At 39.9% G+C, this 72,089-nt stretch overlaps 1 protein-coding gene and 1 long non-coding RNA gene across 2 annotated transcripts; one reads left to right on the forward strand and one right to left on the reverse strand.

Annotated features, from left to right (window-relative positions):
* Nucleotides 1-11,145: 11,145 nt before the first annotated feature.
* Nucleotides 11,146-57,304, reverse strand: DIPK2B (divergent protein kinase domain 2B). The gene is made up of 5 exons (XM_028522883.2): nt 56,905-57,304; nt 49,316-49,580; nt 16,835-17,008; nt 15,401-15,689; nt 11,146-14,278 (listed from the first exon to the last, which is right to left on the reverse strand). The coding sequence occupies exons 1-5, from the start codon at nt 57,132-57,134 to the stop codon at nt 13,938-13,940; spliced, it is 1,299 nt and encodes a 432-aa protein (XP_028378684.1). The 5' UTR covers nt 57,135-57,304; the 3' UTR covers nt 11,146-13,937.
* LOC118498420 lies at nt 51,043-53,899 on the forward strand. The gene is made up of 3 exons (XR_004900906.1): nt 51,043-51,179; nt 53,032-53,033; nt 53,796-53,899. It is a non-coding gene; the product is annotated as an uncharacterized LOC118498420 (long non-coding RNA).
* Nucleotides 57,305-72,089: the final 14,785 nt, after the last annotated feature.

Below are 72,089 nucleotides of genomic sequence, written 5' to 3' on the forward strand. Positions count from 1 at the left end.
GCTTGTCGATTTTGTTTATCTTTTCAAAGAACCAGCTCCTGGATTCATTGATCCTTAGAATTGTGCTTTTAGTCTCTATGTCATTTAATTCTGCCCTGATCTTGGTTATTTCCATCCTTCTGCTTGCTCTAGGCTGTCTTTGTTGTTGTTCCTCGAGTTCTTGTAGACTTAGGGTTATGTTGCTTGTTTGAAATGTTTCTATCTTTTTTAAGTATGCCTATATAGGTATGAACTTCCCTCTTAGGACTGCCTTGGCTGTGTCCCATAAGTTTTGGATTGTTGTGAGTTCATTTTCACTTGTTTCCAGAAACCTTTTGATTTCTTCCCTAACATCATTCTTGACCCATTCATTGTTTAATAGCATGCAATTTAATCTCCATGATTTTGAGTGTTTTGGGTTTTTGTCCTTGGGGTTGGTTTCTAGCTTCAGTCCCTTGTGATCCAAGAAAATTCTTGGTATCATTTCTAATTTTTTTGAAATTGTTGAGGCTTGTTTTGTGTCCTATCATGTGGTCTATCTTTGAAAATGTTCCATGTACATTTGAAAAGAATTTGTATTTAGCTTCTTTGGGATGGAGGGTTCGGTATATATCAGTAAAGCTCATTTCATCTAGAGTATTGTTCAATGCCACAATATATTTGTTGATATTTTGTTTGGAAGATCTGTCCATTTTTGACAGTGGGGTGTTAAAATCCCCCATTATAATTGTGTTTGTGTCAATATCTTCCTTGAAGTCCTCTAAGATTTTCTTTATGTATTTGGGTGCTCTTATGTTGGGTGCATATATATTTACAATATTTATGTCTTCTTGGTGGATTCTTCCCTTGAGTATTATGCAGTGACCTTCTGGGTCTCTCTTTATGGCCTTTTTTTTGAAATCTAGTTTGTCAGATATGAGTATTGCTACCCTGGATGTTTTTTTCCTGTCCGTTTTCTTGGAAAATTTGTTTGCAGCCCTTCACTTTTAGCCTGTGTAGGTCTTTTATCCTGAGGTGGGTCTCCTGTAGGCAACACATGTGTGAGTTATGCTTTCTTATCCATTCAGCTATTCTATGTCTTTTGATTGGAGCATTTAATCCATTTATGTTTAAGGTTATTATTGATAGGCACTTATTCATTGCCATTTATGTATGTGTGTTCCTCTCTCTCTCTCTTTTCCTTCCTTTCCTTAAAGCAGTCCCTTTAGCAACTGTTGCAGAGCTGGTTTGGTAGAGGTGCATTCTTTTAGACTTCTTTTGCCTGGGAAGCTTCTTATTTGGCCTTCTATCTTGATTGAGAGCCTTTCTGGGTGAAGTAACCTTGCTTGCAGACCTCTGGTTCTCATTACTTGGAATATTTCTTGCCATTCTCTCCTGGCTTCTAGTGTTTGCATTGAGAAGTCAGCTGTTAGCCTTATTGGGGCTCCCTTGTATGTTACTTCCTGTTTCTCCCTTGCTGCCTTTAAGATTCTTTCTTTGTCTTGAAATTTTGTCATTTTAATTATGATGTGTCTTGTGGTGGGCCTATTTGGGTTCCTCTTGATTGGGACTTTCTGTGTTCCCTGGATTTGTGTCACTTTTTCTCTCATCAAATTAGGAAGGTTTTCCATCATTACTTTTTCAAATAGGTTTTCTATCCCTTGCTCCTGTTCTCCTTCTGGTATCCCTATTATACCAACATTATTACATTTCATATTGTCTTGCATTTCTCTTAATCCTTCTTCAGTCTTTCTGAGCCTCCTTTCCTTTTCTTGCTCTTTCTGGGTGTTTTTTTTCTACTTTGTCCTCCAGTTTGCTGATCTGATCTTCTGCTTCATCAATCCTGCTTTTCATTCCTTCTACTGTGTTCTTCAGTTCAGAAATTGTATTCTTCATTTCCTCTTGGCTCTTATTGATAGTTTCTATTTCCTTTTTCATGTTGATATAGTTTTCAGTGAGCTCATTGTAGCTTCCCTGTAGTTTCTGGTAGCTCATTGTGAGCTCATTGAGCTTCCTGATAATCATTAATTTGAACTGAATATCTGATAGTTGGGTTGCCTCTATTTCATTTAGCATTCTTTCTGAGGCTTCCTCCTTTTCCTTCATTTGGGGGTTGTTTCTTTGTCTTCTCATTGTTCATGAGACTCTTCTTGTTAGCCTCTGTTTCTTAAATTGATCTGTTCTGGTTCCCTGTGTTTATGGTGTGAACTTGTGTGGTAGAATACCTGTGAGATTCAGTGGTGCAGTCTCCTTCGGGTATCCTGGTGTTCACAGCTTCCCCCTACTCAAGCACACAGAATGCACAGCCAGTTAATGACAATATCCATCCAGGAGGAAATTTTCTATCCCTCTACCTTCTCTCCGTCTATCTTCCCTAATCCCTTCTTCATGGACTTTGAAATACTAAAATCTGGGGGTGTGCCTGAGGTCTTTTGACATGCATACTTTAGCAGAACAAATGAGTACACACTGAACCTGAAACAGGGAAAGAGATTCACACACAAAATAATAAGCTCTGCACAGTTTGTGTGAGCTTTTTATCTTTTGGTAAGGAAGTTTAAAGTGGCTGGCACAGGCTGAAAAACTATACACATGAGAGTCCATTTCCCTACACATGCCATGAAGAATTTCCTGATTTCTGGATTGTGTGTGTTGTTGTTCTCCTGTTTCTGCTTCTAGGTCTTTCTGCTTAAATATAATTGCATTTTTGACAAAACAAAAGGACTCATCCTTATTTCAGCCACCTCTTCTCTCTCACTTCCTGAGCAGAAGGAAGAAATAAACAACAAATTCTAGTGCGACAAATTCTTCAAACTTTTGAGAGATTTTGTGGTGTAAATTGGAATGGTTCCCAGCATCTTTTGCTGCCAACTTAAGATTCAATTCTTTTGGTCCTGGTGTTATTTGCTTTCCAACTTTTAAAATTTCGTTTCTATTTTTCTCTTTTCTCATTTCCACCTGTGTGGTAGTTTGTGCCTATTAAAAATTTCACAGACTTTCTTCTCAGTAAGGGTTACAAGTGTTCAATCTATGGTTTTTAATAGTCACTCTGTGAGTAAATCATTGTGCTTTCTTGATTACTCATTTTGGATAGCATCCCAGAAGTGAAATTATTGGGTAGAGTGTTCAGTACTTTTTGAGGCTTTTGATAAGTTTTGCCAATTTTTTTCTTTTTAAAAAATTTTAATGTGTTTTATTGGTTATGACATTATAGTTGCCCTATTTTTTTCTCTCCTTTATTCCCTTCCACCCTGTACCCCCACTCCCACCATCATTCCCCTACCTTAGTTCATGTCCATGGGTTATACATATAAGTCCTTTGGCTTCTCCATTTCCTGTACCATTCTTAACCTCCCCCTGTCTATTTTGTACCTACCATTTGTATCTTATTTCCTGTACCTTGTCCCCCATTCTCCCCTCAACTCCACTGATAACCCTCCATGTGATCTCTGTTTCTGTGAATCTGTTCCCATTCTAGTTGTTTGCTTAGTTCTTTTTTTTTTTTAGGTTTGGTTGTTGATAGTTGTGAGTTTGTTGTCATTTTACTATTCATAGTTTTGCTCATCTTTTCTTAAATAAGTACCTTTAATATTGCATATAATAAGGGCTTGGTGATGATGAACTCCTTTAACTTGAGTTTATCTGGGAAGCATTTTATCTGCCCTTCCATTCTAAATGATAGCTTGGCTGGATAGAGCAATCTTGGATGGAGGTCCTTGCCTTTCATGACTTGGAATACTTCTTTCCAGCCCCTTCTTGCCTAAAAGATTTTTTTAAAGAAATCAGCTGACTGTCTTATGGGAACTCCCTTGTAGGTAACCGTCTCCCTTTCACTTGCTGCTTTTAAGATTCCCTCCTTATCTTTAATCTTGGTTAGTGTAATGATGATATGCCTTGGTGTGTGCTTCCTTGGGCCCAACATTTTTGGTACCCTCTGAGCCTCTTGGACTTCCTGAAAGTCTAATTCCTTTTGCCAGATTAGGGAAGTTCTCCTTCATTATGTTTTCAAATATGTTTTCAACTTATTGCTCTTCTTCTCCTTCTGGCACCTCTGTGATTCAGATGTTGGAATGCTTAAAGTTGTCCTGGAGATTGCTAAACCTCTCCTCATTTTTTGAATTCCTGTTTCTTCGTTCTGCTCTGATTGAATGTTTATTTCTTCCTTCTGCTCCAAACTGTTGAGATGACTCCCTGTTTTCTTCCCTTCACTGTTAACTTCCTATACATTGTCCTTTATTTCACTTTTCATAGCGTTCACATTTTCTTCTATTTTGCAACCATACTCAACCATTTCTGTGACCATCTTGGTTACCAGTGTTTTGAACTCTGCATCTAATAGGTTGGCTATCTGTTCATCACTTAGTTGTATTTTTTTCTGGAGCTTTGATCTGTTCTTTCATTTGGGCCATAATTTTTTTTTTGTCTTGGCACACCTGTTATGTAGTAAGGGGCAGAGCTTTTGGCATTCACCAGAGCAGGGCAACCCATGTCACTGTGTTGTGGTGCTGTCTCTGGGGGACGGATCCTAGAGGGAACAATGCCACTTGCTTGGCTCTCAGCTGGCTTTCAGTAACTTCCTCTGCTACCCACAAGCAAATTGGTCTCTTCTGGTGCAGATTCTCCAGTGGGTGGTTTTGTGTATGTACTAGAATCCTGTGGTTCTCTTCAGTGAACTTTCCTATGAGGCTGAGAGTTTCTCCTGCTGCCTCAACTCCCACAGGTTTTTTTAGTCAGAGGTTTTGAGGCATTATTTTCCCATGTTGGAACCCTGGGTTGTGTGGTCTGTCTTGCTCCCCAGTTGTTCCTCCCAGTTTATCAGCATGCCAATGTCAGATGTCCTGCTCTGCCAGCTGCCCCCTTGCCTGGTCTGCCAGCTGGTGCCTTGCTGATCTTGGTCCTCCAGCTGCCACCTTGCCATGAGTCCTCTCCACCTGGGCTGTTGGTGTCCACACCTCATACTGGTGTGGATGAATATTTCTTCTTTAACCCCTTGGTTGTCAGAATTTCATACAGTTCGATTTTTCTGGCAGTTCTGGTTATTTTTTAAATTTGTTGTTGTCCTTCTTTTGGTTGTGTGAGGGGGCAGAGTGTGTCTACCTATGCCTCCATCTTGGCTGGAAGTCTCCCAATTTTTTTCAATAGGATTATATTCTCACCAAATTTCCATGACTTGCCTCTTTTCCTGAACTTTTGCCTGCCTTGTGTAAGATCATAAAAAATACTAAAATATATATTACTTTGACAAGAGGAGTATTAACTCACTTTTGGTACAATTTCCCCTAAAGAATCATTTTTCAGAGAGAAGCTCCAGGTAAGTGCATGAGGCAGAAAGGTGAATTCAGTTGGGCATGTGAGAGTGGAAAGGGGTTTTCAACTTATGCTAGATGCTCTGTCTACAAGATGTACTGTGATTTGTGTGTAGAAAGGAAGGAATTAGATGTGAGCTTGTGAGCCCCAGGTCTCTACTGCTTTTCAAAGAGCTACCTTGGTTCTAGTACAGGTACATTCACTTGGATCAATTAAATGAGAGAGAAGGAGAAAAAGAGCACTAATCATCAAAATGGTACAGTGGTGCTTCTATTCAATGAGCAGCATCTTAGAAAAAGCCCCAAATGAGAGACATAAATCTTCATTTTAATCCAATTCAGTTTCCACATGTTTCTCATAGTGGGAACCATTGTGTCACACAGGTAATGCTCTCATGTTATGTCTTTTTTTTATATTTGGCACAGCCCCAAGATGCAAGCCAACTTCTTCACCTGGTACGAAACCAATGTCTGCTTCATGCCCTCAGTTGCCTTTTTAACTTTATTTATTTTGGAATAATTTCAGACTTATAAAAATGTTCCAAAATAGTATACAGAGTCCTTCATCTCATTTCTCCTAATGTTAACATCTTACATAAACATAGTATAATTATTGAAATTAAGAAATTAACATTGATAAAATATTATGCACTAATCTAATCCAGGGGTGTTCAATCTGCAGCCCCTGGGCCACATGCAGCCCAGGATGGCTGTGAATGTAGCTTAACACAAAATCATAAATTTACTTAAAACATTGTGAGATTTTTTTTGTGATTACATGTTGCAATATATTTAACATGTGGCCCAAGACAACTCTTCTTCTTCTAGTGTGGCCCAGAGAGGCCAAAAGTTTGAATACCCCTGTTTAGACCTTACTGGAGTTTCACCAATTGTCCCACTGAGAAAAAGAAAAGCAGCCCATGGTAGCTGGTAACTGGCCCTGCAGTGGTGTTGCTGAGAGCTGGCCTGGCCCTCACAGCTGGCCCTTTGTGTTCTCCTTGAACAGAAACAATTTCTCAGATCACTAACATCAAACAAGGTCACATGTGATCATCATGAATCAAGACACAAGACTGCTCCATATTCATGTCTGCATACAAGCAACAACATGAACATGTTTTAAACAAAAATGGACTAAACATTCTCCTGTGCTGGCTAATATGAGTGCCTACTGCTTTACTAACTACAGTGTTAGCTTATTTCATCACTGCTGCCCTATAGGTAAGACTCATTGAGATGTGCAATTATGGATTTACTACCACTTCCTGACAGCATCTAATTGAGAGCAAAGCCCTGCTTCCTTGACCCCTCCTCCAAATCACCTAATGAGTCCCAATCCTGTAAGAAGTCCTTTCTAACGTCCTCTTCCTGACACTACTCATGCTTCTCTACGGTGTGCTTTCTCTCTTCTTGGGATGAACAATAAACTCAACTTGTCCAACTATAAGTGTGTTCTGGTGGTTTTGGCTGATGGTATTGACACCACTAATATCCTTTTTCTGGTCCAAGATCCAATCGAGGACTCCACGTTGCAGGCAGTTCTCCTGACTCCTTAGTCCTCTTCAGTCTGTGATAATGACTTTCTTTGTAGTTTGTCTTCCATGGCCAGTTGTAGGATGTTCCTCAATTTGTCTGATGTTATCTCATGATTTAGTTGAGGTTCTGCATTTTCAGCAAGAATAACACAGAAGGTGCTGTGCCCTTCTCAGTGTATCATATCAGGGGGTATATAAATAATGTCTATGTGAATTATCACTGGTGATGTTGACCTTGATCACTTGGTTAAGGTCAAATGTTCTAGGCTTCTTCACCATAAAGTTACTATTTTTTCCTTTGTGGTTAATAAGTATGTTGTGGCAAGATAACTTTGAGACTATGCAAACAATCTACTTCTCATACTTTTATCTACTAATTTTAGCTCCCTTTGATGATTCTTGCCTGCAACCATTACTACTGTGGTAGTAATTCAAGTGGTGATTTTTTACTTTCATCATTCCATCTACATTTATTAATTGGAATTCTACTGTAGGAAATAGCTCTTGCTTTCCCCATTTATTTAATTTTATGTTATATATTTATGTCAGTATGATCTCATGAGAATTTATTCTATGGGTTATAATCCATTACTAACACTATTTCTTTTGTGTTTCAAATTGTCCCACATTTGGCTTTTGGTAGTCCCCTCAAGTTGGCTCCCCTGTCCATTTGACATTCTCCCAAAGTTTTTTGAGAACTTCCCCCTTTCCTTGCAATACAATATTATTTCAGGCTCATCTTGTATTTTCTGTGCCCTAGTCTTGGAATCAGCTATTTTCCAATGAGTTCTGCTTTCTTTTATAAGAGAAACCAAGACCTGGGCACTAGATACTGAGGTGTCACTACTTGCAAGCCCTCTCAGAGGCAGAGCTAGGAAATATATTTCTATACACTCATATATATTTCCATATATAGCTGTATATCTATATCTATATCTATCTATCTATCTATCTATCAATAAATCAATCTAAAATCCCAAGTGCAGAGTGATACCTCCAATTCTAGTCTAACACCACAGGGGTCAATTCTTTCTTCCATCTTTCCTTACTTGTTACTTCTTTCTCCAAGAGTGAGAAGCCCTTCTCTCAATATCCACAACATATTTACTTACTTGCTTAACACTTAAAGTAGCTTTGGAATTTCTAACCCAGATCCCCATGGGGAAAGTAATAACCAGAAAACACTTTTTATCTATGGTTCTTTTTTAGTCAAGGTAAAATTCATATAATATAAAATTATCCATTTTAAAGTGTGTGTACAGTTCTTTCTGCCTTTAGCTTTGTACTAAGTAGTCAAAATTCTTCCTTTCCAAGTTACTTCAATTAATTTTTTGGTATACTTATATCTTTTTCATTTTTAATTCAGTTAGATCCATTTGTAATTGTTTGTAATTTATTTTAGTTTAACCCACATCCTGGTTAATCTTAATTATTTATTTGTGACTATGTGAGATATTACCATGGTTCTAAGAGTCAGATTTATACTCAAAGGTATACTCAGGCAAGTGTCACTCCTCATTCCTACTACCCCATTTCCATTATTCTTACTCCCTATAGATAACCAATCTCATCAGCTTCTAGTTTATTCTCTTTCTCTCTTTTGACATATCTATCTATCTATCTATCTATCTATTTCTCTATCTATTATCTATCTGTCTATCTATCTATCTATCTATCTATCTATTTATCATCTATCTAAATAAAATCACAAGAGTTACAGTTAGGATGATATAATGTATATATCACAAGTGAGCTGATACATAGATGTTTTTGTATACAGTATTGCTTTCTTCTTACACAAAATGTAGCATCATATAAATACCCTCATGTGCTTTGCTCTTTTTTTCTCATTTAGCAGTATATCCCACAAATCAATGTCAGTTCATAGAAATCTTCCTCATTCACATAGAGAGTTGCATCTATTGTATGAATGTACCAGTCTATTCAGCAACTCTGCCATGTATGAGCATTTAGGTTGTTTCCAGTATTTGTAGTTGCAAAGAATGCTACAATTAACTAACTTTGGTGCACTGACTTTTACAAGAGGGGCTAGCACAGAATCTGAAGGCAGACATGTCTGCTTACAGAGCCGCTGGTCCCTCTGTATTGCCACACTGACTCTATAGTCATAGCCCAGGCCTGAAACTATGCCCTGGTAACCCTAATGGATAGGTTGCTCCCTGTCCTGTCTACTTCTACAAAGAGCTCCAATGGGTGGGACACTTGAACGGGTTGCCCAGTTGCCCTTTTCTGACTAATTTCTCTAAGCTGCCTTCTTGGAGGGTTATTAAATTTTCAGGTTGGGGCCCCTGCCTGGGAATTGACTCTCTTACACAGCCCACAACTATAACCATTCTTAAACAATGCCATAAAGAGCTGTGGGCAGACCAGACTATACTTGTGTGCATGTGAGCAGATATGCCAATACATGTGGGCAATAGGCCCAGAGTGGGCAGAGAAATCACATGACCACCAATAGCCAGTGGACTTTCAATGGGTCAATCTAATTTCCACATTTCTCTGCAATACTGAGTACAGATGGACTTCCCAAGGCCACCAACACTACCTGATTGAAAAGGATTCCATTTTGAGCCTGGTGGAGGGCTGGGTTGTGGAGGTGAGTGTAGTGACCAATCAGCTACCATTCATGATCAACCTAGAGTCTAGATAGCAGGAAGGAAAAAAAAATGGTCCCAGTCAGGCTGTCCTAGCAATTTGCAACATCCTGGGGATTCCTATGGGCTTGGCTGATAGTGGCTTGGAGCAAGGATCTGGGTCCTTCTGGAGAGGCTGCAGTACTACTTTGGCTGTGTGAAGAGTTTTCTGCCAGGAGGCCTTCTGCTCTTTTCCTACATTTGCCTTCAAATACAGAATAGCTACATATGCCAGGCCCTTGAGAGACATTGTATTATTTAAATAGGACAATAACTCCACAAGGGTGAAATTTTTTCTCTCTATTTTTTAGATAAAGAAAGTGAGGCTCAGAGAGTTTAAGCAATTTACCCAAGGTTACACAGTAACTAGCAGAATCATGATTTGAATCTAAGTATATCTGCTTCCAGAGCTCCAGATCTTTCCCCAGACTCCACCCTCCCAAATCCAACAAATTATTTATCATAACTCTAGGGGAAATGTTCAGGCTCATGGAATCACTTAAAGGCAGAAGTCAGATGCTATAGGGGAGGACTGGGAAAGTAGGAGACCTAAAAATTGTTGCTTTGAGCAAATTATTTGAACCAATTTCTTCATTTGAAAAGTAGAATTTACCTGCAGAGTTGTGGTTATGCCCACATGGTAGCTACACCAGATGTGATGTGTTCTCATAAGTCAGTTCCTTTGCCAAGAGAATTGTTAAATATTTTATACATCACCTCTGGTCCCACACCTGCTCCCCTTGGTTGTGGAGGTCAAGTAAGACTTCAGTAAACCTGAAGAACACTCTACTCTGATGTTAACAAGAATTAGTATTCTCAGGGACTCAGGACTTACTCCATAGTCATGCAATGTATGCAGTCCCACAGGGCTTGTGCTTAGTTTAATGTCCTGTTATCCCCATCTTGCAATTCTTAATGACAGGAAACCCCCATATTTTTGTATTGCATTGGATTCCACAAATTATGTAGTCAGTCCTGAGGACAAAACAAAGGCAGTGGCTGGTAAAATTCAGGAAAATATTCTAATGTGTCCAATCTGATACCAGAGGACTAAAAATATATCACAATAATTTTTTCTGGCTGAAGTTCTTTGAGTGTTCACTTACCTGCTTTCTGACTGTCGAGAGAAAAGAGTTGCTCTTGAGGAAGTGTCTGTGTCCTGTGTACAGGACACAGTGTAGGACAACAGTAAGTTTACATTTGTTCACATGTAATACATACAATACAATATAATGTTTTGTATTGTATATAATTTGTATTGAATATAATACAATGTTTAATAAACAATAATATAAGAATAAACTTTGTGTTTTGCTCTTACAGTGTGGGACAACAGTAAGTTTACATTTGTTTACATGTAATACATACAATACAATACAATGTTTTGTATTGTATATAATTTGTATTAATATAATACAATGTTTAATAAACAATAATATAAGAATAAACTGTGTTTTGCTCTTACAGTGTGGGACAACAGTAAGTTTACATTTGTTCACATGTAATACATACAATACAATACAATGTTTTGTATTGTATATAATTTGTACTGAATATAATACAATGTTTAATAAATAATAATATAAGAATAAACTCCATGTTTTGCATACTCACAACTGTAAACATACTTTTGCCCCATCTGTACATGGTCAGCATGGTGCGTTAGTCCATTTGGGCTATTATAACAATATGTGATAGACTGGGTGGTTTATAAGCAACACACATTTATTTCACATTTATTTCTCATAGTTCTGTAAGCTGGCAGTCCAAGGCCAAGGCACTGGCAGATGCAGAGCCTTGTGAAGGCCAACTTCCTGGTTCATAGCCTGTACCATCCCCATGTATCCTCATAGTGAAGAAAGGGCCAGGGAGCTTTCTGGGGTTTCTCTTAAAAGGATGTGAATCCCATTCATGAGGGTTCCACCATCAGGATCTAAAAGCCTCACCACCTAATATCCTCACCTTAAGGGTTCAGATTTCAATATATGAATTTTAAGGAGACATGAACATTCAGTCTATAGCACATGGTGCATGAAAAACAGTAAGCAAAAACATCTGAAGAACACAAACATTGTCTTCAGAAAGAACAGCTTCCCAGCACCTGCTCTGTGGCCATCCCTGTGCCAGTTTCTATGAGAATACACAGCTACCTCCACCATCCTCAGAGGTCTTCCAGCTTGATGGAAAGGTAGGACACAGAGCTCTCTGGATTTCTCTTTGGGATTAGCTTCAAATGGGGCACAGACCTGTGGTTCAGGGGTACAAATATGCGATTCAGAAAGGGCTTGTGGGAGCTTGTGCTGTCAGAAAAAGCTTCTGGTCAAGGTGAGACATCCAGCAGTCTTAAATGATGCAGAAGAGGAACGGAACCAGCCAAGCCTTAGCTCTGGGTATAGACGCTAACATACTCCTTCATGTTGGGTCTGACTTTTGAATCCATCACAACAGACTGGAGTTGGGAGTACTGCAGGTTGGGCTCTCTGGAAGCAGACACTCAGATGAAGTTCATAGTGTGCATTCATCTCTTGAGCTGCAGTAACAAATTACTACAAAGTGGGTGGTCTGAAGCAATAGGCTTTTATTCTGTCACAGCTCTGAAGGCCAGAAGTCTAAGATCAGTTTCACTGGGCTGAAAGTAAGGTGTTGGAAAGGGCTATAAATCCTTATCATTCTGACCAGGCTAGAAGGAAACTGTCTCAGACTCAGCCTGCCTGACCCTGCCCTTCCAGAAGCTTGGCCTGTCACCTTCACTGTCATTGCTGCCCCAGGCAGCCTGGGATAGTGCCTGGAGCAGTCAAAGGCAAACCCCTCAAGCAACTTATTTGCCATAAAATAGGACTTTTGGTGGCCTAACTTTAAATGTGAGTGAAAGGACCAGAATTGGGTACGCCAGGGTAAGAAGCAGAGGCTGAAGGGGAATGAAAGAAAAGCATGGATTGGTAACAAGGGTTCTGAACCATCCCAGCAAGTCACTCTTCATCCCTGGGCCTCAGTTTCTTGTCTGCACTGTGAAGCCTGTTAAGCCAGGCCTTCTAACCTAAAGGTGGTTATTCAGAGGTAGAAAAGAGAGGTTAACTAAGAAGTCCTTGTGGGGGACAGGGCTGGTAGGGAGGCTGGGCAAAGGTTCAAAGAGCTCACCACTAATGTCTGTGGGGCCAGGGCAAAAATATACGTGGAGGCCCACATACCATATGGCTAAATATTTAAAAGCCATAAAGCAAACTAACAAACACTTGGTAAAATATGTTTTGTTGCTGACCTTGAAAAAATTCTATAATAACCTGTAAGGTCAAGTTTCAATGAAAATTCTCAGGCTCCTTAGAGTCCTACATTGGAGGCTATGAAGTGGAGAAAGCTGGCCTGGGTCCAGCTATGGCTACAATGAGAATGGTCTGCTCACAGACCTCTTGTTCCAGGGAATGGAACTGGCTAGGTGCCCTGTACTGAGCTTCGAAATACACCTTTGTGGTTGGGCTGATGCCATGCTTTCCCTGGGCTGTTCCCTGCAGCAGAGGCATAAGGGCTGCCCATTATTGGATACTTGTTGCTCATCTAATGGCTAGCTTTGGCTCAAGAACACCCTGACAACCTTGCCAAAGCTTCCTTCCATTGTGTAAAACAGTCTAGAATACTCCTACTCAACCTTCAGGCTCAGACTTGCAACCTGGCCTGCTGGCTCTTCCAGCTGTTTCTGAGTCCCTTCTTTCCTTCCACACAAGCACCTTCCTTAATACAATCCTTGACTGTTTTATCCTGTCTTGATACTTGCTTCTCAGAGGATCTGGATAAACACACTGACCTCCAGCCCATCCCCCACTTCTTACCTCTGACTCTTTCCCACACCATGATGTGCTTTACTTGTACCTGTATGAGGCCCCAGACATTCAGGGTGTGTCCTTATCCATATGTGCCTTTGGCCTGCAGTCTTCTTACCCTGGCATGGTGTGGGGAGTATGACAGATGTAGCTAGCTCAGAGGTAGAGGGAGCAGAAAAGGGCCCCTTTTGTCTGAGTCTAACCTAACGTGCTACTGGCCAGGGGCCTCACCCCTCATGCCAGCCTCTTGACCTCCACTGTTCTGCCTCATTCATCCTGCCTGTGTATACTTCTGAACACACCTTATAACCACCTGGGCTAAAAGTAGGAAGCATATTTCCCTGGCCCTTTACATCTCTGTCTTCTTTCACTAATTCGAGATTCTGGTGGAGAACGGAGGAAACAGGGGCTCAGAGGTTGAGTGAGTGTCCACACTTGGATCTTCTGATGCCCACCTCTGGCTCTTTTGTGATGTTCCAGCCAGTGGAGACAATGACACTGTGTCACACAACTGCCCTCCAGTCACTGGAATGTTCCTTAGTCCCTGGGAAATTAATGTGCATTTCTGCTAATGTCTAAAACATCTGCTTCTTTCAACTTTGCAACAACTCAGCTGGGAAATGGAGAGCCAGGGATGTTGTCCCTGGAGGCCAGCCAGGCTCCAGCCCATTAGAACTTATCATTATACTTGCAGTCTGGATATCGGTAGGCAAATCTGGGATTACAGGTTCTCAGGGGTCTCAAGATGTCCTTCAGCTGGCTGGCAGCCCCTAGAACTTCAGGGTCTGGGCGGGTACCCTCTCCACACTTAGCCAGGAGGACATCTATCTGCTCCTGCACTGGAGAGGGGAACTTTCCCTGGAGAAGTTGAGGCAGCACCTGCTGACACACCAGCACCAGGCTCTGCTTCTCAGGGATGGTATCACAGGAGGGCAGCTCAGTGTTGCAGCCAGTAACCAAGCAGCTAAAGATGTCTTTATTCTCTCCTGCCCTGATGGCTGCTTGGCTGTCTGGAAGAGAAACAGGAAATGTTATACACCCTACAACCTGCTCTCCTTGGGGGAGGTGCCATTAATTATTACAATCGCTGGGTGAAGTGGTTTAGTCTCCTAGCATCTCCTGTCTGCAGGAGATTTAGGGCTCTAGAACACAATGGCCCATGCTGAGAACAACATGGGAGGAACTGCTATAGTAGGTTGATGCCCGGGCATGGAAAACACACTTATCCCTACCAGAAGTCGGGCTTACAACTATAGGGCTCACCTCTGTATTGTGATTCTCCCATTCTTACTACTGAATTAGGGAACTCAGGAAATTACTAGAACCGGTATCATTTGCCCTTTAAAAATACAAAGTTGGTAGAAAGAACAGGTAATTCAGAATATGCATTCAATGGATTGTAGTGGGACTGATATTCAGTGGTTTACATATCTCAAATATTCTGAAATCAGCCATATTTCTTCTAATAAAGGCAAACAAGGAAATGAGTAAGTGTGGTTTAATTGGTCTATTTTGGTAGGCTTTCTCATATAAAAAACCCTCTGTCCTATTATTTGGTGCATAACATTTGGTCACCATTAGAGACTGGGATACTCAAAGGGCTCCAGAAACCCTGATGAGTCTATACACACTGTGAAAAACAGGATTCACTTGTATATCTCATGTGGTACCATGCTTTTTAATTGGAAACTTTATAAAAAGCAAAGGTGCCAAAATGTTGTAAAATATACAAGTGAATCAGCCAGATAATTTTCAGGCAAAGCCTAAAAGCATCTGATGAGAAAGGTGCTGAAAGGGAGCTAGAACCAGGATCAGTGTGTGTGTGAGGAAGGGCAGGACAGGTCCATAGGCCACAGAGACCAAACTGGACAACAGTATTGCCCTTGGGGCCATGCCATGATGCAAAGTGCCCCCCACACCTGGACAAGATCAAGGCCAATTCCCCTTTGGAGATAGAGTTGGCAGCATGAATTCTAAAAGGGGAGAGGGACATTTAATCTGAACTTGGGCTGCTCTCTCTATGACATACAGAGACTGGAAAGGCCTAACGGTGCTATCCCTGGGCACCCTTTCAAGCTCCTGTCACTTTGACTTCCCTTTTGACAACTGCTCAGCCATCCCATGCTGAGTACCTTCCTGCTTGTCGATGACACCCAGGGCACTAGCATCCCGGATGAACAGATGCCCATTGTTAAAGATACCAAACATGGTGGCATCCACATGGGTGAAGTAGAGGAAGTAATTCAAATCGTTGCTCCTCAGAGACTCCAGGACCCTGAGGAGCTGGTAGGCCAGGTCAGCTGCCTGGTCTGGGGGTGCACCATAGAATTCCTGCAGTAGGTTGGTGCTGGTGCTGACCAGGAATCGTCCACAGGAGCCCAGGTACTTGGGCAGTGGCCATCCTTCGGCTCCAGGGAAGATCTGCCAAGCCAAGGGGAGGAGGAGGCATTAGATTAGAGAAAAAAAATTCACAAACACAGTGTTCTCTCTCTCTCTCTCTCTCTCTCTCTCTGCCACTGCCTCTCAGTCTCTTGGAATGAAGCAACACTGGCATCCCATTCCTCCCCTCTTTCTTTACTTGTTTTAGATGAATAGATTCAAAAAGGAAGCTCTTATTTCTATGTGCTGGATTGCATTTTAACAGTGTCTCCAAGTGAGATATAAGAATGTAAGCTATGAAAATGCTAAGGCACTTGCCAGGATTCTAGATGGTATTCAGATTCAAGGGAATATGTTTATTTTTAAGAGTTGTATAGTTGAAAAAATATGACTACTATGTGAGATTTCACAGATATCACTGCTTAGGAAGAGGCCGTGGGGGTGGTGGAAAGAGGGTCAAGTTAAAGATGATTTAGAGAAAAATATTTTTTAAAATAACAATGCATGTGGAGGGTAGGGTGGAAATGGGAGAGGGAATGGGGGGATAAATGGTAATGGAAAATAAAAAATAAATAAAATTTTAAAAAATTTAAAAAATAACAGTGCAAACCCCATGTTCTATGCAAACACCAAGGTCTGTGGTAGGCCAAAAATCAAGAAGCCTCCCCTTGGAAGACACCAGTTTTGGGAACCACTGAACTGGCCCAGAGTCCCTTTGTACTCCCCTGTCTTGTTGACAAGTATATCCCCAGACTCTAGTGCTCCTCATCATTCCCCTATTGATGGACATTTAGATTACTTCCATTTTTTTCTCCTTTCCAACTATATGTACCTACAGGGCACTCTTCCTGGGGGGTCATTCTTTGGCTATTTCCCCACCTCCTGGGCTTGCTCAAATCTTACTCATCAGAGTTGCTGTCCTTCACAGAACCCTTTGGGGCTACCTCATACAGTGAAGGTGCCTGTTATACCCATACCTACCTCAACTCCCACACTGCTTTTCTTTACAGCAACTATAGCACTTTCTCCCTGTAGAAGCCAATGAACCGAATGCCACAAAGGTACTAGCATGGGCTGGTTGCCCCAAATCATGCAATAAAGAGGGAGAGAGATCAACTCAGGGTTGTCCCCCTAGGAGTCTGATGTAAACCTATTTCCTGGAGTGGCTTTATAGGGTTGCTATGTACCTGTAGGAGAATGGGATGCGTGTTGACAGCCAACGTGTAGAGCAGGCGCAACTTGTCACGGTCCGTGAAGTGGTCCATGAAGATGCTACCGGCATCAGCCACCTCAGCATAGCGCCGAACCACACGGTCCAGAAGTCGCTGTGAGGGGCAGCGTAAGAGGGGGCTAGGCAGGCCCTGTGGGGAGGTGGATGAGAGTGACTCTGAAGGTTGCTGAATGCTTGTGGGAGGTCACAGCAGGCCAGGGCACTGGAAGGCCCTGTTTGTGGGGGATACCTTAGGGTTGGGGGACTAAGTGGACCCTGGGAGGAGAGAGACCCCAAGAAGGTGGAGGGAGTGGGGAGTGGGCTGAGTGCTCCTAGGGGTTGGCACAGGAGGAGGAAGAAAACCCCTGGGGTGGGGAGTAGGGCAGGAAGAGGCCCAGTAGGCTACACAGGAGGGAGTAAGGAAGCCCCTGGAGTGGAGGAAAGGGGCCAGAGCTATCCTGGAGGCAAGGGACCCCCTACAGGCAGTTAGCAGGCAGTCTAAACCATGGAGCTCTGGTCTGCATTCTCATCCACCATGGTGCCCCACCCTGCCCTTCCACAAAGAGCTGATCTCGGGCTGAATTATGAGATCAGGCCTCTGCAATTGGCCTTTTTAATTCCCTCTACCATTTCACTAGGATGTCACCACAGTTATGATGTTGCACACTAGCATCTTATGTATGCCACTTTGTTCTTGGAATAAAATTGGGATACGGGCCTAGGCTTATTTCCTATGACTTTCTAACCATCTCCTACACCTTTCTCCTCAGGCTGAACAAAGACAATGAGCCTACTAATAAAAACAAAGAATCATTTCAGAACAGGGCCCTGGGGCCAGTCTGTGACAATTAACCCTGGCTCCACATATACCAGCTAGCTGTGTGACCTTGCACAAGTAACTTAGTCTCTCTGTACTTCAGGTTCCATTCTAAAATGAGGTGCCAGTAATAACACACTAAGAGGTCATAGGGATCAAATAAATTAATAGATGTAAAATGCTGGAACAGGGTCAGGTGAGCAGTAAACACTCAATAATACTATCTGTTCTTATTAAATTAAAAAGTTAAACTCTCAGCACAGACAATAGTGGTGATAGACAATGATACCAATGACAGAAAAAGTCAGACTTTGTGAGTGAGAACAGGATGTTCAAGTTCCAAGAGCCTGGCTTTGAAGATCACAAACCACACCTGAAAATCCCAGGGCAGAACATTTGTTCACAATGTGTCTGTAGACAGTGTTTGCAGGTGGCCTGCCTAAGGGAGGCTCTAGCTGAGTGAGCCATTGGGACAGGCAGCTAGAGGCAGTCCCCAGAGCCCTGGGCACTGCAGCATGGGGCAAGGACAGCAATGTGGAGCCCTTGATCTGCCCAGTGGGAACCCAGGAGGGTGGAAAGACTTCAGGGGACCTAGAGGTCAGAGCCTGGAGTTTGGAGAAGGCTAGAACAGGCCAACTGAGTAAGTTGTCCAACCATCCTGCTTGCTTGGGACTGAAAGTTTCCTGGGACACAAAACTTTCAGTGCTAAAACTGAGAAACCAAGATGGTTTATCACGCTACCAAGTGCCACAGCTTGATCATGGCCTTGGGCAGCATAAGCTCCTACCCCCAGATGAGGGCCAGTAAAGACTGGTAGAGGCCAGTGTGGATGCCTGTAGATTTACTACAACCTGGGCACTTAACAGGGGCCTTCTGTGCAGGGTGGTATTGAGAGTAATTGTCACACTTCTTCACCACAACCCCTAACAGTCTTTAAAACAGTCAACACAATTTAGTGGGTTTGTCACTATATGGTCAGTTGTACATGTCAACTTGGCTAGACTATGGTGCCCAGTTATTCAATCAAACACTAATCTAGATGTTGCTGGGAAGATATTTTGTAAATATGGTTAACATATCCAGTCAGTTAACTTTAAGTAGATGAAATACTTCTTGATAGTGTGGGTGGGCCTGTCCCAAACAGTTTAAAGGCCTTACAAGCAAAACTAAGGCTTCCCTGAGGAGGAAGGAATTCCATCTCTGGACTGTAGCTCCCTTTAGCTCCTGCCCAAGGGTCTCCAGCCCACTGGATTTGAGATTTTTCAACCCCCACAATCACATAAGCCAACTTCTTGAAATAAACCTGATTTACATATACATAAAATTATATATTATACTATATATAATTATTTTATATGTAAAATTTTATATTAATTAATGGATCACATGTCAATTTAATATGAATTAATAATGTTTTATATTTGCATAATATAATTATAGTTATAGATAATATCTGTATAATACACACACAGATTATATGCTGGCTAAGGGTAAAGCACTTGTTCCTTGTGGAAACGATAGCAACTGAGACCAAAACTAGATTTGCTTTCATTTTTTCTAGATGACTTTTGGCTGCTTCCCCAAAGCAAATATTACTCAAAAGACAAAGATTTACCATCACTAAACATATTTAGATACTTGCTCCAGTGGAAATAAATGTGTAGAAGAAAGAGCACTAACTGCTCTTAGAAAGAAAATCTAAGACAAGTGGCATGGCTCTCCCATTCAGATCAGAAGTCAGGAGTTTGAGGTCACAGTACTAGCTGAAGACACAATCTAGTTCAGGACTCTGACCTTTCTTTCCAAGGACATATGCAACTGACTATCAGAGAGTTATGAATATGACCCAGTACAGAATCATAAATGGACTTGAAATCTTTTTTTTTTGCTCATCAGTTTTCATTAGTATTTGTGTATTTAATGTGTGGCCCAAGACAACTCTTCTTGTAGTGTGGCCCAGAGATGCCAAAAGGTTGGACACTCCTGGAAGCCTTAGGCCATAAACTTAAGGCAAATAAAAATTATTTTATGTTTGCAAATTATAGCACACATGTTAAAGACAGCAGATATGCTAACTCTAGTCATTTTATTCCTTTTCTTACCCTTTTCAATGGCCACCACTGTCTTTCCCATCAATGGGTTAGGCCACAGACAGTACTCATGTTGCCTATATAGAATGGTTAACCAGTGCATTTTTTTCCCCATGCACTGGGAGGAAAAAGGGTTTTAAAGTTGGCCATCCTGTGCATGTTCATTGTGAGACATTGAAACAACATGGAATTGTACAGTGCAAAAATGAAAAAAATCTCCTGTTGCCATTCCCAGAAGCCACCATTGTTATGTGTGGGGATACACACATATAGTGATATCAGAAGAAAAGAGCTCAAACGTGATTTTTTTCCAGTAAGAATGTTGCTATGGCCAGCTTGATTTGGAATGCTGAGGGAAATCTCAAACAAATGAGTTTTTACTTGTAGTGAATTTACTGTTATCAAGCTCTCCTAACACCCAGGGAGAAGAAGAGAAAGTTCAAGTACTAATAAACCTGTGAGTTGACTTTCTGGTTACACACTTAAATATCTTCTACATGATTTCATTGTTAAAGATGCTTGTGAAGCAGGGTTTAGGTTAGTTATGTATCATAGTTAATCAGTGTGTCATAATTAAAATGATGACAAGTCAGATGGAAGGAAAATGGCATCGGAGTAGGAGGAAGCAGATTCAGCTTCCCCCTACACATGGGAGAGAATCCTGGCCAATCTACGGAGTGGAGGAGCAACCAACCAACATACCTCAGCATATGTGAAAATAGGGGACCAAGGATTGTGGCGGAACCGAAAAACCAGTTGGCGAGAGGAGTGCTGCAACACAGTAGGGTACCAAGAACCAGCGCAGGGTGGCAGGGGTGCTGCACAGAGCCGGGACAACTGATCCCTCCCCAGCCAAACAGGGTCTGAGTGGCACCAAGAGGAACCCAGTTGCTAGCAAACACACCAGGGCTGTGAGCACCCTCAGAATCTGTGGACACCGGTGGGGTTGGGTTGCACAATGGGCCCTGACCCCCACAGTCACTGGTCTGGCTGGAGAGTTGGGCTGAGGAAAAAGCCAGGCTGAGCGGCAGGCATGAATAGGAGGAATTTCTCAAGAGGAAGGAGTGAAAAGACAGACACTGGGGAATTCTCCTACAGCAATTGCCGGCCTCCCTGCCACCCAGCTGGGCAGCGATCCCGAGTTTGCACAGAGGGTTGTGCTTGTGTGGAGGACCGTGAGCACCCCCATAGTGCTGGGAAGAGTGAGACATCTGCCAAGGGTGCGTGTGCGGGAGAGCACCACCACACCCCAGTCCACAGCAGTAACCCTGCAGAAAGACCGGATTCCCACACCCAGGGCACGGGGCCCAGGAGCCACAATAGCTCCCCAGGCAGTGTGTGCCACTTACCTAGTGCAGGTTCCGAAAGAAGAAAAGCCATACCAATCACCCCTCAGCCTGCTGCAGCCAGCAAGATCAGAAAAAGTGGTTTGGCCACTTTGAAACTGAGAGACTTTTTAATTTTATTCTATTTTTTAAAACAATTCTTAATTTTTTAATTTTTATTATTTGTATTCTCTTTTAATTTCTTTTTCTTTTCTTTCCTGCCTTCTTGTTTTATTCCCGCCTCCTTTCTTTCCTCCAGTTTTATCTCTTCTTCCTTCCTTCATCTGCCATTTTTATTTTTAATTTTTAAATACGTACAAGTGAGACAACTTGGATCTGTGAAAAGACCAAACTTGAAACCAAAGAAGGGGAATCACAACAGCTGAGACAGTGAGACAAATTTCAGTTTGCTATTAGAAAACTTGCAAGTTATTGCATATTTGTATTATTATTATTTTTCTATTATTCTTACATCTTTTTAAATAGTATTTTTGTATTCTTCTTTTTTTCTGTATAGTATGCTTTGCTAGGCTGGTATATTGTATCACTTGACATGTTTCCCCTGATATCTCTTTCACAGTGTATTGCTAATGTACTGTCCTTCACCTTACCTGTATCCCATTAGCACACTACTCAAGGTTCTGCACTCCCTATTCTTGTTATCTAGATCTCATAGATTCTGTCATATGATTGTTGCCCTAATATTATTAATTGTAAATTATTTGCTGTTCCAGGCAATTTTAAATAATTCACAACACCCCTCCCAGATCTTAGCCCACTTCAAAATTTCCAGAATTCTATTACTGTAGTGGTTAACTCTATTCTCTCACACACTACACCTATTTACTATCCTTTACTCTCACCTTACCTCAAACTCTCACCTCCCACAACCTCGCTGCTATCTAGATCCAACTCACACTCCTTCCTTCCCCAACAAGAGTCTTATCTCCTTTCCATCCTTTCTAAAACTCAGCTAGCTGGGTGGAAGATCATGGTTAATGCTATACATAGCCAAAGGATCTCCTATCTCTTCTCTTCTGGATGCTACTGTAAATATCATAGAATACTCTCTTGCTGTCTTAAACCATTTTGCTTCCCCCCTCCAACAGATCACAAAAAAGAGTAGGTGGAAGTGGTGAACAACAGGATACCCACTGGAACAAGAAAGCCAACAACAAAGGAACCACTAACAGATAAAAACATAAGAAGGTGAAGGAGGGAGTGGTAACCACACAAACCTCAATCCAGGACCTATCTGGAAATACAACTAAACAGTAGAGACAGTACCCAGTACAAACAACTGGAGAAGACCAAGAGAGAATCCTCAAAACCTTATACACATGGAAGAATCAGCTTCAACAGAACCTGCCCTCACCACAACAACAAAATACAAGAGGTGGTAGACAGAGTAACCCTTATTTAACCAGCTGGTGGGAAGGACCCACCAAAGAAAGATCTAACAATAATGAAAACCCAAAGGCAAACACAAAGCCTACTTAAATGACAGCCAAGACCAGTGAGCTCGGGAGGTCAAGGAAAATGCACCACTGACTCACTGGTATTCTACCACAGAAGATCACACCACAAACCCAGGGAGCCAGAACAGATCAATTTAAGAAGCTGAGGCTAACAAGAAGAGTCTCACAAACAATGGGAAGACAAAGAAACAGTCCCCAAATGAAAGGAAAGGAGGAAGCCTCAGAAAGAATGCCACATGAAATAGAGGCAATTCAACTATCAGATATTGAATTCAAAGAAATGATCCTCAGGAAGCTCAATGAGCTCACAATGAGCTACCAGAAACTACAGGGAAGCTACAATGAGCTCACTGAAAACTATATCAACATGAAAAAGGAAACAGAAACTATCAACAAGGGCCAAGAGAAAATGAAGAATACAATTTCTGAACTGAAGAACACAGTAGAAGGAATGAAAAGCAGGATTGATGAAGCAGAAGATCGGATCAGCAAGCTAGAGGACAAAGTAGAAGAAATCACCCAGAAGGAGCAACAAAAGGAAAAGAAGCTCAAAAAGAATGAAGAGGGATTAAGAGAAATGCAAGACAATATGAAAGGTAATAATGTCTGTATAATAGGGATACCAGAAGGAGAAGAGGAAGAGCAAGGGATAGAAAACCTATTTGAAAAAGTAATGATGGAAAACTTCCCTAATTTGATGACAGAAAAAGTCACACAAATCCAGGAAACACAGAGAGTTCCAATAAGAGGAAACCAAAGAGGGTCACTTCAAAATATACCACAATTAAAATGGGAAAGTACCAAGACAAAGAGAGAATCTTAAAGACAGCAAGGGGGAAACAGGAAGTAACTTACAAGGGAACCCCAGTAAGGTTAGCAACTCACTTCTCAATGGAAATACTCCAAGCCAGAAGAGAATGGCAAGAAATATTCCAAGTAATGAGAACCAGAGGCCTGCAAACAAGGCTACTTTACCCAGCAAGGCTCTCAATCAAGATAGAAGGCCAAATAAGAAGCTTCTCAGATAAAAGAAGTCTAAAAGAATACACCTCTACCAAACCAGCTCTGCAAGAGATGCTAAAAGGCCTGCTTTAAGGAAAAGAAGGGGGAGAGAGAGAGAGAGAGAAGCACAGGTACAAAAATGTCAATGAATAAGTACCTATCAGTAATAACCTTAAATGTAAATGGATTAAATGCTGGAATCAAAAGACATAGAATAGCTGAATGGATAAGAAAGCATGACCCACACATATACTGCCTACAAGAGACTCACCTCAGGATAAAAGACCTGCATAGGCTGAATGTGAAGGGCTGGAAACAAATTTTCCAAGCAAATGGACAGGAAAAAAAGGCTGGAGTAGCAATACTCATATCAGATAAAATAGACTTCAAAAAAAGGGTCATAAAGAGAGACTCAGAAGGTCATTTCATAATACTCAAAGGAAGAATCCACCAACAAGACTTAAACATTGTAAATATATATACACCCAACATAGGAGCACCCAAATACATAAAGAAATCTTAGAGGACTTCAAGAAAGATATTGACACAAACACAATTATAATGGGGGATTTTAACACCCCACTGTCAAAAATGGACAGATCTTCCAAACAAAATATCAACAAAGATATTGTTGCATTGAACAATGCCCTAGAAGAGATGGAGTAAAGTTATATATATAGAGCCATTCATCCCAAAGAAGCAAAATACACATTCTTTTCCAACGCACATGGAATATTTTCAAAGATAGACCACATGATAGAACACGAAGCAAGCCTGAACAAATTCAAGAAAATTGAAATTATACCAAGCATTTTCTCTGATCACAAAGGACTGAAACTAGAAACCAACCCCAAGGGGAGAAACCCGAAACACTCAAAACCATGGAGATTGAATAGCATGCTATTAAATAATGAATGGGTCAAGAATGAAATAAAGGAAGAAATCAAAAAGTTTCTGGAAACAAATGACAATGAACTCACAACAACCCAAAACTTATGGGACACAATGAAGGCAGTCCTGAGAGGGAAGTTCACAGCAATACAGGCCTACCTAAAAAATATAGAAACATTTCAAACAAACACCTTAACCCTAAGTCTACAAGAACTTGAGGAACAACAACAAAGACAACCCAGAGCAAGTAGAAGGAAGGAAATAACCAAGATCAGAGCAGAATTAAGTGACATAGAGACTAAAAGCACAATTCTAAGGATCAATGAATCCAGGAGCTGGTTCTTTGAAAAGATAAACAAAATCAACAAGCATTTAAGCAGGCTCATCGAGAGAGAGAGAGAGAGAGAGAGAGAGAGAGAGAGAGAATCCAAATAAACAGAATCAGAAATGAAAGAGGAGACATTGCAACTTACTCCACAGAAATACAAAGGATTGTAAGATATTACTACGAAGAACTGTATGCCAACAAATTTGAAAACCTAGGTGAAATGCACAAATTTCTAGAAAAATATAATCTTCCAAAACTCAATAAAAAAGAAGCAGAAAGCCTGAACAGACAAATAACAGCAGGTGAAATTGAAGCAGTAATCAAAAAACACCCGACACACAAAAGTCCAGATCTCGATGGTTTCACAGGAGAATTCTACAAAGCATTTAAGGAAAAGCTAACCCCTATCCTCCACAGACTATTCCAAAAAATCCAAAAATATGGAAGCCTCCGAAAGTCTTCTTATGAAGCCAGCATCATCCTAATCCCAAAACCAGATAAAGACACAACAAAGAAAGAAAACTTCAGGCCAATATCGCTGATGAACATAGATGCTAAAATCCTCAACAAAATATTGGCAAACCGCATCCAGCAATACATTAAAAAGATCATACACCGTGACAAAGTGGGATTCATTCCGGGGATGCAAGGATGGTACAATATTCGCAAATCAGTAAATGGAATACATCACATAAACAAAAGCAAACACAAAAATCACATGATCATATCAATAGATGCAGAAAAAGCATGTGATAAGGTACAGCACCCATTTATGATAAAAACACTCAGCAAAGTGGGAGTAGAGGGAGCATTCCTCAACATAACAAAGGCCATATATGAGAGACCTACAGCCAACATCATACTCAATGGGCAAAAACTAAAATCTTTTCCACTAAGATCAGGAACAAGGCAAGGTTGTCCACTTTCACCACTTTTATTCAATATAGTATTGAAAGTTTTAACCACAGTGATCAGACAAGAAAAGGAAATAAAAGGCATCCAAATTGGAAAGGAGGAAACAAAACTGTCACTGTTTGCAGATGACATGATAGTGTACATAGAAAATCCTATAGACTCCACCAAAAAACTGCTTGACCTAATAAATGCTGGCAAAACACCGTGATACAAAGCCAATATCCAGAAATTAAAGGCATTTTTGTACACCAACAATAAAACAGCAGAAGCAGAAATCAAGAAAAAAAATCTTATTTGATATAGCAAAAAGAAAAATAAAATACCCAGGAATAAATCTGACCAAGGAAGTAAAAGACCTATATACAGAAAACTACACAACACTGAAGAAAGAAATTAAGGAAGACACAAACAAATGGAAACATATACCGTGTTCATGGATTGCAAGAATTAACATTATCAAAATGTCCTTACTATCCAAAGCAATTTACAAACTCAATGCAATACCTATTAAAGTGCCAATGGCAAATTTCACAGACATAGAACAAACATTTCAAAAATTTATATGGAATCATAAAAGACCCTGAATAGCTGCTGCAATTTTGAGAAAGAAAAGCAAAGTAGGAGGGATCACAATACCTGATATCAAACTGTATTACAAGGCCACTGTAATCAAAACAGCCTGGTAATGGCATAAAAACAGGCACATGGACCAATGGAACAGACCAGAGAGCCCAGAAATAAGCCCAAGTCTCTATGGTCAATTAATATTTGACAAAGGGGGCAGCAACATAAATTGGAGTAAAAACAGTCTCTTCAACAAATGGTGTTGGGAGAACTGGACAGCTACGTGCCAAAAAAATGAAACTCGAGCACCAACTTACACCATACGCAAAAATAAATTCAAGGTGGATAAAAGACTTAAATATAAGCCATGTCACCATTAAAGTCTTAGAAGAGAACATAGGCAGGAAAATCTCAGATATTTCATGCAGCAACATTTTTACTGATATGTCACGCAGAGCAAGGAACATAAAGGAAGGAATAAACAAATGGGATCTCATCAAAATAAAAAGCTTCTGCATGGCTAAAGAAAACAGTATTAAAATAAAGAGAGAACCAACTGTATGGGAAAACATATTTGCCAATGATACCCCAGACAAGGGTTTAATCTCCAAAATATATAAAGAACTTACATGACTCCACTCTAGGAAGACAAGGAACTGAATTAAAAAATGCACAAAGGACTTGAACAGACACTTCTCCAAGGAGGGCATACAGAGGATCCAGAGACACATGAAACAATGTTGAATATCGCTAGCTATCAGAGACAATCAAATTAAAACCACAATGAGATACCACTTTACACCAGTCAGAATAGCCATCATAAACAAAGCAATAAACAACAAGTGTTGGAGAGGTTGTGGAGGAAAGGGAACCTAGTGCACTGTTGGTGGGATTGCAGACTGGTACTACCACTATGGAAAACAGTATGAAACTTTCTGAGAAAACTAAAAATAGACCTGTCTTTTGACCCAGCAAGTCCACTGCTAGGATTATATGCTAAGAACCCTGAAATACCATTCCAAAAGAACCTATGCACCCCAATGTTCATAGCAGCATAATTTACAAGAGCCAAGTGCTGGATGTTACCTAGGTGCCCATCAGTAAATGAATGGATCAAAAAACTATGGTACATTTACACAATGGAATTCTATGCAGCAGAAAGAAAGAAGGAGCTCCTACCCTTTGCAACAGGATGGATGCAACTGGAAAGCATTATGCTAAGCGAAATAAGCCCGATGGTGAAAGACAAATACCATATGATCCTACCTTTAACAGGAACCTAAAAAACAAAACAAAGAAACAAGCAAAATATAACCAAAGACACTGAAATAGAGAACAATCTGACAGTGTTTGGAGGGGAGAGGAGATGGAATTTCAGGGGAATTTCAGGGGAAAAGGGGAAGAGTTTATAGGAAGACGTATAAAGGACACATGGATAAAAACTAGGGATGGGTGGAAATGGGAGGGAGGAGGGGAGGGCTGGGTGGGTGGGTTGGGATGGGAGTAAAAGATAGAAAATTGTACTGCAACAATTAAAATAAAAATATATAAAAAATGAAAAAATAAACATAAAAAATGATGACAAGTCCACGACTTTATCAGTTCTTGTGGATAATTAAGGCAAAAGTTACTGAACGTTTCTTTAAGCTGCACTGTATTTAAAATCATGAAAACCTCCATTTGGTTTATGTTACTAGGAGAAACAGTTCACGGTTCTTTTCCTGCTCCAGTAATTGGATTTTTCCCCTTTTATTAAAGTTTATTTTGATTAATTTTCTTCTAAAACCCAGATACAACCTGAGGCTTCTTGGTTTGTTAACTTTTTATTCTACAAGTGCTTGTCACAACAGTAATTATTATTTTTATTGTTATTTTAATTTTAATTGTTATTCAAGTACAGTTTTCTGCCTTTTACCCCCATCCCAGCCCATCCCCCAGCCCTCCCCCTCCCTCCTGTTTCCACCCCTTCTAGTTTTTGTCCATGTGTGCTTTATACTTGTTCCTGCAAACCCTTCCACTTTCCCCCTGAAATTCCCTCCCCTCTCCCCTCTGGTCGCTGTCAGCCTGTTCTCCATTTCAGTAATTATTTTTAAAAACAATTTGCATGATTTTAAAAGTTTACACATCCAAAAATGTCCTCATAATTCTCAGTTGTGATACTTTATGACACAGTTCATCCTCTCAGCCACTGTTCCTGGTACTAGAGGAGGGAGGGAATTTGATGTAGTAGATGGTCCCCAAATCATTTCTATTGTGCCTTGAAATTCATAAGATATGGTAGATTTATGATAGGCCCCTCCCTTGTAATGAAGTTTCTCTTTGCTACCATTTGCCTACACTGATCAATTGAGGTTCCCTACAACTCAGTCACTGATGGAAACTCAGGCTCAAAGGGTAGAAACAGAGACAGGAAATCAGTCAGGAGTGTATCCAGAATTTGGAGTTTGCCTTGGAGCATCTCAGAGTGAATAACATATCCAAGAGGGTTGAATAGATGTTAAAACAATATTAAATTAAACACTAAACAAACTTGGTGGGGTGATATGAGGGATATACAATGTTTCTCTTGTACTGGAAGGCCCAATCTCTTGCAGAGCTCCAGTTTCCATGTAAAACAGAAATTCAAACTCTGGTTGACATCCTTTCCTTAGGCTTCTGTTTAGATTCTTGGTGCATTCTACTTTGGGTGACAGTTATTTTTTTTTAAGTAGCTATTTAATTTGCTGGCTCTGTGATTGGCTTGGTCAGTGTGAGTTGGCTCTTCTGTGGGTGTGCTGGTAAGACCACCAAATGGCAGCTCCAAGAGAGCAGGGACTTTGTCTCATTAACCATTATGCCCCTAGTACTTGGTAGAAAGTTCACACTTAATATCTGCTTGTTAAACAAAGCAGTGGAGTAATTATTGAAAATCCAATCTTGGACTGTAGTGAATTTACCATTGTAAATGCCAAACTCTGAGGCCCTTTGGGATGCAGCAGAAATGATGGTCTTTCTGGTGACACACCTGTACATTGCTATGTATTATGACCTATGAGAGTGATGACTAAAAACCATAGCTGACATTATTGAATGCTTGCTCTTTTTCAGAGACATTTCCATTGAGGGGGGGTAGGTGCTGTGACAGCCCACATCGAGGATTTTGTGTGTCAGAATATATAGGGACATACTCAGGGTTTCCTACTAAGTGGAGGTCCCAGGACTCGAACCACGGCCAAACCATACTGTCTTCTTGTATTGAACCTGCAGCCCACTTGTGTTTTCTGTCTCCTGTGCTGTCAGGTGATTTGGACCTTGAGAGCAGGGCTTGGATCCTGTGTGTTCTCATTTCTCTGGGTACACTGAATACTGGCAGGCCTATGGCAGATGCTACACCTCTTGATGTGTCCTCCCCTCCCTACTTTTTTTTTTTTGCCAGATGCTGTGTGTATGTGGCCCCATCCTACTTTTGCCACACAGCCTCCCTGAGCACACTCACTTGCCCATTCACCCTACCTACCACTTTTAGGCCAATTTGTGGAAAGGTCCACTGTCCTTAAGTCACTTTTCTTGAGAAATGCAAATGTTCAGTCTCTACCCCAGATCTGATGAGTCCAAACCTTTGGGGAAAGGGCCCAGCAATGCTTATGTCAACAAGTCCTCCATGGGATTCTGATGCTCACTTAAGTTTGAGAACACTGTCATATAGAATGAAATTTAGCTCCCCACCATTCCTGCCATTGCAATGTTTACCCACTGCTCTCAACACATACTGTAATCATGGATCATAACACTTGCTGCTTCCCTGAATCATACCTTATTCTCAATTCCACATCCTTGCTCTGCATGCTTTTCTTTTATTCTCTGGAAGACTTTCCAGTGACATTTTCCCTAGCCCATTTTTCCTCTCAGTTGAGCTCACACCTCCTTTAAGCAGCTTTACTGACCCTCCACACCCTGGCCCTCATTTTCTTCCCTCTCCTGGGATTTGTTACACGCACTTTATGCTGTATGTGTCAGATTTCTCCTTAGCCATTCAGTGCCTGTGGATAGGAATCTTGAGTAATTACGGTCTGTAAACTCCTTAGCTCCTAGTTGGGGGTGGACACCTAGGAAGTCCTGAAGAAGTAAATACTAGGTCCCAGACAGATTGATATACCACAATGCACTTACTTAGACTGTTTTCCCAGACCCTTAGAGGCTGAGACAGGCAGTTGGTGGTCCATCCAGGAACTGTAAGGTCATGTCATATTGGGGAGGAGCAGGGAGCATGACCACACAGAGAGATCCAATCTGATGATAACATAATGGAGTAGACATGCAGAGGAGCAGAGATGAAGGGTGATGCTGTCCAGGAGGCAGAGACAGACTTTACCACTTCCAAGTTTCCATGAGACCTGGATGGATGTACTTCCGATGCAGGAAAGCCCCCTTTTATTTCCGTTGCTCTGAGGAGGTTTCTAATCCTTGAAACTACTGACCCCTAATTAAGATACAAGCAATTATTTCCTTTTGGAAACATACACCATTGTGGTCAGGTAAGTGACCATCTTAGCTGAATTTCCCACCATGCCTTCATGGAATATATGTAGCAGGAACCCTAGTCAGAGCTACCTTCCCTTACCTACCTGTTCCCCTTGTTGGCAAACCTTTGGCAAACAAAAGCTCACTTGGTGGCAATCATGGTCCCCTGTTCCATGCAATAGTCAAAATCTTGGATGGCCCTTCTGGTGGAAATGATGACTAGCTTTCCCCTCCTATTGGAGTCTATCTCTTTCTTTCCCTCCATCTTGTCCCTCGACTTCCATCCATTCAAGGGCTCTGAAGGATTTGACACTGAGATATTTGTGGGCTGCTCAAAGATTTTCACTGTGGCAGGTGAAATAATCATTGTGGCAGGCAATTCAGCTGATAGTTGGGACTGGCAGGACAGCTGGTACAGAGTAAAACACAATGTTTCATGGCCTATCATTTTGATTCAGTTATGCCAAGACTGGTGATAATTTTTCACTGGGCCATTTCATTTTATGGACTGCTGTCTTTTCTCCCTCCCTCCTTCCACGCCTCTGTCCCTCCATCCCTCTCTTCTCAAAATAAAGGAAGTTAAGTGCTTCTGACAACTCATTTGTATACGTAAGCTTGCAGAAACTTTTATAGGAGCTCAGTGGCTTCTGCTGTGCAAAAGTCCTATAGTCCAGGAAGGTCAACAGAATTCTGATTGTCAGGAAAACTTTCCAATCAACCTTGTATTTTCCTGGGGGGGGGGAGTGCTTGGCAGGCTTCTTCCTCTACCCAGTTCCTCTGTTAGGTTGTACCACTTGCACCAGTCAGGATTCAATCAGAGAAGGAGAATCACTAGATTTTTTGTTTTTATAAGGATTTGACCTTACATAATTGTAGGAGCAGGTTAAATAGTCTCTGTGAGGCTGGTGGCCTCCCACCTGATGCTGGATCTTGGAGTCTATGGGCAGACAGTAGGGAAGGGAAGATGGATGAAAAGTGGGGGAAGGTCAAGTACAAGATTAAATCCACAAGCACAAATTGGAACTCACAAAGAAGAACTGAAATCCGTGTCAATTCTTATCGCTTTTGAGTTTGATGGTGTTATAACCAGCAAGAGTCAGGGTCCTTCTGTATGGAGCTAAACCTTACCTAGGAAGCAGAAAAACTGAAGGAGGCAAGGGAAGGCTCACACAAGCAAGGGGAGCCAGCAGCTAGGAGACATTGTGTGTGAGTTACAAAATGGCTACTTTCTTTTCACCCTCCAAAGCTCCCATTAGAATCTCACTGTGACTCACACTAACAGGAAACATACAGGGGAGGGAATTCTGGGAAATGTAGTTAAGCTTGTCCAAGTTGACACATTACAAAGACCACCACATCATCCTTGGCTTTCTTGCATCTCTCATAGTAACTTTTCTTTGACCTGAATGAAGTATATCACCGGGGCCCAATAACCCTGAGTGCATATTTGGGGTGTGGAAGGTTATTATTTTGAGGAAAGCCTAGATACATCCAGTTACTTTCACAAGGTACCATCTACCAGGTCCTTTCTTGGATAGGGGAAAGGGTCAGGAAGCAGAGAAAAGCAGATGGTGTCCACTGCATCCTCACAAACAATAATCTTTTCCTCTAACATTCCCTAAAGAGTAGGTATGGAAAAGTAGTACAAGAATCTCTGGTAGAGCTGAGTGTTTACCCTGAGAAGGAGTTGCTGGCTGTTCAAGCCCAGGTCTGTTACTAGGTTCAATTACCTTTTGTGACTGCATTGTAGGGAAAGCCAAAAAATTTTGGGACACTTTCCCCAACCCAAATATACTGCCATAACCACTCATGTGAGTTAAGAAATTTGTAAAAGCTCCCCCCACCAGACTGTTCCAAGTCATTTATTGAACAAAAATTTATCAAGGCCCTATTTTGTATAAGGCATTATTCTAAACAGTGGAGTCATAAAGATAAATAAGAGAGGGCCCCTACCTCTAAAGAACTGGTACTCTTGTGAGGCAGAGTGACATGCACAGTGCAAAGATCAATATGAGGCAGAATATGACAAATGCTATAAAAGATGTAAACAAAGTGCTATGAGAATACAGAAGAGAGAGCATTGAAGGAATCCAAGAAGACTTCACAGATGAGGTGACATGAGAATGACCTTAAAGAATAAGTAGGATTTTGGCAGGTGGAGATCTAATGTCAATGCATTTCAAGCTGAAGGATCAGAATTGAGCAAAGGCAAGGAGTAGAATTCAAGGCCATGTCTGGCCTATGGGATACAGACATGGGTTTTTGGGAAAGAAGGCTGGAAAAGTATGTTGGGACCACACTGTGGGGACTTTCAAATACAATATTTAGAATTTAAGTTTTATTGTATAGATAATGTATATAACCTTAGAAGCAAAAACTGTTAGCAGGGGTTAAATTCAGTTTGGCAATATTCATCTAGAGATTTAATAATGTGTATACCCTTTGATCCAGTACTTCAACTACAGGGAAATAAGGAAGCAACAAAGCCTAATATTTAAGGGCACAACTCCTGGATTCAAGAAATAAACCTATGTTTAAATCCTAGTTCCAAAAATTTTCTAGCCTTTGCAAAAATTTGGAACCCTACTTCCAAAATGATCTCAAGCAAGGTATATAAATCTCTGTATGCCTCAGATTCCTCATCTGTAAAATGACTGGAACAAGAAAGGGTTGTGAAGATTAACTGTGACAAACATGCATGAAGCATGCATAGCCCACAGAGAGTAGTCAGCATGTGGTAGTTTTGAAAAGGAAATTTGACTCAAAAATATTATATGAATTTCAGGCAAAGACTTTGTGAAAGATGTTCACCAAATTATTATTTATGGTAACAAAAAATTAAATGATGTGAATATTAAAAGATAATAAATCAAATTATGGTATATCAGTGTGATTAAATAGTGCTTATAAATAGTTTTAATAATATGGGGGATAGTATGTGATACAATCTTAAGCCATAAAAGAATGTGCAACATTAAATATGCAACTTATTTTTAATCAAGTTAAATATGACTAGAAGAAAGAGTAGAAGGAAAAGTGCTAGTGTTAACCCTTTGACCCAATAATTCCACAGTAGCTGCCTCTGGGTCATGCATTTTAAGTGATTCCCCCCCTTAATTTCTAATAGGTTTAAAATTTTTTATTGAAGTATACTTGGCTAACAATATTATATTAATTTCAGGTGTATAACATAGTGATTCAACATTTACAGTACTTTACCATGTGATTACCAAAATAAGTCTAGTGACCATCTGTTACTGTGCAAAGTTATTATGGTATTATTACTATATTCCTCATACTGCATACTACATCCCTGTGGCTTATTTATTTCATAACTGGAAGTTTATACTTCTTATTCCCCTTCACCTATTTCACCTGTCCCTCTACCTCTCTCTCCTCTGGCAATCACTACTTTGTTCTCTGTATCTTTGAGTCTGTTTCTGTTTTTTGTTTGTTCCCTATTTCCTTATAGGTTTTAAAATATATAAACTTTATACATTTTCAAAACAAGAAAAATGGCTTTAACAGCTATATTCAGGATTTGTATATATGCATGCCATAGCACCTGTCTCTTTTTTTCCTGGGGAGTAGAACATTCTGGAATTCTAGTTCTAGTTCTGGTTATTATAGAGTAACTAGCATCAGGCTTACCCTTTTGCTGTCAATAGCTCTAAAACCTGGACAAAATTTATAAAACAACTGTTTTCAGGCATTGGACCACAAATAACATAGGGCAATGACTCGTATGAAAAAGGATGTTTGTGAGGTTAACTTCATATTCACACTATCTTTTTCCCTGAGGGAATTTTCTAAGCTGCAATGTAGGGTCTTGCTAGACAAAGGAAACAGCAATCAGCATTTGAGGCTGCCAGAGTGGTGAGGATTTGGGGGAGGGAGTAGGTCTTATAAAGGATAAAGCCATAAAAGAGAACCCAGAAATAAATGTAAAAGCTCCCCTCAGGTCTTTGGCCAACTCCTAAGCTGCATAGGAGTAGGATAGGAGTCTAGAGGCTTGGTAGAGAAGCATATTAGAAGGCTGTACTGACGAACAGAGATTTCAGAGATGGCATAATGCTGTTAAGACGGAGGTTAGAGTGTGGGGTATACATCTTGGTGAGCACCCTGGGCTTTCAGCTGAACATCAGAAAGCCCATATTCCAATAGTAAGGATCATATCTTACCAGCAAGGTCCATGTCATAGGACTAAGGGCAAAATCAAAAGAGATCTGTACTCACATAGCTTACATTCCAGGCTCAAAAGGGTTAAGACCTTGGTTCTCTCCTGGGGCCAGTTTTGCTCCCAAGGGGACATTTGACAACATTTGGAAACAGTTTGGTTTGTCACACTGGGGGTTGTGGTGCTACTGGCATCTAGTGAGTAGAGGCCAGGGATGTTGCTAAACATGTTACAATGCACAGGATAGACCCCTACCCTCATCCCCCCAACAAAAAATGAGACTGTCCAAAATGTCAATAGTTCTGAGATTGAGGATCTCTGGATTTAGATAATCATTTGGCAATTTAATTGGCTACTAGAACAAAACTCAACAATCTTTAGAGGAATATAACATAATTCAGAACTTCTGCAATGTATTATCCTTAACATCCAACATAAAATTAAAATTGCAAGAAAAAGTGAAGAACCAAGGAAAGCTGATTGATAACCAAGAAGAAAAAAACAATCAAGAGGAGCAAAACCAGAGATACCATAATCCAGATATTAGACTTAGCAAACAAGGAATTCAAAGAAACTATGGTTAATATCTTAGGAAAATAGAGGGAAAGAGAGGCAAAATTAATGAAAAGGGGAAAATTTCAACAGAGATTTGGAATCTGTAAGAAATACAAATAGACATTCTAGAAATACAAAATGCAACATCTAAAAATAAGAATTTATGGACTGGATTTAATAGCAAATGGGAACAAGAGAATGTAAGATTAGTGAGCCATATATGAGAAGGAAAATATTAAAGATTTTTGAAGTAAGCAGGAGAGTGCCTTTATGACAATGGCATAATCAAGACACTAAAAGCATTAAACTTAAAATAAAACAATTAATAAATTGAACTTCATTTAAATTAAGAATTTTGGTTCATCAAAAAGATAACATTATGAACATAAAAAGGCAAGACATGGACTAGAAGACGATATTTCTAAGTATTATTCCCAATAAAAAACTTGTATCCTGAATACAAATAAAACTTTTATTTATTTTAAATTATATTTTATTGATTATGCTATTACAGTTGTCCCATTTTTTCTCTCCCATCTTTATTTCCCTTCACCCTGCACTCCCCTTCCCATCAGCATCCACTTGCCCCCATCAAGTTCATATCCATGGGTCATACATATAAGTTCTTTGGCTTCTCCATTTCCTATACTATTTTTAACTTTCCCCTGTCTATTTGGTACCTACCATTTATCCTTATTTTTCCCCCTCCTTTTTGTTAAGGTATTATTCCTTGGACCTTTTCCCCTATTGTCCTCCCTTCCCCTCCCCGCTGATAACTCTCTATGTAATCTCCATTTCAGTGATTATGTTCCTATTCTAGTTTTTTGCTTAGTTTGTTTTTGTTTTTATTTTTTTTTTAGGTTGAGTTGTTGATAGTTGTGAGTTTGTTGTCATTTTACTGTTCATACTTTTGATCACTTTCTTTTTCTCAGAGAATTCCCTTTAACATTGCATATAATAAGGGCTTGGTGATGATGAACTCCTTTAACTTGACCTTATCTAGAAAGTACTTTATCTGCCCTTCTGTTCTAAATGATAGTTTAGTTGGATGGAGTAATCTTGGATGTAGGTCCTTGCCTTTCATTTCTTTGAATACTTCTTTCTAGCCCCTTCTTACCTGCAAGATTTCTTTTGAGAAATCAGTTGATAGTCTTATGAGAACTCCTTTGTAGGAAACTGTCTCCTTTTCTCTTTCTGATTTTAAGATTCTTTCCTTATCTTTAATCTTGGGTACTATAATTATGATGTGCCTTGATGTGTGCTTCCTTGGGTCCAATTTCTTTGGTACTTTGTGAGCTTCCTGGACTTCCTGGAAGTCTATTTCCTTTGCCAGATTAGAGAAGTTCTCCAGAGACAAAACCCAATAAAAATGGATAACTTAAGCCAGCACTTCATAAACTATGAAATCAAAGCAGCCAGTAAATATATGAAAAGTGTCTATGTCCTATTAGTTATGAGAAGAATATGAACTCAAACCACACAATGAGATACTGCTAGACATCCACCAAGATGACTAAAATGAAACTATAACAGTGTCAAGTGTTGATGAAGATGTGGAATGATGGCACTTTCTCTTCCATTGCTTATAGGAGGAAATCAGTAGAACCACTTTGGAAAACTGCTTGGCAGTCTCTACTAATTCTGGCCATATGTGCATGCAAGCACGGAGCAGTTTCATTTTTGTATGCTTATGTTTGCCAACTGACATATATAAGAATGTTTGCAACAGCTTTAATTCACAATAGTGCAAACTAAATACAACCCAAATGTTCATCAACAATAGAATGAATAAATTGTGACATTATACTGTGGAATATTACACTGCAATGAAAAAACAAACTACTGGTTCATTCAACAACATAGATAAATATCATGACAATGTGTTGAGAACATACTCTGTGACTCCATTTAAATGAAGCTCAAAAACCAGGCAAACTAATTAATGTGATTTAGTTCAGAGCAATGATTACTATTGGGAGAGGGTAAGGAGATCAATTGTTCTAGTTTTCCAGCGACTAAGTAGTTTCCAGGATGTGGGACTTTCAGTGCTGAAACCAGAATAGTTTCAAGAAAATTGAAGGTTGATCACCCTAGGAGGGGGTCTTTTTAGGGAAGGGACACAAAAGAGCTTTCTGAGGGGCCAGAAATACTCAATATATTGATGTGGATGGTGGGTGTGTGAATAAATATATGTGTAGATCTGTGCATTTAAGTATATAATTTAAACTTTGATTAAAATACCTTAAAAATAGCTATTGGCTTATTTGTCTTAGCATAATACTCTCTAGTTCCATCCATGCTGTTGCAAAGGGTAGGAGCTCCTTCTTTCTTTCTGTTGTATAATATTCCATTGTGTAAATGTACCACAGTTTTTTGGTCCATTCATTCACTGATGGGCACTTAGGTTTCTTCCAACACTTGGATATTGTAAATTGTGCTGCTATGAACATTGGGGTGCATAGGTTCTTTTGAATTGGTGTTCCAGGCAGAGTGGAAGGGGAGAGGATAATGGGGAAAGAAGGGGAAGAGTCATTAAGGAACATGTATAAAGGACACATGGACAAAGACAAAGGGGGGGATTGAATGTGGAAGGTGGGGATGGGTAGGGCAGGGGAGAGTAATGGGGGCAAAATCAGGACAACAATAAAAAATAGTTATTGGGCTGGCTGAAAAGTTCACTTGTTTTTTTTCTGTAAGATGGCTCTAGGAGTGCTTAGTTGTCTTTAACTTCATTTGAAACAATTTTCTTAGATTGTATTGTGACAGCTGTCATATCAGTGTGCATTTAAAAAAACACTTACCAAATTGGTGAATTTTTGTGTAGCAATTTTAATATCGAAGATGGAAGAAAATACACATTTATGACATATTATGCTTTATTATTTCAAGAAAGGTAAAACTGCAACTGAAATGCAAAAAATGATTTGTGCAGTGTATGGAGAAGTTGCTGTGACTGATCAAACATGTTAAAAGTGGTTTGTGCAGTTTTGTCCTGGAGATTTCTTGCTGGATGATGCTCTATGGTCAGGTAGACCAGTTGAAGGTGATAGCAATCAAATCAAGACATTAATTGAGAACAATCAATGTTATACCACATGAGAGATAGCTGACATACTCAAAAAATCTAAATTAATAGTTATTGGTTAAAATGAAACAAATGTGCCTTTTATTTTATGGGAAAAAACGTACAGACTTCTTTTGTCAATTCAATATATTTTGCAAAGCATAGAGTAAAAAGAAACTAAAGACATTTTGAGTAGGGCCATGGGGAGAATTTGGTAGATAACAAAATGAAGACCTCATTTTCATTTTTAACGTTTGCTGATCTTCTTTGTCAGGTGTTGGGCCTTTGATCTGAAGAAGGTGGAGCAAAAAGTGGTGAACAGGAATACAAGGACAGAATATATAAAGGAAGCTTTCATTGTTCGGAATGAGTTTTCTCTTCTGGATCATGCAGTGATCTTCCCTGCAAAGATATTGCTGAACACTGGGTGGTGAATGGAGAGAACAGAAAAGGTATGAAAATCCATTTCTGTATTCGAAGGAGCAAGAGGGTAGATTTCACAAATTAGTGATTAGTGAACTGATCCTGGCTCATAGGAAATATTCTAAAACAGGTTATTAATAGAAGAGGAAGTGATTCATTCAATCAAATTGTTCTAGACTAACTTTTCTTTGGCTTCATTATTTGATTTTTAATCAGAGAAATACAATAGACTATGTAGATTTGAATAGAAACTTGTAGATTAGGATATGTAAATTTTAGTGAGGCATTCAACAGAAGTCCCTAATTATCTTTGGGTTTGCTTTCCACAGTTTTGGTCTGCAAATATTAAATTTGGTCCAAAAATATTAAATAAAAAATCCAGACATGAACAATTCATACATTTAAAATTGCATGCCATTCTGAATAGTGTGATGAAATCTCATGCTATCCTACTCCATCCTACCCAGGATGTGAATCACCTTGTCTAGCATATCCATGTTGTATATGCTCTCTACCCTTAGTAACCATCGGTTATCAGATCAAGTGAGAGAGAGAGGCCACATTCACATAGCTTTTATTACGGTATGTTGTTATAATTGTTCTATTTTAGTATTAGTTTTTATCTGTTAATCTCCGACCGTGCCTAATTTATAAACTGTATCATAGTTCTGTATATATAAGAAAAACCCTAGTGTATATAGGGTTCAAACCTATCTGGGGTTCCAGACATCCATTGGGGGTCTTGGAACATATCCCCTGTGGATAAGCGGAGACTGCTACAATTCTCATGCTAGCCCTATAAAGGAGAAAGTGAACTAAGATTTCATCTGCATAGAAAATTAAGATGACTAGTAATTTGTTAAGCGAGTTTACCTAACAATTAATGGATTAATTCCAATGGAGTAAGAAAGCTTTCTTTTTTGGCCTTGTTCTGTTTAACTATTTAAAAAAACATTACTGGGACCAATATAAAAGTTGTGTTCATTAAAATTGAAGATTATCTGTAATTGGGGTGATAAGCAACTAAGAGAAGTAACAAAATCAAGTTGATAGGCTAGTGCAATGGATTTAATCTAAAAAGATCATATTTAATAAGATAAATAAAAGGCTATGTCTTTGAAAATGAAAATCTATCTGCAGAAGGGGTATTAGTTAACACAATGTTTAATATGTGACAATATGAGTGGAATGACCAAGATATGAAAATGAATTGAGGATGTTTAGACTTGGAAGCCAGGATTTAGGAGGTGAATATATGGGAGGAGAGAATGTAATGCATAAATCCAAGGAGTAGAAATCATTTAGTAAATTAAATGAGTGAAAAATACAAGAAAAAAGTTTGAAATGAACTTTATAATGATCTACTCTTTTCAAAGAAAGGATAGGCTATTTCTGAAGGTAGTGAGTTTTCTGTTATTGTATGGTGGGGCAAAGGATACAAATATTTTGAGAGTTTGAATTAGTGAGTTTTCAAGTTTCTTTCAACCCCAACATTCTCTGATATATATATGGGTCAGTGGGTAGAAATTTATTTTGATATTTAACAAATTGTTATATTTCTCTGTGATCTACTCTCTTATATATCAACTAGGGATAAATATACTTATTTCTTACTCTATCAAAAAGATTTACAAATTAAATCTTCCATAGAATCCTTAGTAACCCTTAGAGGGAAGGGCCAAGAAACTGAGAAAATTTTTATTGTTATAAGTGGCCCTGAGTTGGGACAAGGTTGACATGCTATTCTCCATTTTTATATCTTTTTGTATCATTCCTCCACATCAATAATTATATTTGTATTGTCAGCTGCCTAATACAACACTGTATTGATTTCCAATTTTCCTCTGAGCAATGATTTGACAAAGTTTACACTTTAGACTGGGTATATATATAGTTTTCATCATTGCTATTTTCTTGATATGATTATAATTTCAATTATTTGCTCTTTGGTTCAAAAGATAATCTTTTTTGTTATTTTTAAAGATTATTTACTTATTTATTTTTATGAAGAAGGGAAATGAGGGAGAATGAGAGGGAGAGAAACATCAATGTGTGGTTACCCTTTGCATGCACCCAGCTGAGGACCTGGTCCACAAACTAGGCATGTGCCCTGACTAGGAATTGAACTGGTGACCCTTTGGTTTGAAGGCTGGCACTTAATCCACTGAGCCATGCCAGCCAGGGCAGATAATCTTTTTTCAATTCTACATTTCGTAGGTTTTTGTTTTTTCCTTTTTATTATTGTTAATGTTTGGTGTTATTGATTTTTTTAAAAAAGATTTTATTTATTTATTTCTAGAGAGGGGAAGGGAAGAAGAAAGAGAGGAAAAGAAACACCAATGTGTGGTTGCCTGTTTTGTATCCCCTATGGGAGACCTGGCCTGCAACCCAGGCATGTGCCCTGACTGGGAATCGAACCCATGACCCTTTGATCTGCAGGCCAGAACCCAATCCACTGGACCACACCAGCCAGGGCTAATAAATACTTTTTAGGACATAATCAATACAGCTATTAGTTCTATCATTAATTCTTTCAAGTGAATGTCTTTTAAAAGATTTTTATTTTTTTCCTTAGAGAGAGGGGAAAGGAGGGAGAATGAGAGGAAGAGAAACATCAACATGCAAGAGAATCATCAATCGCTTGTCTCTAGCATGCCCCCAACTGGGGTCCTGGTCTGCAGCTCAGTCATGTACTCTGACCAAGAAGAGAACCAGCAATCTTTTGGTTCACAGGCTGGTGACCAATCCATTGAGCCATACCAGCCAGGGCTCAAGTGAATGTCTTTATAGATATATATTATATACTATATAGTTTAACCTCTATTTACTTCACATTGTATAGACATACACAGAGGCACAGTCAGTCTCCAGGCCTCTGGGCCACATCAGGATATAGCAAAAACATTTATTACAGAGTACATGGAAATAGGGATAGTGAGATAGCAAAGGAAGAAATAGTAGCAAGAACAAAGGATGGCCTGCTTTATTTAAGAACAGGCTTGGTTAGCTAATATGTAAGTTCAGGGAAAGCTGAGAGCCCTGTGCAGCTGAAGACTGCTTTGGATGGTTTGTCTTGGTGATTGTCCAGGCTTCATTTATGCTTTTCTGGGTTATGCCTGTATTCTGCATTTGAGACTCATTGGGAAGGAACCACTGGTGACTCATTACACATCTGCTTTCCTGAGTTTTTTCTTGCCTCTTTTTTCTTTCCCAACTTGTCTGTATCAAGGCTGGGGAAACTTTCATTGTCTCCTTTTCTTTAAAAAAAAAAAATCCTTACCCAAGGACATGTTTATTGACTTTTAGGGAAAGGAAGGTGGGGAGAGGGAGAGGGTGAGGGAGAGGGAGAGAGAAACATTGATCTTTTGCCTCATATATGCTCTCTAACTGGAAATTGAACCTGCAACCTCTAGGTATGTGCCCTGACCAGGAATCGAACCTGCAACCTTTTTGGTGTATGGGATGATGCTCCAACCAACTGAGCCACCCAGCCAGGGCTGTCTCCTTTTTACTCATGAGAATCATCAAGAATAATTTAGGATTCATTTTAGTGGAGGGGCTGCATGATCTATTAATTCCTTTTCTATGAGCCTATTCTACAATGAAGACCTGGAATTTAGGTTAATCTTAGTCCCATTCCAAATAACCCCGTTGGCACAAATGCTGAGGTAACAAAGTCTCAGTGGTTTTAACCACAACAAATCCCATGATTCAAAGCTTAGTTGTTTCAACTCTCAATGCAATAATTTCATGATTGGAAGTGAGCTGTTGGAGGCTGGCATCCATGCCATAATCTTTCTCCAGTTGGCACCTCAGACTCTCAAGTGCAACAAAGGAGGCACTGTGACTAATTCCCATAGGTCACAGGGAGCAAAGTCTCATGATCTCATGGTCACAATGTATCTCTGAAGGTGTTCTGCCTTTCAAAAGACCATACAGCCAGAGGGTATGTGTTATTGTCCTGGGTGTATTGCCCTATGTGAGAGGGACAAAGCACTTTTACTTGCTTAAATTTTCCATTAATAGCCATTTCATCTTTAATGTCCATGTTAGGTCAGTATAGCCACCAGTCAGCTGTTTTTCTTTTTCACCATCAATATAGCCACATTATTTTTCACCATCAATATAGCCACATTATTTTATAGCCAGGTTAGTCCTTAACCTGGTAGCTTGTGAGAGATGAAAATATTTAGAGTCTGAAAACTAGCTGTGACTCCTGTATAAAATTTGCATTGTCACTTGAATACTTTATCATAACCTATATTGCATCAGAATGAGTTGTATATGGCCTGTCTTTCCCATTAGAATGTCATCTCCCAGAGAGCAGGGACCTTGCTTTGACATCTTTATACGGTCCTGGGGCCTAGTACAGGTCCCATAAACACCCCTTAAATATTTTTGAAATAAATTTAAACACAAGTGAATTTTGTTTGTTTAGTATTTACCTCTAAACCCATATTCTGATTAAATTGTTAATGTGTATTTTGGTTAATTTACTTATTTCCCTTATTCTATTTAAACAAATAATTGAGATCAAGAAAGTAAAATTGTCAGCCATTCTAGCCATTCTTGTTTAAACAAAGCTGCCTGAACACTCTATACCACCATCCAGTGGGAGCAAAGACTCCCTGTCAATCAAACACATTCCCACCTGAGAAAGAAATGGTTTATGCAAAGCTATCGCTTAGAATGGAAGAGCAGATAAAGTGCTTCCCTGATAAGGTCAAGTTAAAGGAGTTTATCATCACTAAGCCCTTATTATATGAAATGTTAAAGGGACTTATCTAAGAAAAAGAAGATAAAATGTATGAACAGTAAAAAGGCAGCAAACTCACAGTTATTAACAACCACACCTAAAACAAAAGCAAATTAATCAAACAAATAGAACAAGAACAGAATCACAGAAAAGGAGATCACAGGGAAGGTAATCAACGGGGAGGAGGAGGAAGAGGGGAAAAGGTATAGGGAGTAAGAAGCAAAATAGGTAGGCACAAACTAGACAGGGGGAAGTTAAGAATAGTATAGGTAATGGAGAAGCCAAAGAACTTATATGTACAACCCATGGACATGAAGTAAGGGGCAGGGGGAATGCTGGAGGGTGGGTGGAGGGTGATGCAGGAAGGAAGGGGATAAAGGGGAAAAATTGGGACAACTGTAATAGCATAATCAATAAAATATACTTTAAAAGTTCAAACAACAACAAAAGAAACTGTTTATGTTTAGAACAACGTCAGAAGTGGCTTGTAGTTCTGGGGATGAGGGGGGGACACAATGGAGGATATGTGTTTCCCTCTGATTAGCCATGTGCTAATGAGGGTAGTTGCCTCTTTGTGCTTGGCATAATTGCAGAGGAAGCCTTCTTTGTGGTTTTTTGAACAAGCACATCATGATAAACTGGGTGGTGTTCTTGACTGTGGTTCTGTTTGTGGACTAGTAATTTAGGCTGTGAAATATTCCCATATGAACAACGCAGCTTTTAGAGGATAAAAGTCTGAGCTTCATTAGCATAAGTGCTACATGCACATGCACACACACCATGGACCCACACAGAAGGACACATACACATACACATACATTGTGTTGTCTCATCCTCTTGCTGATTCATGGTCCTGATTCCCTGACAGCCCTTTGCTGCAGTGACTACCTGAGGCTGAAGAGAGCATCCTTAATACAAAGCTGCACTTAATTCTTCAGGCAAGGAACCACATACTCCCTGGGTCAGTCTCTGATGGTGACAACTGGAGCTTTATACCCAAGTTTACTTTATTTATTCATAAGAAGAATTGACAGTCAAGGTTTTGAGGCTCCTGTACCAGCCAGTTCTCTCCTGTATTTTCTTTTCTTTTCTTGTTTCTCTTCTCTTCTCTCACTTTATATTTCTCTGAGCAAAACCTGTGAGTTTCTTCACCCAAACACATACAAATACACATGCAGACATGCACATTTGAGGGTTCTGGCCTATATCTCTGTTGGCAAGTGGCTTTTAAAGAAATCAGGGAAAGCCCACTTAAACCATGTGCTGAGAGTGTGCCTGGAATTGGCCCTTCCAATAGGTGCTGTGCCATTTGGTATTAACTGAAAGATAAAGTCTCCCTACTGTCCATCTTACAATATCTCTCCAGTTGACTCCTGAAACTCCCATATAAATAGAGGAATATCATAATTTTCAAACTAGACCTTAGGATTGGTGTTCAGCCAAATCTGAAACGAATGGTAATTTAGAAATAGATTTTATCTCATATTCCATCAGAGATCATGTCAGAGGCTGCTTGCATGGGATATTATTAAGAAGGATTCTGGGGCTCCATCTGGTTTTAGTGGGAGTAAAATGCAAGGATGTATTAGGGAGGTCTGAGATAGCCACTGGATTGTCTAGTAGGAGCATTACAATATTGGCTTTATAGACAAGGGATTTCTTGAGGGGCTAATGGTGAACATACTGACATGAATTAAATTACTAGATTAGCTGCCCATCACCTCTAAGGGCTCTAAGAGAATGGAGTTATGGGATCGGTGAAGATTTTAAAATGGCTTCTTTTTTAAAAATTGAGGTGCAATTCACATAATATAAAATTCACCATTTAAACTATTTTGAAGTGAACAATTCAGTTGCTTTTAGTACATTCACAGGGCTGTGCAACTATCACTGCTCTTTAAATCCAGAATTTTTTCATCATACCTAAAAGAACCCCTGTACACATTAAGCAGTCACTCCTAATTCTTTCTTCCCTTCAGCCCTGGCAATCACTAATCTGATTTTTGTCTGTATGAATTTGCCTATTTTGGATATTTCTTAAAAATGGAATCATACATTTGTCCTCTTTTTGTTTGGCATCTTTTATTAGCATGATGTTTTCTAGGTTCACCCATATTATAACATTCATCAGTACTTCATTCCTTTTTATGGCTGAATAGTATTCCATTGTATGGATATACTAACATTTTTGTTTATCAGTTCATTAGTTGTTGGACATTTGGATTGTTTCCACCTTTTGGCTATTGTGAACAATGTTGCTGTGAATATTCATGTACAAGTGTTTGTTTCAACAGCTGTTTTCAGCTTTCTTGGGTAGATAACTGAGTTTCTCCACCCCCACCCATCCACTTTTGTTGATGATGAGCCTATTTGAAGTTATCTTATAGGTGAGTTTTGTTAAGAAGGAAAAAGCAGGAGTTTGGTTCCTGCCTAAATGAAGTCTGAAAGGGAAAAGTTATAGAGCACCTTGGCCATGCTATGGAATCCTGAGGGGTAAAGGTATCTGCAAAGGAGGTCAGGAGAAGGAGGAGAAGGTGCTAAAATGGAATGGCAATGACCTTGAGCTTGGTGGATGGAATAAGAATGGGGTTCGCCCAGAATTTCTAAAATATCTGTTGATATTTCTCTGTCTTTTAGAAGGAAAGAAAAAAATCTCTGGTGGGTGTGAGAAGATGGGCTAGGAGAGGGCCAAAGAAAAGTGAAAATGGCTGTGTTTTAATAAGGTGTTGCTAATGGTTACATTTTTAGCAAAAATAAGCAAAGCTTGTTTAGCTACTTTTAATACAAGATGACAAAATTGGTAGAGCAAGTTTTAGCATAACGAACTGAAGAATCGGGACCCCTTTATCACAATAATGTTGCACCATCCATTTCTGTGGCGATGGACTTTTCTTAAAAAAAAAAACAAAACAACTTCACATCTATAAGCTCATTAGCATGAATGAATCAGATAGAACAGGCACTATCCACCACCATATGAGAAACAGGAAATCCAGGCACCCAGCACAGTGCCTGATGATAGTAGGCATTCAATGAGATTTGTTAAATAAGTGAAGCAGAGTCATATCAAGTCAAAGAACGTGAGAGTTGGGCCCTGACTGGTGTCACTCAATGGATTGAGTGTTGGCCTGCAAATCAAATGGTTGCCAGTTCGATTCTTGATCTGGGGCACATGCCTGTGTTGCAAGCCAGGTCCCCAGTGGCAGGGAGGTGCAAAAGGCAACCAAACATTGATGTTTCTCTCCCTTTCTTTCTCCCTCCCTTCTCCTCTCTAAAAATAAATAAAATCTTTAAAAATGTGAGAGCTGGAAGAGCATCCAGAAGTCCTCCTTACAACCCATTCTTAGAGAAGGAATATCAGGGCAGAGTAGGGAAGTCTTGGGCTTAAATACAAGGTTAATTGGTCAGTCAGTGGATGAAGGACCCAAGTCAATAGTCTGTCCTTTTCTCCCATGCAGTGTCACCATAACATCCAGTATTTTGCTTTCTCTTTGTGTTTTTGTTTGTCCTCACCACTGGACCATATGCTCCTAAGGGTGAAGCTTGTGTCTGATTCATCTTATAGGATACAGCACAGTTATTGAAACTTGCTGAACAGATGAACAGGATCTGTAAGCTCTCTGCTCTTCCTGGGCCTCTGCTCCTTCTCATTCTGCCACAGCTTTTGGAGGCAGAGTCAGGACTCAATCACAGTTTCCAGGCTTCATAGATCTTGCTTATACCACAATGTGTACACTCATCAAGGTAGGAGCACTAGATGTCCCTGGAGGGTTGCTTCAGACCTCTCAGGACCCTGGGATAATTTTTCTTCACTGTTTTATTATGGAAAGGTCTAGAAGACGAGGGAAAGAGGGAGTTTTTCTTAGTTCAAAGTCTAAGGTCAGTCTATCCACTTTCTGTGGAATTTCAATTGTATCTGGCACACCAGGGAGTTCTGTCTTTTGATATGTTGTCCATGTCTCAGGTGGAGGTGTTCTAGTGCCTGGAACTAGTGTCTGGGGGGATCTGTGCCTTTCAACATTGGGACCTGAAAACATTGGGGGCAGAAAGATGTAATGGGATTTTCAAGGGGTTCTGAAATAATTCCTTGTGTTATCTTGTTTTGCTCTTCCTGGGGACTTCCATTTGTTCCTGTACACATATTTGAGGCAAAGCAGAGGAGGTCCTATAATGGCCCTTCTTATGCTTCCATAATAATGTGGCAAGCCTGCAAATTGCAGATGGTGGGTACCCAGGTCAGTGCATGGAGGGTCTGTCTACAGGCACAGAAAGAGAGGCATTCAGGGATTACACCTAGGTTATGAAGCATAGGTTAGACTCTAGTGTCTGTCTTCTGTGTCCTGGTTCTACCCAGTGTTGAGCAGCCCCCCATGGCCTACTTCCTAGTTGAGCTTCCATTTCCTGTATCCCATATCAATTCCAAGACCCTTATGTTGGATCCTGCCACCTCTCCAGCCTGTTAATGGCTTGGTTCTCTCTGACTCTTTCTCTCCCCACTCCATGCCAGTGAGATTCATAGACTACAGAGTGCAAAAGGACTACATTGGGAAGCTCAATGTCAGATGATGGCCATGTTACCAGCAATTCTACTCTTCCTGGTTTCAAAGCAGTTTCCACACGACCTATGAGCAAAACCAGATGGTCTTGTCATCTTGTTTGCTGTGTCCCTCATCTCGAAGAAGTCAAGGAAAGGTATAAATTTTCAGAGATCACCTGGGAAGCCTTAGGTGCCCATGTGAAAGGGCTAGTAGCCTTAGGAGTATGAGAAGCAGCCTTGGCATCCCCCCTGAGAGGGCCAATTCAAGTTCTCCAGCCTTATCATGGTAGGGTGGTTGGGTGAGTCTCTTCCTTCCCATCTTTGCTCAAGGTGAGTCTCCCCAGTCCTCTGAGGTGGCATCTACTGCCCTAGGGGCTTCAGTGGGATGTGTGAAGATATAAGGCTGTGCTGGTCTGGATGAAAAAAGATGACATTTGAGATAATAATGCAGGAGGGGACCAATGCAGTAGTATATCACAACACCAGCAATGTGCTGAAGTTCTCAGGTCAACCTACTCATGGGAGTGGGTGGGAGCTCTCCAGTGGGAAGAGGGAGCTGTATTATGAAAGTCCACTTCTATAATAACTGAGGCTTGGTTATTCTTTATGGAGGGTGATCAAGAGGAAGCTGATTTTCACAGTGGTCTCTCTGGATGATGAAACAGGAGCTTCCAAGAGTGGGCACTATCTGGGGGTCGGCAAAGGCCCCCTCAGAAGGTTATAGGTGAGCTAAGCCCTGTCAGGGCTGGTGAGAGTCATTCTGTAGGGTCTTCAGGTTATAAGCAGCAGCTAGGAACTTTTCCCCAAATAGTCACTGAGGGTCACATAAGAGAGAATTGAAGATGACAATGGGAAGAATACTTGTAACTAAATCTTGTTGAGTTTCTTTCTTGTCACAAGCCACTCTTCCATGACATTGTTTTGTCCCACTTTAGACAGACCACAACTTCTTTTTCCTAGACTGAGATGTAAGATAGGAATAGATGCTGCCCCATCTCACCCCTCCTATCTCCAGCCACATGATCAGTGCACTTACCTGCACCAGGTCTGGTGTCAGGCGCTTGGCCTGCAGCCATTTCTGGAACCTTTTTGTTTTCCTCAGGACATGCTCAATGCTGCATGTTTTGGGGGCTGCTGCAGATGCACAGATTCTCTGGTCTGAGATTTCATTCTGGTGTTTGCTGATCAGCCTGCAGATCTCCACGGTACGCCAGGTTTTAGAATCATCTGAGTAATTTGCAGGGTAAGAAAGCAAGTAGTCCAGAGGCAGTTCAAGGTGGGAGGCCAGCCAGTTGTCAAACCTGGAAGAAGAGCCCTTTTAGGATCCACCTGGGAGATGGAGGGATGAAGCAGGGGCTAAGCAGAAACTAGTCACAACACTGCCAGAGCCATGGCCAGCAGATCCCTGGGGGACAGTGAGACAGGGGATAACATCCGGTCTGATCCATTTCTCATTTCTAGGCTGGGATGTTCCAAACTCTTTCTATGAGAAGACTACTTTTGTTTCCTCAAACCTAGGCAAGTATATATGATGTCAGAATACATACCACACACAGACTTTATTCTTAACATACCATCCCCACTTTACAGATGTGGAAACTGAAGCTCATAGAGCTTAAGTACCTTGCCAAAAGTCAGAAAATATGTAGCCAAGCAGGGGTGAAAATCCAAGGCCCTCTGTCAGGAAAACCCATGATCTTTCCCCTTCTCTGTAGTTCTTAAAAAAAGCCTGCATTGGGGAAACAACTGACTTTTCACATCCAACCCCAAGCAGCCCCATCAATTTTGCTTTCAGTCCAACGTGTAAGTCATCAGTACCAACTGAGTCACAGGGAACAGTGGCTGCTAGATGGTCACTAAATTCAAAGCCATCTGGAACCCATGAGGTGCGTAATTTCACACAATGGCCTGGTCAGTCTTTAATCTTCCCTAGGGCAGAAACACTGGCCTATTACTACCTACTACCATCCAAAACCTCACCTTGACCTTTTTCTTCAGTCATTTCTCCAACTTTGTGCAGACCTTTCCATTAAGAAAGAATGTTAAAGCTCCTTCTGATTTATGTATAAAAATTACTTAGTTAACATTTACCTTCATTATTATTAATAATTGAGGGTCATACTAAAAATGAAAATTAGGCTTAGAAGATACATGATATATTTAATATAAATAAGCATCTTTAAATTCTTATTAATGAGTATTTTTGGGCAGCTTCATGATAAGTTTTGGAAGAATTAGCAGTTTGATTAGCCCTAAACCCTACATTATTTTGTTTCCTCACTTATATGACACAGCTTTATCCTAGGAGACTGCAAGCTTTTCAAGGAAGTTGCTCTAGTGGAAACAGTTGATAAGTACTTTCTGCAATTCAGGACCATTCAAACTGCAATGGAATTAGGTACAAAGAATCATGTTTAAGAATATTGCCACAAATTTTGTTAAAAATATGAAACACTGTGAACTTGCAATGAGTTAATTTTACTGGAATTTTCAGGACAACCATGGGAAATGATCCATTCTTCTGGGAGGATGAGGAAGGGCCTAGGTCTCTGAGGCAGGCCTATATGCCTGTTTCCTGTAGCTCTTCCTGCTCATGGAGGTTCACTCCCCTCCTCCCATCCCTCCCCACACAAAGTACCTGTGACTAAGGAATTACAGCTAGGTGGCTATCTTAAATAATAATTATAACAACACACATTTACGAAACACACGTGCTAGCCATTTTGCTGAATTCTTTTCATATACCAATTCAATTAAACCTTTCAACAAGCCTATGAGATCAATACTCTTATTAACCATACAGATGAGGGAACTGAGGCACATAGAAGTTAAATATTTGCCTAAAATCACACAACCAGGAATTGGAAGAAGCGACATTCAAGGCCCCAAAGCTTACAATTGTAACCATTTTGCCATTGCTTACTCCTCTATCATCATTTTACAAATTAGCTCTTGGGAATAGATTGATGACATTATTGGGGATTATAGCCAGCAGGTCCTTCAAAATCATTTGGTCCCTGTTCCTTTCCACATCATATTTTGAGGATGAGAAAACTGAAGGCTACTTGTCTGATGAGTGAACCACAGACAATTAATGGCAGAGGAGGACAGATCTCAGGGCTTCTTATCTTCTATTTGGTGGGGGTGGTGTGAGGAGGAACTTCCTGCCCTGTGGGACAAACTCATTGTCTTTTTTTCTGTCCCCACCTCATGAGGAAGCTATGCTGAGAGAACAGCCCTGACTTCATAGGTAACCTACAATGAATGCTTGGTGCATGTTTAGCAGTGGCTCAAGGCATCCCATAAGGATCAATTCAGGACAAACAAGTTTACAAGCCCCATTTCTCCCTCATTTAAAATGGTAATAAGTTTATGAAACTGAAGGAGAAAATGTATATTCCTAAGACTTTGATTACCTATTTTACTAAATAGAAGAAGTCAGTGAGAAAATGGGCTCTGCTTTTTACTCACTAGACTATATTCATTTTATTCATTTGAACTTTTTATTCATTTTTATTTAATTTCAAAACGTGTTAATATCCTGGAATTTGGAAAACCACAAAACACAGGCAGCATTAAAATCTTTCTTTTGAACTGAGATCATGGGCATGTTTGAAGTGAGGCTGGCCAAGTCCTCACTGGATTGAAGTATGAAAAAGCAGGGCCAGTTTCTCAGAACTGGAAGGCAGGGTGTGTATGTGGGTGAGAGCAACAGTACCGAATGAGGATAAAATACCCTCTTCCGTTGTATACTTCTCATGCTTTCTTCCAGTTAAAGACTAATTCTGTAGACATGCCCTCCTAAATAGTTCTTGCTTCTCTTCCCTCTTCTCTATCTTTTAGCTTTTCACAGAACCCTTAAAACATCTTGCATTTTCCCAAAGCTCCCAAGCACAGTTCATACTTCTTAGAGCAGTTTATAATGCTTTTTCTAGGCCCATTTCCTGTTACTCTCATTACAAGCTTGCTTTGGTCTCACCAAACCACTGACTATTCTTGGCTAAGCCACATCATTTTGGGCTTCTGTGCCTCCACTTACCTTGCCATGTGCTAATACCTTTGTCTAAGACACTTTCTTCCTCTTTCTTTATGGGACAATTCCTAACCAAGCCTTTAAAAACCAGACAGGTGTCATCTCTTCTGATTCTCACTCCTTCATCTCCTAGTTGAGAAAAAATTTTCTTCCCACATGTTCTCATGATATCCTGTGCATTTTCTATAGTTCTCACACTCTGCTTTAACCATTGGTTTATGTCTCTACCTTTCCAATAGAAAGCAACCTCTTCAGTACTTAGTAGAATGCTTAACACCAAGTTAGTGCTGAATATATTTTAGTTGGGTTAATGGGTGGATGGATGAATGGGTATTTGGATATACATACGGATAAGTGAGTAGAGGGATACATGGAGGGCTAGATGGATAGGATGCACAGAATGATGGTTGGGTGGAAGAATGCATGGAAGGATGCTTGGGTGAGTGGGTGGATGGATGGATGGGTGTGTATATGGATGATTGATTGAATATGTAGATGGATCCTTTAGTCATGAGCTCTGGGCCCTCTCAACACCTTGAGTTGATTTGAGGAAGTGAGTTAGAACCATAATTATTCATCTTCTGGTGTGAAGGAGGCTGGCAAGGGCAAGGGAGAAAGGAAGGCAAATTCAAGCCTAATGATTTACTTATTTTAATGTGAGCCCTCTACTACTCAGAAGTATTTAGACATTCTTTACAAATTTGGGTTTGGGAGTACAGATGTAAGTCCCAGTGGATATAATAAAGAAGGTGAGGTAAGCCATCTGTCCTAGGAAGAGCATAGGAATTCCTATAAGTGATTCTGATCAGAAATACTGCCACTAAGTACTCCTCCCCTTCCTTTCTGTTAACCTGCACATACACAATACTGATCAATCAGATCCTGATAGATGTCACCACTTAGTGTGATCACTTAGGATTTTGCATATAGGTACATTTTCAGTAGAAAGAATATGTAAATTAGTTTTATTCATTTTTCTAGCTTCTCCTAACTCTTTCATTCAAAATTTGAAAGTCCACATGGAATGCATGGGAAAATTGATACTGAAAACATTCAAAGGTCAGTGGTTGAGTATGGAAAGCATAAGATCCATTATTAACATTCTCACTAAAGAAAAGATAAGGGGAAAAAAAGGTGACATTCATCTACTAATCATTTGTCTTCAGCCTACCCAGCCAGCCTAGGAAGCTCATTCTCCATTTGTTGCTGAACAAAAGGCATTGTCTAATCCTTAGTGAAGACCAGGCATGCAGTATTAATGCTTGCCTGATTATAGCATTTCATCCAAATGTCTGAGAGATCTGTATAGGTTTCCTCCTAAGGTATCATCATAATCATTTTTAAAAGTGGAGAAATGTTTGGAGATTTAAACAAGAACAAGATGAACAAATATACCATTAGAAAGAGATGCAAAGGATGAGAACTTGTAGACAATTTAGCAAAGAAGAAATACAAATAGCAAATAAGCCTGAAAAAAGAAAAGGACCCAACTCAGGAGAAATACAGTGTAAAATAGTAGTAACATTAAATATTTGTGAGTGTGTAGGAAGTGAGCTCTATAGGTAGAAGTTTCCATTTGGATATCTATCATATATATTTCTGTGTCAAAAAATACAGGACTTTTTGGATTTATATGATAGATAGATTTTAGGAGTTTGTCACAGGAATTAATCACTGATATATACAAAGGTCTAATTACAGGAATGGTCAACACAGCACTGTTTATAATACTGAAAAGTGAAAACCTAGTTGTCTCACAATAATGGATTAGTTAAATATTAACTTTGGTTGATTGATACAACTGAATATCATGAAGCCACTCAAAATCAAATTGTGAAAAGGTGTTTCCAAAATATTGTTAGATAAAAGTTTACAAAAGCATACATATAACATGATCACATTTTGTTGAAAAAAATTTGTCCATCTTAGGAAAAAAAGGTGACAATCATGATATACACCAAAATATTAACAAATGGGTGATCTCTTAGTGGAAAAATTATGTGTGATTTTCATTTTGTGGTTTCTTTAAGCAATATTTCCTAAAAATTCTAACTAAACAGGTATTACTTTCAAAATAAGAAAAATGTTATTTATAATGTAGAGAAAAGGACTATAAACAAGTCCACACCCCAGAACCACTGACATTCTCTCTCTGCTCTTTCTGTGGTAAGGAACATGCATTCTTCACACGGAGAGCTCTAAACCCCAATCTGCTCTGCCTGGTGCTTTTCTGCTTGCATCAACACACTTCCCTTTCAGGCACACATGGAAAATGAATTCTGAGGGAGCTTAAGTCATATCCTGAACTTGAACGGCACACAAACTTATTTGGGGATATGCTTCCTGAATATGGCCAATACCTGCCTGGTGAGAAAAACTTCATGAATTACCAGCTGGTGAAGAGTCAACTGCAAGATTCATTTACTCTGTGTTTACTTATTTAGAGGAGGATGTGAACCTGGAGCTCTTCCTTCATTGAATCCCTTAATTTCCTTCCCTTCTGTCTTTAAATGTGTCCATATTCTCACTGCCTCCTTTCTCCAAGGAATCAGCCCCACTTTACCTGTGTTCTTGGTCCTCTCCATCTCATTTCTTAGGTAGGAAATCTTGACCACTTTCTGTATCTCCATCTTTACTTCCTCTCACATTGGTGGAGTTGGAAACAAAATGACTCTTTAGCTGAACCTACTAGCATCCTTTCTGTCCTGCTTTGTTACCAATGACCTTTCTCCTGGTCTAAGAGAGCTGGTCTGACAGCCCCTGCCAGCACCACAGGTCTACCCTGAACACTTCTTTCCATAAGGTCTTCTCAAAACACAAGTGTCATCTTGTCCCTACCCCACTTAACTTCCTCACCATTACCTGCAATAGAGCTTCCCCAGTTGTGTGTATGTGTGGGTGAGGGGTGGGTGGGTATGGGGGTGGGTTCAGCTTTCAAAATGCCTTAAAGAAACGTCTAATAAGGAAAGTCCACATCAACTCCATTCAATATCTCTCATCTTGCAAAGGAAGTTCAACACTTTTGATTGATATTTTTTGTTTGATATTTCTGTTTAGTAACTTAGTTGAATAATCAAATATGCCTTTGGTTAATACACACTAGAAATAAAATATTGTAAATCAATGCTTTTTGTTTAGTCACCAAATCTTACATACCTGTGGTAGTCCTTGGGACTGGGCAGAGGAGAAGAGGCCTATTACAAAGGGTCTTTAGTATTGAAAAGGCTGGGAATCACTTGTCCACAGGCTAAGATCCTAATTCCTGGGCACAGTATTCAAAACTTCCTGCACCATCTGACTCTTCCAAACTTTCTCCTTCTGCCACGCCTCCACATACATGCAATGCTCCAGTTACTAAGCGTTTTTCACCTCTTCCCATTCCTCTGGATCTTTGCTTAAGTTGATCCTTCTACCTTGAGCTTTTCCCCATCCCACTAAATTTCATCTCATCCTTTAAGGCCTTGCTCAGAATGCATTCCCCTGGAGAAACATTTCCCCAGTCCCCAGTTGGAATTAATATCCCTTTCCTTGAGCTCCCAGAGGTCCTTTACACTTCACTCTTGGTCTGCAACAGACCAGGCCTTATTATTGTTATTTGTAACATGGCTTTCTCCTCCTAAACCCTTTGAGGGCAATGACCAGTTGTAGCAATGTTGCTACAGCACCTGCTGGGTCTTGGCCACGTTAAAGGCTCATTGACTATGTGTTGACAGGCTTGAATTTCAGAGTGTGATCCCATTTTTTTTTTAAGAGAACCATGTGGATCACAATTTACTAAGCCTGAGTTTCTGTCTGATCAAGGCAACATCTCACAACAGAAAACCGGCTTAGAAACTTTGGAGCAAACTACACTGGCTTGAATCCCATATCTGCCACTTATCAAATGGTGACCTTGAGCAAGTCACTTAATCTTGGTACGTGTCAGTTCACTATCTGAATAATGAGTGAAAATAACTCCCAGGATGGTTGTGAGGAGTAAATAAAAATAGCTTTTAAATGTCTGTCACATAGTAAACTTTTTATGAATTTTATTTTCCTCCCTCCATGAGAAGTGAACTTGATTAGTGCCATAGTCCCAGGCAACTCCATTCATAAAAAAGAAAACTTTAGTCCTGGTTGGTGTGACTCAGTGGGTTAAGCACTGCCCTTTGAACCGAAAGGTTACCAGTTTGATTCCCAAAGTACATGCCTGGGTTGCAGGCCAGGTCTCTGGTTGGGGGTGTGCAATAGGCAACTGATCAGTCTCTCTTACACATTGAGGTTTCCTTTTCTTTCTCCCTCCCTTCCCCTCTCTCTAAAAACAAGCAAACAAACAAACAAACAAATAAATAAATAAATAATTTTTTTAAAAAGAAAACTTTAAGCTTTCACTTCAGAAGGATACTTTGGATTTAGCATTTAGGGCTGTAATTTGGCTTCATAGCTTACCCCCTTCTCCACCCCAACTACAACCCATCACTACTATGATTAAATGGCTTTGCTTCTACTCCTGTCTATAAATTACATCCTGGCTCATTTTCAACAAATTCCTGGACATCTTTACATCATGGGAATGCAATTTTGCCCCTCAGTTATCTGATTGAAATTCTGACCTTATTTCTTCTTTAAAAAACTTCTTGCAAATAGATGTTCCAATGCAGGCATTGCATTTATCAAGGCCGAGGAAAGTCCTTCCAAAATTGTATCTGGTTCTGACTTGGTGCACCAGAGGAGAAGGAGGAGCTGACGAGGAGACAGAACAGCTGAGGACTGAGACCCAAAGCAGCAGGGCTGGCCAGCCCAGGCAGGGAGCAGCAGCCTCAGGGCCCAGCCAGGACTCCATCAGGGCCCAGGACACCAGCTGCAGCCTTCAGCTGTCCGCTCAGGGCTGTGCTGAGGCAAGTCTTGGCAAAAGAAAGGGGGCTGGCTTTAGGGTGTTGACCCCATCCCAGCCTCCCACATTTCTGCTTGAGGATGCTAAGGAGCTTGGGGCTAATGAGGCTGGGGTGGAGATGAGGAAGTACATGGAGGATGCTGATAACACGGTTTCCAGAGCTACTCTTCCTCTGCCTGTGGTGGCTGCTGCAGGCTGGGAGGGGCTGACTGGCAGATTTTGGAAAGGACAATGATTAAGGCTTCCCTGTGCAGTCCTTTTGACAAACACAGGATATCCTGGCTGAGCAGGAAAGTCCATGCAGGATGTATATCCGACCTGGGTTCCACCTGGGAGTTTCAAAGGACCCACAGGAACTCTGCCTTCACTGTTTTAATTCTGGATCTCTGTGTCCCTATGTGTGTGTGCACACACATGCACACACACACACCAATTTCCCCTCAGTGGATAATTTTCAGTGGATAATTTGGCCTGCCTCTTGACCAAACATTCCTCTTTCATTTGCACCATATTTTGGATGTGAAATAATTAGAAGTCAGTTTACTGTCCATTAAGTGGCACATTTAATACTGATTTGAACAGTAAAGGCTTTACTGCTTATGGAATAGAAAAACTCAGCTTAGTGTATGCTTCAGTTCCTCTTTTTCATCTGAGAAGTAGAGCAGAGAAGGAACTTGGTGGCTTCTGGTTGGGTGAGGGGAACACCAAAAAGATCTCACTGCCTGGACCTGAACCTGAAGCTGCGTCCAACCCCTGTATCCCCATGCCTGAAAGTCCCTCCTCCTTTTACCACTCTGCCTCACTTCTCAGTGGATGGCTTGATTTGGTGAGATTCACCTTCTTCCTTACACCAAGATAAGGTCCACAGCATGGAGTAGATAGGACTACTAATTTAGGAATAGAGAACCTATGAGGACCAAATCAGGGAAGGCATGTTTAGGTCTGGAGAAGGAAAAAGGAAGGAAAGAGGGGGACAGGGTTGGCTTCGGGACAATTGGGGAATTTTACTAAAGATTAGTGAGAAGAAGAGGATAATGGAAGTTTTTTGATAGTTAAGCATGTGTTTACTAGCCAACTGCATATCCTCCTCAGTCAAATGTCTGATGGTATTTGTTTTTTATTGCTGTATCATGAGAATTCTTTGTATATTCACTAGTCCTTTGTTAGATATGTGGCTTGAAAATATTTTCTTCCAGATGGTAACTTGTCGTTCATCTTCTTAACAGGGTCTTTCTCAGAGTAAAAGTTTTTATTTTGATGAAGTCCAATTTGCCAATTTTTCCTTATGTGGATCATGCTTTTAGTATGAAATGTAAGAACTCTTTGCCTAATTCTAAGTCTCAAAGACTCTCCTATAGTTTCTCATGCTGTAAATGTTTTACAGTTTTGTATTTTACATTTAAGTCTATGGTCCATTTTGAATTAATTTTTATAAACGATGTCTTTAGGTCAAGGTTCATATTTATGCTGATGGAAGGCCAACTGCTACAGCACCATTTGTTGAAAAGACTATCCTTCCATTGAATTGGTTTTGCACATTTGTCAAAAATCAGTTATCTGTACTTGTATGTGCATATGTTTGGGTTCTCTATTCTGTTCCATTGATTTATGTACCTATTCCTCTGTCAATAACACACCGCAATCTTGATAATTATAGTTGTAAAATTAGTGTCGAAACTGAGTACAGTGCTTTCTCCCACTTCTTTTTCAAAACTATTTTAGTGGTTTGAGTTCATTTGCTTTTTCATAAAATTTTAATTTTATTTCTTTAAATTATATTTTATTGATTATGCTATTACAGTTGTTACAATATTTCCCCCTTTGTCCTTCTCCACCCAGCACCTCCTACTCCCTCAGGCAATCCCCATACTATTGTTCATGTTCATGGGTCATGCATGTAAGTTCTTTAGCTACTCCATTTTCTATACTACATTTTAAACCCCTATGCTTATTATTTAACTACCAATTTCTACTTCTTAATCACTTCACCCCCTCACTCATTCCCCAACAACCCCCTCCCATCTGGCAACCATCGAAATGTTCTCTGTATTCACGATTCTGTCTGTTTTTCTTGTTTGCTTACTTTGGTTTTTAGATTCAATTGTTGATAGACTTGTTTTTTTTTTGTTTGGTTTTTTTTTTTTGCTATTTCATTGTTCATAGTGTTGATCTTGTTTTTCTTAAATAAGTCCCCTCAACATTTCATATAATAATGGTTTGGTGATGATGAACTTCTTTAGTTTTTTCTTGTCTGGAAAGCTCTTTATCTGACTTTTGAGTCTAAATGACAGCCTTGCTGGGTAGAGCAACCTTGGCTGTAGGCCCCTGCTTTTCATGACTTTGAAAATTTCTCGCCAATCCCTCTAGCCTGCAAAGTGTCTTTTAAGAAACCAGCTGACAGTCTTATGAGAACTCTCCTGTATGTAACTAACTTCTTTTCTCTGGCTGTTTTTAAGATTCTCTCTTTATCTTTAACCTTTTGCATTTTAATTATGATGTGTCTTGGAGTGGGCCTCTTTGCATTCATCTTGTTTGGGTCTCTGTGTTTATTAAACTTGCATGTCTATTTCCTTCACCAAATTAGGGAAATATTCTTTAATTATTTTTTCAAATAGATTTCCAACTTTTTGCTCTTTCTCTTCTCCTTTTGGTACCTCTATGATGAAAATGTTGGAACATTTGAAGTTGTCCCAGAGTCTTACACTATCCTCATTTTTTTGTATTCTGTTGTTCTGATTTTTTTTGCTTCCTTATGTTCCAAATCATTTATTTGATTCTTGACTTCATCCAGTCTACTGTTGATTCATTGCAAATTGTTAAGTCAATTAGTGTGTCCTTCATTTCTGACTGGACCTTTTATATGCTGTTGAGGTCCTAACTAAGTACCTTGAGCATCCTTATAACCAGTGTTTTGGGCTCTGCATCTGATAGATTGCTTATCTCTATTTTCTTTAGTTCTTTTTCTGGACTTTTGATCTGTTCTTTCATTTTGTCCATGCTTCTTTGTGTCCTCATTTTGGCAGCCTCCCTGTGATTGTTTCTATGTATTAGGTAAGGATGCTTTCACTCCATGACTTGGTATGGTGGCCTAATGTAGTAGGTGTTCTTTAGGGTCCAGTGGCACAGCCTCTCCTGTCACCCAAGGTGGGTACTCAAGGTACACCCTTCACATGGGCTGACTACACCCTCCTTTTGTAGTTGAGCCTTGATTGCTGTTGGCAGGTTAATGGGAAGGATTTTCCCAGGCCAGTCAGCTGCAAGGACTGGCTGTGATCACTGACCACTATCCTTCATCCTCCGTGGAGGATGAGCTGTGCAGGAGCAAGGTGGTGGTACTCTGACATGGTCTATAGTTTTCCACTGGGTGCACACATTCTGGGGTTTCCTCGGCGGTGCAGGCCAAGGTCAGCCTCCATCTGTGTTCTTCCTGGGCCACACTGTATGGGCTATAAAGCAATCTGAGATGGCTCCTACTTGTGCTGAGCTTGGACATTCCCAGGTGAAATGAAGCTGTGAATCTAGGCTGGCTGCTACTAGTGCCAGTCCTGGGACCACTTAGCAAGAGGTATGGGGGACTGGGCATTCCCTGAGGCTGGCTGTTGCTTGTTTGAGAGGATTTAGGAAATTGTGAAGCATGAGCCAACATTAGCCATTCATATGGAAAAGCCACTGTTAACAACTTAAGTGGGCCCATAAGTTGGGTAAGGCAGAACCTCAAGGGCTCTCCAGGTTGGGGCAAACAGTGTTAGCCAGGTTGATAGAGTCTCAGATATGGGATCTGCCTGCTGGCTCTGTGGCTTTATGGGGGGACAGTTCAGAAAAGTTACAATGGCCACTGACCATCTTTCTGTTTGGGAGAAAGCTGTCCCCCAGCTCCCTCACTGATGCCAGACACTCCAGTTTCTCCCCCATGCCACTAGTGTCTTTCAAGCTGCTATCCTGGTGCTGGATCTCAGAAGGAGTGAGTCTGAGTAAGTCTGTGTGTGGGTTGTTTAAGAGGAACTGCTTGGAACTCCAGTAGCTTTTTCTTCAGGCTCAATCCCCACTGGTTTTTACAACCAGAAGTTATGGTGACTTATCTTCCTGGCACTGGAACACTGGGCTGGGGAGCCTGGTGTTGGGCTGGGACTCCTCACTCCTGAAATATCCTTTCTGAATTTTTATCTATGACACATGTATGTGGGATCAATCCATTCCATGTCTCCACCTTTCCTACCAGTCTGCATGAATGCGATTTCTTTAATTCCCCAGTTGCTGGACTTTCAACTCAACTTCTGACAGTTCCGAGTACTGGTTGTTCTGTAGTTTAGTTGTAATTTTGATGTGGTTGTGCAAGGAGGCAAGCTGTGTTTATCTATGAGTCCACCTTGAACAGAAGTCCATAAAAATTTTAGAATACCCTTGTCTATATCTATAAAAATATCGCTGGAATTTGATAGGAACAGAGTTAAATTTGTATATTAATTTGGTTAAATTTATTCCTAAGTATGTTATTGTTTTTTATGCTATTGTGAATAGGATTCTTTTTCCAAATATTTTGCTGTTAATGCATAGAAATGCAACTTATTTCTGTATGTTGATTTTGTATTCTGCAACTCCACTAAATTTGATGATTAGTTATAAAAGGTATTTTTGTGAAGTCTTTAGTGTTTCCTACACATAAGATCATGTCATCTGCAAGCAAAGACAATTTTACTTCTTCTTTTCTGATTAGAACATCATCTCTCTATCTTCTATCTATCTATGATTTATCTACCTACCTACCTACCTATCTATCATCTATATACTATATCTATCATCTATCTACTTATTTTTGCCTGATTGCTCTGGTTAGGACTTCTATTACTATGTTGAATAAGAGTGATGAGAATTGGTATCCTTCTCTTTGTCCTGACCTTAGAGAAAAAGCTTTTAAACTTGCACTGTTAAGTGTGACGTTAGCTGTAAGGTTGTCATATATGGTCCTTATTGTACTGAGGTACATTCCTTCTAACCCAATTTTTCAAGACTTTCTTTTTATCATGAAAGGTTACTGTACTTTATCAAATGATTTTCCTGCATCTATCAAGATGATAATATAATTTTTATCTTTTACATTTATTCATTTCCTTATGTTGAGTAATCCTTGCATCCCAGGGATGAATATCACTTACTGATGGTATATGATCATGTTAATGTGCTGTTGAATTTAATTTGCTAATATTTTGCTAAGAATATTTGCACCTATATTTATCAGGAATATTGGTCTATAGTTTACTTTTCTTGTAGTTTTCTTACTGACTTTGGCATAATGGTAGCGATAGCTTCATAAATAAGTTGAAGAGTGTTCCCTCCTTTCAAATTTTTGGGAAGATTTTGAGTAGGATTGACATTGGTTCTTCTTTAAATGTTTAGTAGCATTCACCAGAGAAACATCTGGTTCTGGGATTTTCTTGGTTCAGAGATTTTGACTACTAATTCAATTTCATTACTCATTATTAGCCTGTTCAGATTTTCTATTTCTTCATGATTCAGGCTTGGTATATTGTATATGTCTAGGAATTTATCCATTTCTTCCAGGTTATTCAAATTGTTGGTATATAATTGTTCAAGGTAGCCTGTGATGATCCTTTGCATTTGTATGGTATCAGTTTAATGTCTCTTTTATTTTTAATTTTCTTTTGTCTTTTTTTATTTATTTGGGTCTTATTGTTTTTCTTAGTACAGCTGAAGATTTGTCAGTTTTGTTTATCTTTTCAAAAACCACCTCTTGCACAGCTACAAGCAAAAAAAAATGAAACTTGAGCACCAACTTACACTATACACACAAATAAATTCAGGGTGGATAAAGGATTTAAATAGAAGTCATGACACCGTTAAAGTCATAGAGGAGAACATAAGCAGGAAAATCTCAGATATTTCATGCAGCAATATTTTCACTGATCTGTCCCCTAGAGCAACAGACATAAAGGAAAGAATAAACAAATAGGGTCTCATCAAAATAAAAAGCCTCTTCATGCCTAAAGAAAACAGTATTAAAATGAAAAGAGAACCAACTGTATGGGAAAACATAATGGTCAATGGTGCCTCAGACAAGGGTTTGATCTCCAAAATATATAAAGAATTCAGATGACTCCACTCTGAGAAGACAAGCAACCCAATTAAAAAATGGGCAAAGGACCTGAACAGGCACTTCTCCAAGGAGGACATACAGAGGGTCCAGAGACATATGAAAAGATGCTCAGTATTGCTAGCTATCAGACAGATACAAATTAAAACCACAGTGAGATAATTGCTCACACCATTGAGAATGGCCACCATCAACAAAGCAACAAACAACAAGTGTTGGAGAGGATGTGGAGAAAAGGGAATCTCAGTGAAGTGTTGGTGAGATTGCAGATTGGTGCAACCACTATGGAAAACAGTATGGAATTTCCTCAAAAAAACTAAAAACGGAGCTGTCTTTTGACCCAGTAATTCCACTGCTGGGACTATATCTTAAGAACCCTGAAACACCATTCCAAAAGAACCTATGCACCCCAATGTTCATAGCAGCATAATTTACAAGAGCCAAGCACTGGAAGCAACCTAGGTGCCCATCAGTAAACGAATGGATCAAAAAACTATGGTACATTTACACAATGGAGTTCTGTGCAGCAGAAAGAAAGAAGGAGCTCCTACCCTTTGTGACAGCATGGATGGAACTGGAAAGCGTTATGCTAAGCCAAATAAGCCAGGTGGTGAAAGACAAATACCATATGATCTCACCTTTATCAGGAACATAATCAACAAAATGAACAAGCAAACAAAATATAACCAGACACTGAAATTGAGAACAGGCTGACAGTGACCAGAGAGGAAAGGAGGGGAGTACAAGGGAAAAGGGTGAAGGGTTTGTGGGGAAAATTAAAAAGAACACAGGGACAATAACAAGGGGGTGTGGAAACAGGGAAGGAAAGTGGGGTGGGCTGGGGTGGTGGGGAAGGGTGGGAGGAAAAGGCAGAAAACTGTACTTGAACGACAATAAAAAATGTATTTAAAAAAACCCAGCACTGATCTTTTCTATGGTTTTCCTAGTTTCTATTTTATTTATTTCTACTCTAACCTTTATTTTGCTTTTCTACTTACTTTAGGCTTAGTTAGTTCTTCCTTTTCTAGTTCCTTTAGGTGTAAAGCTGGGTTGTCTATTTCAGATCTTTCTCTTTTTTTAAATTTTATTTTAATCATTGTTCAAGTACAGTTTTCTGTCCTTCACTCCCATCCCAGCCCACCCACCCATCCCTCCCCACTTCCCTCCCATTTCCACCCGCCCCTAGTTTTTGTCCATGTGTCCTTTATATTTGTTCCTGTAAACCCTTCCCATTCTCCCCTGAAATTCCCTCCCCTCTCCCCTTTGGTCACTGTCAGCCTGTCCTCAGTTTCAGTGTCTTTGACTATATTTTGCTTGTTTGTTTGTTTTGTTGTTTAGGTTCCTGTTAAAGGTGATATCATATGGTATTTGTCTTTCACTGCCTGGCTTATTTGGCTTAGCATAATGCTTTCCAGTTCCATCCACACTGTCACAAAGGGTAGGAACTCCTTCTTTCTTTCTGCTGCACAGAACTCCATTGTGTAAATGTACCATAGTTTTTTTTGATCCATTCATTTACTGATGGGCACCTAGGTTGCTTCCAGCGCTTGGCTCTTGTAAATTATGCTGCTATGAACATTGGGGTGCATAGGTTCTTTTGGATTGGTGTTTCAGGATTCTTAGGATTTAGTCCCAGCAGTGGAAATATTGGGTCAAAAGCCAGCTCCGTTTTTAGTTTTCTGAGGAAGTTCCATACTGTTTTCCATAGTGGTTGCACCAGTCCCACCAAAACTTCACTGAGATTCCCTTTTCTCCACAACCTCTCCAACAGTTGTTGTTTGTTGCTTTGTTTATGATGGCCATTGTGACTGGTGTGAAGTGTTATCCCACTGTGGTTTTAATTTGCATCTCTTTGACACCTAGCCATATTGAGCATCTTTTCATGTGTCTCTGGATCCTCTGTCCTCCTTGGAGAAGTATCTGTTCAGGTCCTTTGCCCATTTTTTAATTGGGTTGCTTGTCTTCTTAGAGTTGGGGTCGTGTTAAGTTCTTTATATATTTTGGAGATTAAACCCTTGTCTGAGGTATCATTGACAAATATGTTTTCCCATACAGTTGGTTCGCTTTTTATTTTGATACTGTTGTTTTTTTTTTCAGCTGGGCAGAAGCTTTTTATTTTGCTGAGATCCCATTTGTTTATTCTTTCCTTTATGTCCCTTGCTCTAGGGGACATACCCGTAAAAGTGTTGCTGCATGAAATATCTGAATTTTCCTGCCTATGTTCACTCTAGGACTTTAATGGTGACACGGCTTATATTTAAGTCTTTTACCCACCTTGAATTTATTTTTCTGTATGGTGTAAGTTGGTGCTCAACTTTCATTTTTTTTTTGCACGTAGCTGTCCAGTTCTCCCAACACCATTTGTCGAAGATGCCATTTTTACTCCATTTTATGTTGCTGCCCCCTTTATCAAATATTAACTGAATGTAGACACTTGGGCTTATTTCTGGGCTCTCTGGTCTGTTCCATTGGTCCATGTGCCTGTTTTTATGCAACTACCAGGCTGTTTTGATTACAGTGGCCTTGCAATACAGTTTAGTATCAGGCATTGTGATCCCTTCTACTTTACTCTTCTTTCTCAAAATTGCTACAGCTATTTGGAGTCAGTTATGGTTCCATATAAATTTTTGAAGTGTTTGTTCTGTGTCTGTGAAATATGCCATTGATATTTTAATAGGTATTGCATTGAGTGTGTAAATTGCTTTGGGTAGTGTGGGCATTTTGATAATGTTAATTCTTGCAATCCATGAGCACGGTATATGTTTCCATTTGTTTGTGTCTTCCTTGATTTATTTCTTCAGTGCTATGTAGTTTTCTGAATAAAGATCTTTTACATCTTTGGTTAGGTTTAATCCTAGGCATTTTATTTTTCTTTTTAGTATATCAAATGTATTTTTTTCCTTGATATCTGCTTCTGCTGTTTCATTGTTGATGTACAAAAATGCCTTTGATTTCTGGATATTGACTTTGTGTCCCACTGTTTTGTCAAATTCATTTATTAGGTCAAGCAGTTTTTTGGTGGAGTCTATAGGATTTTCTATGTACACTATCATGTCATCTGCAGACAGTGACAGTTTTGTCTCCTGCTTTTCGATTTGGATGCCTTTTATTTCTTTTTCTTGTATGATGACTGTGGCTAAAATTTCCAATACTATATTGAAGTGTTGAAAGTGGACAACATTGTCTTTTTCCTGATCTTAGTGGAAAAGATTTTAGTTTTTTTCCCATTGAGTATGATGTTAGCTTTAAGTCTCTCATATATGACCTTTACTATGTTGAGTTCTATTCCCACTTTGCTGAGTGATTTTATCATAAATGGGTGCTGTACTTTATCAAATGCTTTTTCTGCATCTATTGATATGATCATGTGATTTTTGTGTTTGCTTTTGTTTATGTGATGTACTACTTTTCCTGATTTTCCAATATTGAACCATCCTTGCTACCCTGTGATGAATCCCACTTTATCATGGTGTATGATCTTTTTAATGTATTGTTGGATGAGGTTTGCCAATATTTTGTTGAGGATTTTAGCGTCAATGTTCATCAGCGATATTGGCCTGAAGTTTTGTTTCTTTGTTGTGTCTGTCTGTTTTTGGAATTAGGATGATGCTGGTTTCACAAAAAGAGTTTGGGAGTCCTCCATCTTTTTGGATTTTTTGGAATAGTCTGTGAAGGATAGGGGTGAGCTCTTCTTTAAATGCTTTGTAAAATTCTCCTGTGAAATCCTCTTGTCCAGGGCTTTTGTGTGTCTGGAGTTTTTGATTACTGCTTCAATTTCATTTGCTGTTATTTGTGTGATCAGGCTTTCTGCTTCTTCATCATTGAGTTTTGGAAAATTATATTTTTCTAGAAGTTTGTCTATTTTATCTAGGTTTTCAAATTTCTTGGCATACAGTTCTTCATAGTAATTTCTTACAATCCTTTGTATTTCTGTGGTATCTGTTGTAATCTCTCCTCTTTCATTTCTGATTGTGTTTATTTGGGTCTTCTCTCTTTTTTTCTTGATGAGTCTGCTTAAAGGCTTGTCGATTGTGTTCATCTTTTCAAAGAACCAGCTCCTGGATTCATTGGTCCTTAGAATTGTGCTTTTAGTCTCTATGTCATTTAATTCTGTTCTGATCTTGGTTATTTCTTTCCTTCTGCTTGCTCTGGGCTGTCTTTGTTGTTGTTCCTCGAGTTCTTGTAGAGGTAGGGTTAGATTGTTTGTTTGAAATGATTTTATCTTTTTTAGGTATGCCTGTATGGCTATGAACTTCCCTCTCAGAACTGCCTTGGCTGTGTCCCATAAGTTTTGGATTGTTGTGAGTTCATTTTCATTTGTTTCCAGAAACTTTTTGATTTCTTCCTTAATTTCATTCTTGACCCATTCATTGTTTAATCGCATGCCATTCAATCTCCATGATTTTGATTGTATTGGTTTTTTTTTCTTGAGGTGGGTTTCTAGTTTCTGTTCCTTGTGATCCGAGAAAATGCTTGGTATGGTTTCAATTTTCTTGAATTTGTTGAGGCTTTTTTTGTGTCCTATCATGTGGTCTATGTTTGAAAATGTTCTGATGTTGCATTTAAATAGAATGTGTGTTTAGCTTCTTTGGGATGGAGGGCTCTCTATATATATATCAGTTAAGCTCATTTCATCTAGGGCATTGTTCAATGCCACAATATCTTTGTTGATATTTTGTTTGGAATATCTGTCCGTTTTTGACAATAGGGTGTTAAAATTTCCCAGTATAACTGTGTTTGTGTCAATTTCTTTCTTGAAGTCCTCTATGATTTTCTTTATGTTTTTGGGTGCTCCTATGTTGGGTGCATATATATTTACAATGTGCATGTGTTCTTGGTGCATCCTTCCCTTGAGTATTAGAAGTGACCTTCTGGGTCTCTCTTTATGGCCCTTTTTTTTGAAAGTGTATTTTGTCTGATATGAGTATTGCTACCCCGGATGTTTTTTCCTGTCTATTTGCTTGGAAAATTTGTTTCCAGCCTTTCACTTTTAGCCTGTGTAGGTCTTTTATGCTGAGGTGGGTCTCTTGTAGGCAGCATATTTGTGAGTCATGCTTTCTTATCCATTCAGCTATTCTATGTCTTTTGATTAGAGTATTTAATTCATTTATGTTTAAGGTTATTATGGATAGGTACTTATTCATTGCCATTTTTGTACCTTGTTCCTCTCCCTCTCCCTCTCTCTCTCCCTCTCTCTTTCTCCCTCCCTCCTTCCCTCCCTCCCTCTCTCCTTTTCCTTTTTTTCCTTAAAGCAGGCCCTTTAGCATCTCTTGCAAAGCTGGTTTGCTGGAGGTGTATTCTTTTAGACTTCCTTTGTCTGAGAAACTTCCTGTTTCGCTTTCTATCTTGATTGAGAGCCTTGCTGGGTAAAGTAGCCTTGGTTGGAGACCTCTGGTTCTCATTACTTGGAATATTTCTTGCCATTCTCTTCTGGCTTGGAGTGTTTCAAGAAGAAGTCAGCTGCTAACCTTATTGGGGATCACTTGTGTGTTACTTTCTGTTTCTTCCTTACTGCTTTTAAGAATCTTTCTTTGTGTTGGAATTTTGCCATTTTAATTATGATATGTCTTGAGGTGGGCCTCTTTGGGTTCCTCTTGATTGGGACTCTCTGTGTTTCCTGAATTTGTGTGACTTTTTCTCTCATCAAATTAAAGAAGTTTTCCACTATTACTTTTTCAAATAGGTTTTCTATCCCTTGCTGTTCTTCTTCTCTGTCTGGTATCCCTATTATATGGATATTATTACCTTTCATATTGTCTTGCATTTCTCTCAATCCCTCTTCATTCTTTCTGAGCATCTTTTATTTTCTTGCTTTTTCTGGGTGTTTTTTTCTTTTTTGTCTTCCAATCTGCTGATCTGATCTTCTGCTTCATTAATCCTGCTTTTCATTCCTTCTACTGTGTTCTTCAGTTCAGAAATTGTATTGTTCATTTCCTCTTAGCCCTTGTTGATAGTTTCTATTTCCTCTTTCATGTTGATGTAGTTTTCTGTGAGTTCATTGTAGGTTCCCTGTAGTTTCTGGTAGCTCATTGTGAGCTCATTGAGCTTCCTGGTGATCATTTCTTTGAACTCAATATCTGATAGTTGAATTGCCTCTATTTCATGTGGCATTCTTTCTGAGCCTTCCTCCTTTCCTTTCATGTGGGGATTGTTTCTTTGTCTTCCCATTGTTTGTGAGACTCTTCTTGTTAGCCTCAGCTTCTTAAATTGATCTGTTCTGGCTCCCTGGGTTTGTGGTGTGAACTTCTTTAGTAGAATAGCAGTGAGTTTCAGTAGTGTAGTTTCCTTGATCTCCCAAGCTCACTGGTCTTGGGCTGTCATTTAAGTAGACTTTGTGTTTGTCTTTGGGTTTTGATTGTTGCTGGGTCTTTTTTGGTGTTTCCTTTCCACCAGCTGGTTAAATGATGGTCACTCTGTCCACCACCTCTTGTATTTTTTTGTGCTGGTGAGGGCAGGTTGTGTTGAAGCTGGTTCTTCTGTGTGTATAAGGTTTAAAAAATTCTCTCTTGCTCTTCTTCAGTTGTTTGTATTGGGTTCTGTCTCTACTGTTTAGTTGTACTTCCAGACAGGTCCTGGATTGAGGTTTGTGTGGTTACCACTCCCTCCTTCACCTTCTTCTGTTGTTATCTGTTAGTGGTTCCTTTGTTGTTGGCTTTCCTCTTCCAGTGGGTATCTTGGTGCTCACCGCCTCCACCTATTCTTTTTTGTCATCAGTTTGAGGGGGAAGACAAAATGGTTTAAGAGAGCAACAGAGTATTCTATGATATTTACAGTAGCAGCAAGTAGAGAAGAGATAGGAGATCCTTTGACTATGTATAGTGTTAACCGCGATCTTCCATCCAGGTAGCTGAGTTTTAGAAAGGATGGAAAGAAGATAAGACTCTTGTTGGAGAAGGAAGGATGTGAGTTGGATCTATAAAGCAGGGAGGTTGTGGGAGGTCAGATTCTGAGGTAAGGTGAGAGTAAAGGGTAGTAAATAGGTGTAGTGTGTGGGAGAATAGAGTTAACCACTACAGTAATAGAGTTCAGGAAACTTTGAAATGGGCTAAGATCTGGGAAGGGTGTTGTGAAGTAATTACAATTGCATGGAACAGAAATTATTTACAATAATATTAGGGTAACAATCATATGACAGAATCTATGAGATCTAGGTAACAAGAATAAGGAGTACAGAACCTTGAGTAGTGTGCTATTGGGACACAGGTGAGTTAAAGGACAGTAGATTAGCAATACACTATGGAAAGAGATATCAAGGGAAAACTGTCAGGTGATACAATATATCCAGCCTAGCAAAGCAGACTATATATACAACAAGAAGAGGGATACAAAAATACTAGTAAAATGTATGAATACTGGAAAAATAATAATAATAATACAAATATGCAATAACTTTCAGGTTCTCTGTAATAGAGTGAAATTTGTCTCACTGTCCCATCTGTTGTGATGTCCTTTCTTTGGATTCAATTTTGGTCTTGTCACAGATCCAGGATTTTGTCTCACTTGTAGGTATTTAGAAAAAAAATTAAAAAAAATAAAAATAGAAAAGGCAGACGAAAGAAGGAAGAAGAGATAAAATTGAGGAAAGGAAGGAGGAAGGAATAAAACAAGAAAGTCATAAAGAGAGGAAAAAGAAATCAAAAGAGAATAACAACAATAAAAATTAAAAAATTAAGAATTGTTAAAAAAATAGAATAAAAATAAAAAGTCTCTTGGTTTCAAAGTGGCCAAACTGGTTTTTCTGCTCTTGCTGGCTGTGTCAGGCTGAGAGGTGGTTGGTATGGCTTTTCTTCCTCAGTCAGCGGAGCTCGCACTGGCTACCACACTGTCTGGGAAGCTAACGTGGCTCCTCAGCTTTGTGCCCTGGGTGTGGGAATCAGGTCTTTCCCTAGGGTTACTGCTATGGACTGGGGTGTGGGGATGCTCTCCCCATGCAAGCGCGTGCCCGTGTCCCCTCAGCTGGGTGGCAGGGAGGCTGGAGTGATTGATCACTTTAGGAGAATTCCCCAAACAATGTCTGTCTATTCACTCCCTCTTGAGAAATTCCTCCTGTTCAAGCCTGCCGTTCCACACAGTGGCCTGGCTTCTCCTGCAGCCAAACTCTCCAGCCAGACCAGTGACTTTGGGGATCAGGGCCTGCTGAGCGACCCAGCCCCTCCAGTGTCCACAGCCTCCAAAAGTGCTCATAGCCCTTGTGTGTTTGCTAGCACCTGGATTCCTCCGAGTGCTGCTCAGACCTTGTTTGGCTGGGGAGGGAGCAGTTGTCCTGGCTCTCTCCCAAGGACTCTGTGGCAAACACAGCAGTGGGCACTGGGCCTGGGGCTGCAGCCCCCGGACCACATGCTGGTCCCTGGGACCCTACCTTGTTGCAGCACTCTTCTTAGGGTCCGGTTTTTTGGTTCTGTCACAAACCTTGGTCCCCTATTTTCACATGTGCTGAAGTATGTTGGTTGCTTGCTTCTCTACTCCATAGATTGGTCAGGATTTTCTCCCCTGATCAGAGGAAAGCCAAATATGCTCCTTCCTACTCAGATGCCAATTTAGCTCAGCCCCAGGTCTCTTGCATTCTTAAGTGCATGTTGAAGTCTGCTTCATGGAGGATCCAACTGATACAAATATGACTCTTCTATGCACTAACATTGATCCTGGGATCAAATGTCAGATTTGGGGTTAAGGATAGGCTCAGAAATAATTTGTTTAACATGAGTCTTAAAGAAGAGAACTGGTAAGTCCCCCAGATCACTTGGGCTTTGATTCTTTCTCAACAATACTTACCTTACTGTTTAACATTTGAAAAT

Source organism: Phyllostomus discolor, chromosome X, assembly GCF_004126475.2.
Source record: "Phyllostomus discolor isolate MPI-MPIP mPhyDis1 chromosome X, mPhyDis1.pri.v3, whole genome shotgun sequence".
NCBI lineage: Eukaryota > Metazoa > Chordata > Mammalia > Chiroptera > Phyllostomidae > Phyllostomus > Phyllostomus discolor.

Coding starts and splice junctions, on each gene's coding strand:
- DIPK2B (XM_028522883.2), bottom strand. CDS start 57,134: ATGGAGTCCTGGCTGGGCCCTGAGGCTGCTGCTCCCTGCCTGGGCTGG. Junction 17,009..49,315: donor TGACACCAGACCTGGTGCAG/GTAAGTGCACTG, acceptor ACCTCCCCACAG/GGCCTGCCTAGCCCCCTCTT. Junction 14,279..15,400: donor TGTCATCGACAAGCAGGAAG/GTACTCAGCATG, acceptor TTTCTCTTCCAG/ACAGCCAAGCAGCCATCAGG.